This window comes from Quercus lobata, chromosome 7, assembly GCF_001633185.2.
Source record: "Quercus lobata isolate SW786 chromosome 7, ValleyOak3.0 Primary Assembly, whole genome shotgun sequence".
In the NCBI taxonomy this organism is placed as follows: Eukaryota; Viridiplantae; Streptophyta; class Magnoliopsida; order Fagales; family Fagaceae; genus Quercus; species Quercus lobata.
This window is the reverse complement of record NC_044910.1, coordinates 1,266,024-1,338,112: the sequence shown is the minus strand read 5'-3', so window position 1 is coordinate 1,338,112 and position 72,089 is coordinate 1,266,024. Positions and strand designations below refer to the sequence as shown.

The 72,089-nt window shown below is 33.1% G+C and overlaps 4 protein-coding genes and 1 pseudogene across 5 annotated transcripts; 2 read left to right on the top strand and 3 right to left on the bottom strand.

The window, feature by feature from the left end:
* The first annotated feature begins 15,892 nt into the window (after positions 1 to 15,892).
* LOC115953200 (short integuments 2, mitochondrial-like) lies at positions 15,893 to 18,461 on the top strand. The gene is made up of 4 exons (XM_031070732.1): positions 15,893 to 16,104; positions 16,856 to 16,996; positions 17,118 to 17,183; positions 18,333 to 18,461. Exons 1-4 carry the CDS (start codon positions 15,955 to 15,957, stop codon positions 18,459 to 18,461), a joined length of 486 nt encoding a protein of 161 aa, XP_030926592.1. The 5' UTR covers positions 15,893 to 15,954.
* Positions 18,462 to 19,604: 1,143 nt separating this feature from the next.
* On the bottom strand, positions 19,605 to 20,770 carry LOC115953389 (putative disease resistance protein RGA1). Its single transcript, XM_031071024.1, has one exon. It carries the CDS (start codon positions 20,762 to 20,764, stop codon positions 19,868 to 19,870), a length of 897 nt encoding a protein of 298 aa, XP_030926884.1. The 5' UTR covers positions 20,765 to 20,770; the 3' UTR covers positions 19,605 to 19,867.
* A 6-nt stretch (positions 20,771 to 20,776) lies between these two features.
* LOC115953196 lies at positions 20,777 to 21,710 on the bottom strand (annotated as a pseudogene).
* Positions 21,711 to 40,274: 18,564 nt separating this feature from the next.
* LOC115953390 (short integuments 2, mitochondrial-like) lies at positions 40,275 to 44,517 on the top strand. Of its 2 annotated transcripts, XM_031071025.1 has the most exons (8): positions 40,275 to 40,360; positions 40,462 to 40,496; positions 40,609 to 40,650; positions 41,252 to 41,393; positions 41,511 to 41,581; positions 42,316 to 42,412; positions 42,909 to 43,105; positions 44,071 to 44,517. In XM_031071025.1, exons 1-8 carry the CDS (start codon positions 40,294 to 40,296, stop codon positions 44,173 to 44,175), a joined length of 756 nt encoding a protein of 251 aa, XP_030926885.1. In that variant the 5' UTR covers positions 40,275 to 40,293; the 3' UTR covers positions 44,176 to 44,517. The 2 variants fall into 2 exon arrangements, with proteins under 2 accessions (XP_030926885.1, XP_030926886.1); XM_031071026.1 differs by lacking the exon at positions 42,909 to 43,105.
* Positions 44,518 to 46,050: 1,533 nt separating this feature from the next.
* Positions 46,051 to 49,713, bottom strand: LOC115954032 (putative disease resistance protein RGA1). The gene is made up of 2 exons (XM_031071885.1): positions 46,942 to 49,713; positions 46,051 to 46,318 (listed from the first exon to the last, which is right to left on the bottom strand). The coding sequence occupies exon 1, from the start codon at positions 49,579 to 49,581 to the stop codon at positions 46,969 to 46,971; it is 2,613 nt and encodes an 870-aa protein (XP_030927745.1). The 5' UTR covers positions 49,582 to 49,713; the 3' UTR covers positions 46,051 to 46,318; positions 46,942 to 46,968.
* Between the last annotated feature and the right edge of the window lie 22,376 nt (positions 49,714 to 72,089).

Here is a 72,089-nt window from a genome sequence, read left to right as displayed (position 1 = left end):
AACAATCCTATAAAATTCAAAAAAATAGAACTGTTACAAATAGTAAGTACTCATAAAACTTTTGAAATCTAAAATTTCTACGCAACCCCTACAAACAACCCACTTGCCAAACCTCTACTATAGTTTCGGAACCTTTGGAATCCTTCTTAGTGATTTCCTCCACACAAACCATAACCCCCGACACACTCCAATGAAACTCCTGACATAACTCAACCTATATTGGTTGAATTAAGTTCATTTTTTGAACTATCACGAGTGGATATTTCTCAAGGTGAATAAGTTGGATTGGATTTTTTATTTTATTTTCTAGGATTAAATTGCAAATTATACCTCTAAAGTTTGGGGCAATATTTTGTTTGTCGAAATTTCAAAATTTTGATCTATTCCCTGAACACTAGGTATTGTTTAGATTTGCTCAATTCCGTCAATGTGTTGTGCCTGCCTGCCCATTAAGCAATAGATTAATCAAAACAGCTTCAACATAAAGAGTGCAAACTAAAGACAATAACAAATATGAAGGTTGCAAAATCAAGACAAATATAAATATAGAGGGTGCCATTGGGTTGCCAATCTAGCACTTAACAAACAATTAGACATGGTGTATTGGAAGGGAGCAAATCAAAATGATACCTATTGGTAGGGAAACATATCAAAATTTTAGAGAATAAAATCAAAATTACCCTAAATTTTAGGGATATCATTAACAATTTAGTCTTTTCTTTTTATTTTTTTAAATCCTCCACTCCAACCCAATTGAATTTATAATTAGCCAATTTTCACTTATTTTTTGGCAATCTTTAATACTAAAACTATAATTCATTGTCTCGGATACTTTTATTTTTTATTTTATCTACCAATTAAAACCAGGGTCAGCTGAACAATAGATGCAATTGATGCAATCGCCTATAGCCTCCATTTGTAAAAAAAAAAAATATATATATATATATATATATATATAATATTTATCTACCTATTTTAATTAAAAAAAATTTAAGTACTTTTATTTGTCAATAAAATGCATTAAAAAGGCCCCATTGTATCCTAAAATGCAGAAGATTAAAAAGGAAAAAAACAAAAATAGTCAAACTTTAGCTAATAAAATTAAATTTTAAGAGACAAATTCATTAACTCATTCTTGAAATATGCTAAAATTAAAATTAAACTAGACAAATTCATTAATAATTAGGGATGGCAATGGGGCGGGGCGGGTTCGAAGGATGGGGTCTTCGCCCCCGCCCCGCATGGTTTCATCTTACTCCATCCCCGCCTCTTTCTGCCCCACATGATGGGGAAAGTTTTCCTGCCCTATACCCGCCCCTTGGGGCCCCGTGAAGCCCTGCCCCACCCTGTAAAACTCTACTTTTTATTAATTTGCCCACAACTTTTGCAATTGTTTTCAATAAAACCTATTTCGTTAATAAAAATATACTTGAAATTAAAAATAAATTTATCCCATCAAATCAAACTAATTTTTAGCAAAAATTGAATAATATTATTAAAGTGTTTAACAAGACAATATCACAACAAAAACAAAAATCTCATAATACAAAATCAAAGATTCAATAGTATATAAATTTTTTTATAATAAAGACAAAAGAAAATGTTAAAATTGATACTTTATTTCCAACCTTGCTAGAAAAAAAAAATGTAGAAATCCTTGTTGGGTAGAATAAAATAAGCTCATGATATGTCTGTTTAAATAGTAGGGTTTTAGGATATGAAAATTTTACAATTTAACCCTTATCAATGTGGGGCAGGGTGAGTTGGGTCGCGTCTAAAAAGTCTAAACCCATCCCCACCCTGCCCCGTAGTGCAGGGCTAAAATCTTGCCCCATTCCCACCCCACCGCCTTTGCGGAGAGGGGCGAGTCAAGCGGAACGGAGAAAAATTGCCATCCCTATTAATAATACAATGTAATTGTCATGAAATATGCTAAAATATATATTATAACTTTCTAAAACAAAAGAAAAAAATCCTCTCATCTCTCTGATTCTTTGCCTCTCTATCTATATTCTTATCTTTCTTTTCTTCATCTTGATTCTTGATCTTTTTTCTATAAACTCGGTCATTCTTTGTAATAACTAGAAATCATTCTTAGTTCATTGCCCTTCAATTCATAATAGATTCAAAATTGAAGAGGGACAATGTGGACTGTGGGCAAAGCAAAGGTAACCCCTCTCTCCTTCTCTATCTTTCCAAAAATTAAGATTGAAGAGTTTGCTTTTTATTCAATTTGAATATTTCAAATTATATTTTTTTAATCCGCTTCACTGCTTGGTTGATAGGACAACACGTCTTGCACAGCCCATAGCACTACACAGTGATAGAGCACACAACTTGATAGGTCAAGACTACACGGTGCACACAGCACTGCACAATCTGCCTACAGGCCACAACACATCACAAGGCCATAAGCTAAGTTCACACCTCTTACTTCAGAGCTGGCCCCCACACGCCACACGGCCACACACTAATTAATAAGTTATCAGTTTTTTTTTTTAATGCAAACTCTTACTTTGTCAATTATTATAAGTTATCACACAAATTAATAATTTGATGTAGCAACAAAAGTTAGGAGTCGGTTGGGAATAGTCGAGGAGGTGGAGATGAGAAAAAGACCAGATGACCTTAACCTCTTTCTAAGAGTTCGTGTGTCCTTATTCATAGCAGGTTCGGATGGTCATCACACTTGGGTGAAGTTTAAGTATGAAAGGCTCCCAATGTTCTGCCATTTTTGTGGGCTTCTTGGACATGACCTGCATTACTGTGCAAGCCACTATGCACTAAAGAAGAATGGTGGGAAGGTGGAGTATCAATATGGTGACTGGCTAAAAGCTACGGGTGGTCGTCCAAAGTCATCATCTACAAGAGAAACGAACCCAGCATCTTCATCAAGTGACGGTCTGGGGGACAACTTGAGGAATGCACCGAGTATGCAACCGGAGTTGGGGAAACAGATGGCGGCGGTGGCACAGCAAGGAGAAAAACCTATTGTAACTGATTACGATATACTTGGAAAGGTCGTGGATTCTGGTACAATCCCTGATCCTCAGCCGTTTGAGACCATTAATGACAGAATTAATGACACAAATAATGAAAGTGATGGAGCTAAACTTATGGTAACTGATAATAAGGATTTAATTTCAAAATTAGAAGTAATTGCCACATAGTTGTTGGATGAAGATGGGCAGGCCATGGTGAGGAGTGGGTCTAACTTAACAAGGCCCAAGTCCACGTGGGTACGAATTAATAGGATGGAGTGTGGGTCCAGTTTGCATGAGAAACCCAGCAACCCAACTACGTTAGGAAAGAGAGGTAATATGCAGTCCGAGGAGTCTGTAACGTGTGGGGATGATGAAGTGCAAAATTTCAAGCGAGAAAAGATGGCAACACAGGCAAGCTCTGATGGTCAGATATTGGCGGGGGTGGCGGACCACCCTTACCGGAAGTAATGAAGCTCCTAAGCTGAAACTGCCAAGGGCTTAGGAACCCTTGGACAGGTCAGAGCCTTCGCAAGATTGTGAGGGAACAAGCTCCCATGGTGTGTTTTTTGATGGAAACTAGATTGGATAAAAATGGCTTTGAAAAACTTTACGGTGACTTGCCTTTTCCAAATCGGGTTGTTGTGAAATACCTCGACTCTAGGGAGGCTTGATGTTAATCTGGAAGAGAGATGTATAGTTAGACATTTTTAATTTTATTGCAAATCATATACTGGCCAAGGTGGTGGAGGACGACAAATTCGTGTGGTGGCTAACTTGTTTTTATGGCTAGCCAGAAGCTGCACAACGAGCTAAGTCATGGGCACTTCTAACACATCTTTGATCTTTTGTAGACAGACAGTGGCTCTGTATCGGCGATTTCAACGCAATCTTACACTCATTGGAGAAACTAAGTAGACGACCAGCCCAGTGGGACCAAGTAAATGATTTTCATGTTGCTTTGGAAGAATGCGAGCTGGAGGACTTGGGCTTCAGGGGATATCCATATACCTGGAATAATAGGACACCCAGTATTGCAAACACGAGGTAGAGATTGGATAGAGCAATTGCTACTAGGTCCTGGAGAGATAAGTTTTAGTTAGCACGATAAACCATCTCACATCCCATGCCTCTGACCATTCACCCATTATTCTTCACTACCAGATTTGTAAGAGGCATGAAACAAAGGGAAGCCAAGGTTTTAAATTCGAGGAATCCTGGCTACTGTGGGATGAATGTGGAGAGGTGATTAAAGAAGCATAGGCTAAAGGTGGTTAACTCTTGCAAAGGAGAAGATCAAAGTCTGTGATGTAGAATTCTTAGTGTGGGGTTCTTCAAAAACTAACCCAAACACTGAAGAGATCAAACGCCTACAACAACGGATTGAAGCTTTGAATTCAATAGAGGCTACAATTAAGAACAGAGCATAATTTTTAGAAGTCAATAAGAAAATGGATGCTCTACTAATGAATCAAGAGATATTTTGGGCTTAGAGGTCTAGGATTCTTTGGCTTAAACATGGGGATAGGAATACAAAATTTTTTCATGCAAAGGCATCTCAACAGAGGCGAAAGAATTACATACAAAGAATTGAAAATGTAGATAATGAATGGGTTGATGGCTTGGATGATATTGCAAAGGTAGCCACAGATTATTTTGAGAATTTATTTTTGGCAGGGAGGTGTGACCAGAAGGAAGATTGTCTCAGTGTAGTACCTCACAAGGTGACTCCTGAAATGCAAGAAGTTTTGTCCAGTGATTTTAGTGCTGAAGAAGTAAAAGCGGCGTTGTTCCAAATGGGAACCACCAAGGCTCTTGGACTTGATGGTATGAATGCTCTATTCTACCAAAAATTTTGGCATGTAGTGAGTAATAATGTAGTTAATGCTGTGTTGGATTTTTTGAATTCTAGTAAAATGATGCCTAATGTTAATCACACTAATATTGTCCTTATCCCCAAGATTAAGTCCCATGAAAAAATGTCTAATTTCCAGCCAATTAGTCTTTGCAATGTGATATATAAAATAATTTCAAAGGTTTTGGCGAACTAGTTAAAGCAGATTCTTCCCCAAATAATTTCCCCAACTCAAAGTGCCTTTGTTCCAGGGTGGCTTATTACAGATAATGTATTGGTGGCCTATGAGACTTTACATGCTATGCATTGTCAGAAAAAAAGGCAAAAACGGCTCACTTGCTTTGAAATTGGATATAAGTAAAGTCTATGATCGAGTGGAATGGTCCTTCTTACATGGGGTCATGTCTAAACTGGGCTTCCCTGAGAGGTGGATCAGTAGGATGATGGAATGTGTCACTACGCCTTCTTTCTCCATACTTATCAATGGCAAACCCTATGGTAATATTTCCCCATCTAGAGGTCTCCGGCAAGGAGATCCTCTTTCACCTTATTAGTTTCTTTTGTGTGCAGAGGGCTTTACTTCACTATTGACAAGGGCAGAAATGGAGGGACACATCACTGGGGTATCTATTTGCAGGAGAGCACCCACAATCTCCAACCTACTATTTGCAGATGACTCATTGCTTTTTTTCCAAACCGCTCAAAGAGAAGTTGAAGAAATCACTAAAATCCTCCAGGTTTATGTAGGTGCTTCAAGCTAAAGCATTAACATGGATAAGTCATCTGTCTACTTTAGTAGCAATACCCCAGAAGTATAGAGGGCTTGGGTCAAGTCGACATTAGGGGTGAAGGAGGTAGAGAAATTTGAATCCTACTTAGGCCTACCTACTTTGATTGGGAGAGCAAAAAACCAAACTTTTTTCCTTTCTAAAGGATATGGTTTGGAAAAAATTGCAAGGTTGGAAGGGTTTGATGCTCTCTAGAGCGGGGAAGGGGGTACTTATAAAAGCAGTGGCCCAATATATCCCAACTTACACGATGGGTGTGTTCCAATTGCCTAAGTCTTTGTGTGATGATCTTGAAGCCATGTATGCAAAGTTTTGGTGGGGACAAGTGGGGAATGAGAGGAAGATTCACTGGAAAAGCTGGAGTTCATTGAATATTTCTAAGAAGAAGGGTGGCATGGGTTTTCGAGATTTGAGATCATTTAATCTCGCCATGTTGGCAAAGCAAGGCTAGAGGTTGATACATGAGAATGGGTCACTACTGTCTCAATGTTTCAAAGAAAAATACTTCCCAAGGTGTCATTTTCTTGATGCATCTGCGCCCCCAAATAGCTTGTATGTATGGAGAAGCATCATGGCAGCGAAGCCAATTTTAGAGAAAGGGTGTTGCTGGCGGGTTGGTGATGGCTCTTCCATCAAGATTTTTTCAGACAAGTGGCTTCCTAACCACCCCACGAACAAGGTTTTAGTCCCTCTGTATGAAGAAGTTGAGGTGAGGACAGTTTATGAGCTTATAGACCCCGATCAAAGAGAGTGGAGGAGAGAGTTTATTATGGCAAACTTCCATAGTGAGGATGTTGACGCTATATGCCGTATTCCCCTGAGTCGTGGGAGTGTCATGGATTCCATTGTTTGGCTGCATAATAAAAAGGGTGTGTACTCTATCAAATCCAGGTATCATGTAGCTAGGCAGATCATGTGAGATGGAGATGTGGCTGAAAGCTCCTCAGGTCAAACGGGCCAATTTGTTTGGGCTAAACTTTGGAATCTTCATGTTCTAACCAAGATCAAGGTTTTTGGGTGGCGCGCATGTTAGGATATACTCCCAACCCGAGTGAACCTGGCAAGAAAGAAAATAATCACAGACAACACTTGTGAGTGCTGCAAGAGAGCTCTAGAGACTGGGATTCATGTGCTATGGGAGTGCGGGGTGGCTCAGGATGTGTGGGTTGGAAGTCAAGTCAGATTGTAGAAACACACTACAGAACAAGCTGACACATTGCAGTTATTTGAAAGCCTGCTTGCAGTTATTTGAAAGCTTGCTTGATCGACTCTCTGCAACTGAGTTCGAATTGTTCTTACTATAGGCTTGGTTAATTTGGAACCAAAGGAATACAATAGTTTATGGGGGAAAATTAAAGGAACCAAACTGGCTAAATAGAAGAGCAGTGGAGTTTTTGAATGAGTTTCAACAAGCCCAGGATCAACTGACTATACCAGCAACGCAATAAAGTGTGACCGTGTGGCAACCTCCCCCCACATCAATTTTTAAATTGAATTTCGATGTTGCTACTTTCGTTGAGCTAAAGTGTTCAAGTTTTGGCGCAATTATTTGTAATGAGAAAGGAGTGGTGATGGCAGTTATGTCTATCAAAGGACCACCTGTTGCAGACTGCGAAGAGGCTGAGGTTCTAGCGTGTAGAAAAGCCCTGGAGTTCTCAATAGATGCTGGGTTCACGGACTTGATCATAGAAAGGGATAATGTCAATGTGATGCATTCGATCTCTTCCTAGGTTCCTTGTCATTCCTTGCTTGGAGGTGTATACGGTGATGTCCTCTGCCTAATTCATGGACTGCACTAGAAGGCTATCAGCTATGTCAAACGGGAAGCCAATACAATGGCCTACTCTCTTGCTAGATTTGCTAGGAATGTCCATGATGAACTGTACTGGATGGAGGAGTCCCCCCCCCCTCCCCCACCAGCATTACATGCATCGTACAACGACTCTTTATTTAGTGAATAAATGAATGTTGCTTCCGATTTCAAAAAAAAAAAAAAAAAAAATTGGATGTATATCATATTAACTCATTTGTGTTATAGTAATACTAATTTATTGAACCATGTAATAAATTAATTTTTATTTGTGCAGATTTAGACTTTAAAGTGGTCACAGCATTAGAAAAATTGCAATACCCAAGTTCTATTATTCTATACTTTAAAATTTATTTTTAGTTAAATTATCATTTTTAATTATAAATTGTGTTTTATTTATCTATACAAAAATTTAATTAGTAATTTTGCATTTCAAAAAGTAAGAAAAATATATTCTAAATTAAAAAAATTCAATAAATATTATTTAATTAATATTTAAATATAATAAAAGACCTCACTTAAAATTTTCGCCTAAGGCCCTCAAAGTTGTTGAGCCAGCCCTGATTAAAATGATAAAAGAAGCTTGCTTTAAAACTTTAAACCCTTCCATCTCCCATTGTCAGTTTCCACTCACTAAATCTTTAGAATTGTGAGCTAAACCGAACAATTTGTGATCAATATTTATTACCCCAATGCGGCGAAGCCCTCAACTGTATTTGGATGAAAAGAGTTTAAGAGTGATAAGAGATCAGAGAACTGATAAACGTTTGTGAGAGTATTTTGTATCCTATAGGATCCATCTAGATGAGCCTCTTTTTCTATAATATTTGCAGAAGGTAGGTAAATATGTTGTGAAAATTGGTGAAATAATCTGTTTACACAAGGTTAAAGAAGAGAGAGAAGAAAAATATTACACAAGGAATTTACGTGGTTCAGCAATATGCCTACGTCCATGGGAGGCGATAGAATAAAGTTTCACTATAATTTTGGAGATTACAACAATAGCTTGAAGATACTCTCACACAAATCCAAACCCCAAATACACCCTTGGTTCTCTCACAAATAAATAGAGAACACCCTATTGTATTTAGACAAAAGTTGAACACTCTAGCTTCCTATCTCTGGTGCAAACACACAGAAGAAGCTCTTTGTTATCTCTCGTAAGAACTCTCTCTTACTCCATCTCTATTTATAGCTAAAGTTCTAGTGGAATTATTAATAGTTCCAGCACATGTAAATAATGCAAAACTTCTATTGACAAAGAAGTCAATATATTCGGCCATGAGTCCATGCAACATTTAATGCAACTTCTTGAATTTCTTCAAACATGAAAAAGCTGAATTGCAATTCTTTGGCTTTGTTGATCAAGCCACACTTTCAAACATAGGCATGCAAGCATAAATTGCCAAGATTGTATGTCAGATCTTGCCTTTTGACAATTCATGCAAGATAGTATTTAATGCTTGCTTGTAATGTCAATCCACCAACATTACAATTCAAGCCATTTCAACAAAATAAAATATTTGGAAAGAGGATTGATCAATGATGACTCCTCCATGCATGAAATATGAAGTAGGCAAAATCTAGTCTATCTTTTAATTCAAGAGATTAAATGTCAGTTGGAAACAGCTTATTTAGCTTTTTGTTAAAAAATTTTTGCTAAAAGTATACTAAAATATATTTATACCTTGAAAAAATTTTAAAAAGTTGTACATAAAAGCTAAAAACTAAAAACCAAAACCTGAAGCTGATGCTAAACAATAAGGATGTAGTGTAAAACCTAAGGTTTACACCTCTAATCCCAACATGCCACATTATTATATTACATATTAAAGAATATACACAATCGCACTAAATCAATTATAATATCTGATGAAGTGCAAATCGTCAGTCTTGTAGGTTCGTCTAGATGGAGCCGTATCTTCGTCGGTGTCACTATGAAACTGGTAAGGTAGCTCCCTTAAGGTGGACACCAGTGTGGTGCCTGCCACAACGTCTCCGATGCCAAAGTCAGTATAAGAGAACTTTGAGGAAATAACAGAGTATCAGAATAACTAGAAATGCTTTGAGGTGTGTCTGTGTACCTTGTGTTGGTGTTGTGAGGGCTTTATATATGCTCCCACAGCCCCTAGCTGTTGTGGTTGTTAATGTGGTTTTAATGTCTCTTTTGGTAACGTCTTATGCTTAGTAATGTGTGCCTTAATGAGGCATCCAACGGTCTGTACAGCTGGTCTTGTAACCGCTCGGGACATTATTGGCTGTATTGAATGGTTTTGTTACCTTCGTCAGTGATATGGACATGTGGTTAGTTCATCTCAGAGGACAGCCTCGTCGGTCTCGATGAGGTCATCCAAGAAAGGTGAGTTTGTTAGTCCCATCAGATGGTGAGTTCGTCAGTCCCATCAATATCCATTTGAAGATCCAACTTAACTATAAGTTTATTGAGATGCTATTATGTGTAGTGGGATGTATTGAGTCTTAAGTAAAAAGCTGATGTGACAATCTCTTCTTGGATGGTATAAAACATGGCTTTTACACCTTATCCTTACCAAATTCATACTCTTAATTCAAACCCTGAATACTTATCAAGAATAAAATTTATTTGACTGCTAATTAGCTTATGCTTGCACCTTACTTTTTATGTCATCTGTAGTTCTTTTTATTGTTGTACTTAGACTGGGTCTCCACATGACCTATGAATATCTTGTTTTATATAATGTCATTTTTGAATTTCTAATTCTTTATTTTCTACCATTCAGGATCTTGTCACAAAAGTCCAATGTGCTTTGTATATAACTTTTTCAGAATGCATTGGTAATGTGGAAGAGGAGAGTGACTTGAAGGGTCTTATAGAGTAGCGGTTTGAAGCACTACAGAGTAGCAAGTAGTTGATATGAGAAAAAAAATTAAAAAATAAATCCAATTTACAGAATAATTAAAATTTAAGTGAGGAGATCAAAATCCTAAACTCGTGACCAATGCATTGCTCTCTTTGCTTGTATAATGTACAGTGTAGTTGATCAATATGAGATCATTGAAAATAAATGAAGGAATTATTCAACAAGACTATGTGGGAATAATTGCTGGAATCATTCATATTGAGGTGCTTAAGTGTTCTTAGATTTTAAGCATAAACTAGCTTTTAACAAAGGCGATAATTGTTCTGGTCTTAGTGTCCTTAAATTTGAAGCATAAATTAGCTTTCAAGAAAAGTAATGGTTTTTCATGTTAATGTTTTGTGGTATTTGGATTTTGAGTGATACTTAAAAAGGGTTGGATTCAAGTTAAAATCTTTAAATTTTAACCTTATTTTTTTTTATAGGTGTGGGGCCAAGCGATGACAATCGCTTAGTAAATAAACCTAATTATCTAATGCAACTTCATAAACAATTCCATTAGATTCTTGGTCATAAATTTTTATCTTGTATTCAATATTTTTAGTGGGAGTGCAATTTTGTTCAACTTTAATGTGGACGTATGAGGGAATTCCGACAACATAAAATTGATCAATGAACACACTATAGTAGTGGAGATTAAAGCAATACTCATTAGCAAACTTAATTTTAGTACCTCATTTATAATTCTGGTTTGAGGTAGAAAGAACTTTCTTTAGAAATGAAAATTTATAGTAATAAATACAAATATCACTATGTTTCAAAACTCAATTCCCATAACTCAAACTTCTAACCTATATCTCATATTCTATTCTCTATTTTTCTTTTAACTTGCTCAACTTCTTTTCAGCTTTTACAATTGCACATCAAATTGTCACATTGGCTCTTTCTCAACAAATCAAATAAAGTTTGGTTTAGGTAAAAATATTTTGTTCTCAATTTGTTGCATCAGAGAACTTCAAAATGTTGATAGGTTATGAGTGAATGAGAAATTAACTGATAAAATGGCCAATTGAAGATGGTTTTAATGGGTAGAATCCATGAGTCCCACATAGGAAGAAATTGGACTTTATATATATATATATATAGAGAGAGAGAGAGAGAGGTCCATGTGGGCTGCCCTAATATTAAATATATATTTTTGAAGTGTCTTTGTTTATGACACAGTTTTTATTTTTTTCGAAATAGAGTGCATGTTTAGAGATGACACAATATAAATATAATCATTATGTTATACTCCCTTAATGCTAGGTTTCGTTTGGATTTGCTTACTTCCGCCGGTGTGTTGTGCTTGGCTATCCATTAAGCACTAGATTAATCAAAATAGTTTCAAACATAGAGAGTGCAAAATCAAAATATATACAAATATAGAGCATGTGGTTGGGTTGCCAATTTGGCACTTAACAGGCATGGTGCATTGTATGGGAGCATATCATAAAGATGCACAACATTTGGGGATCATATTAAAATTCATTTGGGAATCATATTAAAATTTTGAAACTTTAGGAGAAACAATTTAGTTTTTGTTTTATTCATTTAAATTATTATTTTTTAAATTCCAACCCGACCCAATTAAATCCATGGATAGCCCCATTTTCACTTATATTTTCCTAGTTTTTATAGTAATGCTACCTTTAAACCCTTAAACCTCCGAGTGTGACTATCAATTTGTGTCTATTTGAACAATTAATGCGATCAATATTCATTCCCACAAAGCGACCAACCTCTGAACTGTTATAGTGTGATAAAAGATGGGAGATGGGTTTCAACATAGGTGAGTTAATAAAATGTGTGTGGTAATGATGGTGAAGGTTATTAAATTTTATTGAACACTAGCCGCGAACCCGCGTGTTGTGTGTGATAATTATTTTTATGGTGGTTTTATTAAATTTTTTTTTACAATTTAAACAATTCAAAAGAATGAGTAATGTATTTCGTAATTATATTTTATTTATTATAGGAACAATCATAAATGTAATATAGAAACAATCCAAAACACCAAAAAAACGTAAACTAAAAAAAATTAATAAAACTTAACAATGATTAATTGAACCAATATTAGGATAAAATTTTGTTTTTGATAATCTATTAAGGTCATTTTCTTTGTAGAAATTATAATTTCAGCCACCCAAAATATATTATCAAATAAATAATTATTAGCAAAATCTAAGAATTAAATTTCTATACATGCATTGTTATAAAATAATAATAATTAAAATAAAATTGCAAAAGTTAAAATTTGTCACCTATCCGAGTATTTTCGTTTGGCTAACCTTTACTTTTCTTTAAATGAATGGCATTATAGAGTATTTCTAATACAACAATTAAGAGTACTTTGTCCACCACAAAAGATTTGAAAATAAACAAAAATTAGTAAAGTCTCATAGTTTAACATCTAAATTGAGCACTATAAAAAAATCATGTTATCTAACTGAATAAATACCAAATTATCTAAATCATGCTATGTAATAGAATAATATTATATTTTTATATGCTATATTTAATTCTTTAGCAATAGGATAACATTTAACAATCAAAGAGAATAAAAAAAAACAAAAAAAAAAACAACAACAACAATTTATAAAACAAAACTAAATCGCATTAACACAAAATAGAGTTTTAAAGAATATAAAAAATTATCAACCTAAAGTAAAGATGCAAGAAAAAAAAAAAAAAAATCCACCAAAAAATTTAGATAGAGAGAAAGAGAGAGAACCATTTTTTTTGTGAGGGAAAATTATGCATAGAATAGAAGAGATAGTGACAAATTTATAGTAAAAGGGTGTGAATAAGAAAAGACAAAAATAAAGGAAGATGAAGGGAAAGAGGAAAAATGATATTAATGTAGAGAGTAATGAGGAGATGAAAAGGTAAGGGAGGGAGAAAGATTGATGAAGTAGTGAGAAGATGAAATGATAAGGGAAAGAGAAAGGTTGGAGAAGTGTAAATATTAAAAAAATAAATGTTAAAAACAATTATAGGGGAAAAAAAAAAACGTTGAAGCTATTTTTTTTTTTTTTTCCTTTAAGTTGAAAAGGCTCACACAAAACCTTAAAATTGAACTGAAAAGGCTTTGAGTTGGGCTTGATAGTGGAACTAAATAAATAATAGGTGGGCTGGATTAATTATACAAATTTATTATAGGGTGATAGTGGAAGTAAATAAATAAGTAGTGGGCTGGATTTATTATAGGGTGATAGTGGATGTAAATAAATAAGTAGTGGACTGCATTTATAAGACTGATAATTGTAAAATCCATTTTAAAATTGTAGGACAAATTATATTTTTTTTTTTAAATGACGTGGCAGTTAATATGGCGCAATGTGAGAGCAGCAGCATTAAACGCTACGCTTCAGCTTTTAGTAATATATAAATATAGATATAGATTACCGTCTTTGGTTTTCTTTCATAGTGCAACAGAAGATTTAACGAGCCACAGTTGGCCCATTGCCCAGTGTTACTTAATATATTGCTGAATACAAGGTCAACAATTCTGTCTTTTAAAGAAACTAAATTTATAGCTTCATGTTTTTTTCATACTTAGCATTCGATAATTAAGTCTTCGTATTTGAGATTGGACGCTGATATGGATATTGTTGGTAAAAAGATGTTGTAGGTTTGGTTGTGAATTATTTGATACACCATTATCACTTAACGAATAGTTGATGTTGTTGCTTTTATGAAAAGGGAACTTATTGCAAGGAATTTATTTATGACTTTGTGGTATATTATTTGACCACAGATAAAGTGAAGGGGATTACAATGACTTGTGTTATATTTCTGGCTTAATTGATTGATTCACCCCCTCCCCCTATTTTGCTCGTTGACATTGAAATGTTAAGCTACAGAATGTGCATCAGCCTAGCATATATGTCCTAGACACTCCGGATATATTAATGGTTCCAACTATCCCTGACATGGAGACAGGACTAAAGCTGGCTCTCGCAGGTATCCTCCTCTTGCAAATAATTTCTCTTTAGTTTCTTAAGAGACTTCTCTATGATTAATACAAAAAAAAAAAAAAAAAAAAGTTTAAGGAATGCTTTTTAAGTTTAAGGAATGCTAAGCTAAACCTTGCTTGAAAGATCACATTTGTAAACAGACAAAAATAAGTGACACATCTCTTAAATTACTTATAAAAAAGTTGTGGCCTTCTTACCTATTCATAAATGTATTATTGTATATGTTTTAAAGAGTTAGTTACTAACTTTTTTTTATAAATATTTTATTGGTAACTAGTATTGCTTATTTAATAATGTATTATATAAATTATTGATTAAGAGTTAAATTACTAATTTGGTCCACTTACTATTAGATTTATCGACGTTATTACTAAGTTCTTAAAAACAATTAATTACATTCTTGATAGTTATCTTAAAAATGAAAATGATTGTCATAAAGGTATGCATTGATCCCACCAATTCGACATACTTAACCCAATCCAACTTAATATGCCATTTCAAATTGGTTTTTTTGTGGGTTATAGATTAAATTGCTTTTTCCTCCCTTAAAAAAAAGAAAAAAAAAAGAATTGAATTAGATTCAGATTAGCAAAATTTTAATACAAAAATCCAACTCAATCTATGCTATTAATATTTTGAAAACTATATGAATTTTTTTATAAATATTTTGAGATTTTTTAAAATTAGTTAGTTCGATATAGATCCCTTTTGGAAGTGCTGTGTGGTTAAAAGTCTTTCTAAATGAGTGTTGCTCTTTCCCCTTTCCCCTTCCTCTTTAAGTAAAAATTCAAAAAAAAAAAATGTTTAGTTCAAATTTGAAAGATTAGACTTAATCACAAAAGATTTAGTAACAAAGTGAAAATTTAATAAAAAAACCTCTTTATAGGTTTCAATTAACTCAATTGGTAAAGTTTCTGATTGTTGAATAAGAAATTTAGGACTCAATCCTCGCTTACATAAAAAACTGATTGATGTTTCGGTTTTTATAGGTTGAAACTCTATAAAAAAAAATAGCGTAGACTATGACCTCCTTTTATTTAGAGGAAAACTATAAAGTGGTGACATAAAAATTAATTTAAAAACTATAAAGTGGTGACATAAAAATTAATTTTAAAAAAAGAAAAAAAAGAAAATCAATGAACATCTTTCCTCAAACACACTTGAGTGATGGACAAATGAGGCTTTTACTTTTTATTGATTTGCTTGAGCTTGTCTCTTTTTTGTTGTTAGAGTATGGTATACTCTTTTGTGCTCTTCAAAAAAAAAAAAAAAAAAAAAACAGTTTTTACCTTGATTTGTTTAATGATTCAAATTTTAAAAATATCTCAGTAAATTTGAATTCAATACAAGTAAAAGTCATGACTCCTGAGTCAACACCAAAATTTGTTGGTGTATTTGGCATCATTAAATTTGGTTGAATTGAGTTAATTTTAGAGTTCTCAAGGTGAAGAAGTTGGGCTGGGTTTTTATTTTATATATTAATTCCAGCCCAACCCAATATCGATTTCATGGACAGCCCATTTTCAATTATCTTTTTTGCAGTACTTTACCTACCGGTAGGTCCACCACCATTTTCAATTATTGTTTGTGTGATAGATTATGGGATTAAAATTGAAATTTAAATTGGGTTTCAACGCCAGTGGTGGTGGTGGTGGGCCCATCAAATGACACACGCCATCAGAGACACGCCGGTGCCGTGGTTGAAGTCCGCATTCCTTTCTTCTCCGCCAAAAAAGAAAGACTTGGCCAACCCTAACAAACATCATCAAGATTGCATCGCCATTAATGCCCATAGCAAAACCTCTGTTCACAAGGTTTGTTATTAGTGAATATAGCGTGCTACACGCGTGTCCTCTTTGTTTTGTGTTAGGAGGATTTTTTTTTTTTTTTTTTTTTTTTTTTGTGGGGGGGAGAGGTTGAAATTCAATTGATTCCCTCACCATGTTAAAAATGAGTCAATACATCATTTCATCAAAATCTGCTAGCCAATGATGCAATTTAAACATTCATTTTAAATTACAAATTTTACTGAAAACGTTGTCATTTCATTGATTTTATTGTTTGATGATTGTATTTTTTTTTAAAATAAAATTTAACATATATAATGTTTAAACTGTTTAATTTGCTAAAAGATTTGGACAGAAGGTCCGAATTATTAACTCATTTTCACAAAACGAAGTACTAAATTTACCAAGAATAAATCTTAAGGACTAATTTGACAATTGAAGTAAATGTCGAGAGACTAAAATTGAACTTTAGCATTTTTTTTTTTTTAATTTAAAAAAAGATTCATTTGATTTTAGACATGTTTTTAAAAATTTTGACAGTAATTATTTATTTTTAAAACTTAAACCAAACATAAAATATGTCTATAAATATGAAGATATATTATTCATTTAATTAATTATTTGTTGTAGCAATCCTGTCCTAATTTTTCAAGGATTATGGTGTTTTCATGTCCTGTCCTATCCTGTATTGTCTGTTTCAATGTCTGTGCCTTTATCCATGATATTTTAGATTGTGTGTGGTGATGATGGTGTTTTATCATGGTTCATGTACCAAAAGCTTCTTGAGCTAGTGGAGTTCAAGCTGAAGGAAGTGATTTCGAGGGAACCTACTCTACTTGTTTTCATGATTGGCGTTCCTAACATTGCCAAGTCGGTTTTAATTAATTCAATCCATCAATTGCATCGTCTTGCTTTCCTGGTAAGCTGTTACTATGTTATGCTAGATTATGTTTGAAAGTCATTGTCTTTAAATGGAACAATGGAGAAGTTTATTAAATTTTATTGAACAATAACTGCTTTTGTTTTCTTTCATAGTGCAGGAGAAGATGAAGTGTGCTACTGTCGTCTCACTGCCTGGTGTTACTCAAGATATTGCTGGATACAAGGTGAAGAGATTCTGTGTTTTATGGTTTATTACCCTAGAAAGTAAAGAGAGACTGAAAGTTTAGTTTCATGTGTCTTTCACAGATATAGTTGATGTTGTTGCTTTTATGAGAAGCAAACTAATTGCAAGGAATTTATTTCTGACTTGTGTTATATTATTTGACCACAGAAAAAGTGATGGTAATTAGATTACAATGACTTTGTATTATATTCTATCTTAATTGGTTGATTGCCCCCCACCCCCCAACCCAATCTTGCTAGCTGTCTTACTAATTCTTATTTATTTTTTTACTTTTGATTTTCTTTTTTAGCTGGCAAGCGTTTGTAGGTTTACATGATTAGGAAAATAGACCATCTGGCTTAGGTATCTGGTTCTATTGCCAAATTGTGGTCTATGGTGTTTGGTTTATTTGGAGTTTGTTGGGTGATGTTGAAGAATGTTGTTGAGTTGTTAGCTTGCTGGTCTGGTCGTTTTTGTTGTCATCAAAATGGGAATTTGTGGATGGTTCCCCCCGCATCGTTTGATGTGGTGCTTATGGAGTGAGAGGAACGATTGGAATTTTGAGGATACAGAGAGAGCTATGCCTGATCTCAAATTATTTATCTTTAGAACCTTGTTGGACTGGATGTCAGCTTTGCATAGTCAACCATTGTGTTTTGTTTTTGATTTGATAGATTCATTTGTATAGTTGGGCCACACTATTTTTTTGGTATCAACAAAATTGCATTACTTATATTTAAAAAAAAAAAAAAAAAAGTTTGTAACAAGCTAGTTTTTTGCTTTTTAGCTTTTATTTACACTTTTTTAAAGCCTCACTTTTTCTTATTTACACTTTTTTAAAGCCTCACTTTTTCTTACTTTTTCAAAGCACAAGTATATTTAGCATACTTTTAACAAAAAATTTTCAGCAAAAAATTAATAAATTATTCCTAAATAGACACTAAATCAGTTGCATAAACTTTATTTAAAGACAAGTTTTTAAGGTTGGGCTAAATCATCAATCATTTGCCTCTTTCCTTTTCTTTTTATAATCTTATTTTTTATTCTATCTACTATTTCCTTTCTCCCTTTGTTGTTGATCTGCTGTTGAATTCTTTTGGTTCAACATCTATGTATGTTTAAATGCTGACGTTGAATTGTTAAGCTGTAGATTGCGCATCAGCCTAGCATATATATCCTAGAAACTCCGGGTGTATTGGTTCCAAGTATCCTTGACATAGAGACAGAACTGAAGCTGGCTCTTGCAGGTATCATGCTCTTGCAAATAATTTCTCTTTAGTTTCTTGTTAGATTTCTTACAGTACACATGTGAATGTGCACAAACATATACACACAGCTACCTGCATGTTTTTTAGTTTTAGATGTGCTAATCTTGCTTGAAAGATCAATGTTGTAAACATTCAAAAATGAGTGAGTCTACAATCACGATTAAGAGAAGTCATAGACTACTCAACTTGAACTGATTTGGTTGCAATAAAGAAATTGGATTCAGCTTACCAAATTCTTAAAAGCACATGAAGGTTCTGTAAAAGATTTAGTGGTAGGTAAGGAGCGAATTGCACAATACTTGCTGGCAGTTTAAATACTCAAGGGACTCCCCTTCATTGGAAGCACTTGAACAGTAGGAGACTAGAAGGGATTCAATATGATTCTAAGGAAAAATATGAGTATAATCTTAAGGAACAAATGCTTGAACATATTAATCCATGGATCTCTCAACTTTATACACAAGAATGTAGTTAGGGTAGTATTTATTTACACATCTTACTTTGAATTACAATGACATAAATGTTTATTTTTACATATAATACAAAATGCAAAATAACATATTTATATATTTATTTACATCACTTAAAAGCAAATTAAATAACGGAAGTATTTATTTACATCTTGTAATCCAAATTGTAATGAAGAAATGCTTACGAATTATGGAAGGAACTTGTGACTTTGAATTGAGCAACATCTAGATTCTATTGGTTGTGACTTGTATTGAATTCCTGAAATGAAATTTGTAGTTATATAGTATATTGGAAACTATCAGTGAGGATAATACCATGAAAAATTATTATACAAAAGAAAAATAAATAAATAAAAATTTAATATGTTCATTTAAGATTTTATATGTCAATATTTTGCTGCCCAAACTTTGAAACACAATGTTCTAGAAACAAGATTCAATTCTTCCAAGAATTAAATAGGATTAAATGTTTCTTCTTGTCTCTCTCTCTCTTCTTCGGAATCAGTGTGGAGTAAATATTTAGAAGACCGGTTTAGTTTTGGAAATTCAATTTCATCCAAAAAAATATCTTTGGTTTTAATTTAATATGAATATAATTTGGACAAAGAGGGCTTTAGCTAATTTTTTTATATTTATTTTATATTTATATATAAATGAAATAGGGGGTTTGGGTTCATAGCAAACACACACACACAAAAAAAAAAAGTTGTAAAGACTATCCTATAATAATAGGACAAAAATACTAATAAGAAGACAAATCTGCCCTTACCTCATCATCTTCTCTTGGTAAATTTATGCTACCCTCATCAAGAACAATCTGTGTTAAATGAGCGATCTTCTCTACATTTTCTACTCAAATCAAGACGACCATAAATCAACAATTCTGTTAGTGCCTCCATCCCCTCCGAGAGAGATGATAACTTAGGACAATTGTCAATCCAAAGTGTCTAAAGTGATTTCAGACGTGTCAGCCAATCCGGCAAAGCCGTTAAATTTTCACATCCTCCAATCCATAGCAGCTGTAAAGTGTTTGCAAATCCTTGGAGCCATTGGGGCAAAACCTCCAACTTTGGTAAACGGAAAAACATTAAATTTTGGAGGCTCAACTTGAGATCTTGATTGTCTTCTTCTCCCGCTACCTCCATCAAACTAAGCTCTTTACAATCCCTAATTATTAGGGTCTCTAGGGCAGTTAGGTGTTTGATACTCAGTGTCAAAGAGGTCAAACTTGGACAATTTCCAACCACCAATGTTCGAAGATAGGTGAGGCGCCTCTCCTCCATCCCTTCAAACACACATTTTAGATTCACACATCTCCATATCCACAAAGATCGAAGAGAACTCAAGCAACCTACTGCGTTCTCTGACAAGCAAGTATGCTTTGTTGTAACAATAAAAAGCTTCAGCCTGATTATGTCCCCTATACCTTTTGGCAACCGTTCAAGATTGTGGCAATTTTCAAGCAGTAAAGTTCTCAAACTGTGCAGCTTGCAAATGGAATCTGGAAGTTGCTTGATTATGTGATTAAATGATAGGTCAAGATATCTCAAATGTTTCAAACTTCCAATAGAACTTGGCAACACCTCAAAGGATGAATTTTTCAGATCAAGCACCCGCAAGTACTTAAATCTTGAGAAGCATGTTTCAAGTAAGGACATGGATTGGTCTGTTTGGAAAATAATAGTCTGAATTTTGCTCGACTTCTCTAATTGTGTTGTAATTTCTTGCCCATTTTCTAAAAATGATAGGTGACAAACTTCTATAGCAAGTGCAGACTTCTTGGTCACTACTGAACACTCTCTTTTGGCAATTGAGAGTGAGAGATCATGGATAAGATCATGCATTTTAAAGGTAAAATACAAGATATTTTCTTGTTCAACATCTTGAAAGAAAGATCTCGACAACAACTCCTTGATGTACAAGTTGCCAACATCTTCCAACTCTAGATTTTCATCCTTAGGTGATTGAAGAATTCCATGTGCCATCCAAAATTGAATCAAGAGAAGATTATTGAATACAAAATCCTTTGGGAAAATAGAACAATATGCAAAACATGGCTTTAAGTGAAATGGCAATTGATTGTAACTGAGCTTCAATTTAGGTAAGATGCCACTCTCCTATTGATTTAAATGCCACATCTCATTATCTCTAATAGATATCCACTCATGTTCATCAACTTTTGAATAGAGTAGGCAGGCTAAAGTATTCACTGCTGATGGAACCCCTCTACATTTTTTGACGATTTCTTTTCCAATTTCTAAGAGCTTTGGATATTGTTCTTCTTCTCCTTCCTTAAATGCCAATTTCACAAACAAAGACAAACAATCCTTTTGGGATAGACCATCTAAATTGTAAGACTCTACAGTGCTCATAATAGTAGCAACAGAGCTATTCCGTGTTGTTACTAAGATTTTACTTCCATTGCAACTGCCAAGTAACAAATTTTTCAATTCAATCCATTTTATATGATCCTAATTCGAAACATCATCTAAGACAAGAAGAAATTTCTTATCTTTTATATGTTCTCTTAAACGCATTTGCAACTGATCTATGCTCAAATTCTCATCAATACCAACTGCTGATTTGAGGATTTCTATTATCAATCTTTTAACATCAAAATCCTCATACACACACACCCACATTTTCAATTGAAAATGTCTAACCACCTGTTCATCATTATACACCAACTTGGCAATTGTGGTCTTCCCCAAACCACCAATCCCAACTATGGGAATTACACTGACATTTCCGTCAACATCATGTTGCATCAAAAGATTTATTATCTTTTCTTTGTCATCATCCCTCTCAATGACATTCTAAGAAGGAATAAAGGAGTGGGTCATGTCTCTCCGGTACATTGTTGTCTTCCTATCTTCAAGTCATGCAGCAAGATTGAATTCAACCTTAATATCTGAAATATCATCTACCCTCTCCCTAATACCCTTGATTTTACGTGCCATTTCAAAATGGAATACAAGTGGATTAGAACCAGAAAAGAAATAACCCACCTTTTTGCGAGTGCTCCTGCATCTCTTCAGTACTTCCTTCTGCAGAATTTGATTTTGAAATTCATCCAGGACATTCTCCACATCATTAAGGACATCTTTGAGCTGTCCTAGCCAATGGTTCAGCCTATGGTCACTTTCTTGCTTCTCCTCAGCATCTAAGAGTACGGCCTTAATGGCTAACACGATGCACTCAAGCTTTTTCAGATCACTTTGTATGCCCCATGCTGAGCTGAGCTCCTCGTAAATAAGGGATCCAAGCAGCTCCACGATCTTCCCTGCAATGCAATAGGCATTTTCAGCCATGTTCTTGTGGTGGTGGGGTGAAAAGGAATTTGATGGTTAAGTGAATCAGTGCCTTTTAAGTATTAGTAGCTATTTTTATTACAGAGCAATTCCGAGAGGGCAGATATAATTGCAAATAAGTGAAGCAAAATTGTACGTAGGTGGATTTACTGCACCATGGATCATGACTTGACTTGGCACACAATTCTTTTTAGGCCGTGGGCAAAGCATGGAATAGGAATGACTAAAGCATTGAGACAAAGTATATATCTTTTAATTTGTTAGGGCGGAATTATTTTCCTTTAGGTGTAAGTAAATTAACTATTCGATACATACTCTAGCTGAGAATAGATTTGGTGGAATTTCATTATTTGTTTGAAAGAAAAAAGAGGGGGCTAGATAGAATCTGTGACATACTATGCAAAGAATGATGCCTTTCTTTCCAATGTTGGCCGGTGCAGGGGACATTCTTTGAGTTGATAAGGGATGTTGGCTAACGATATTCTCTCTTTGAATATCTATATCCATATCCATACTTGTACTATGGATACAATTGGCTTGGAATTGGGATTAGAATCGGATTCCCAGCTAGCAATTCAATGTATTACATCAGAGAACAATTCATATCCTCCACTTCTAACAAATTAAATCAATGATTGCAAGCGTATACTTACACAAACAATGGTAACTTTAATCATTTAATCACACAATTCTGACAATCCTTTAATCATTTAACCGTACAATTCTAACATGCTTGATTTGAAATAGATGATTAGTAAGTTCAGAGGAAAATGATCTTTCTTTTTCTTTTTCTTTTTTTAAAATTTTAAAGTTATTTAGCTTCACTTGATGGCTTTTTAAAAAGGATGAGAAGCTTTATTGTTTTCTGTGGCTGTACTGTTCTTTTGTTAATACATTTAAAAAAAAGAAGAATTGTTGAAAGAGTGAATGAGAATAATTTATGGTAGGGATAAATGAGCAAATAACAAATGTTTGTTCTGGGGTGGTTGAGATGACATAAAGGTAAGCAAAAAAATGTTATTTGATTTAGAAGAAGTAAATAAGAGAAAACTTACAAGGAATCCTATAGACAACACATAAGTTGGGGAAGAGTAAATTCACCTGTTTTGCAGTATCATTGAGTAAGATTGTGTTGCTTGAGGTGGAAATTTTGATTTCAATGAGAAGATTTGAAAAGGAATAAATGGGATTAGTGGTAAGAGATAGAAGAACAAACATTTGTCACTACATGAAATCAAAAGCTGCCAAGCTTTTCCAAAGTGCTTTTCTATGTATATATATACTCTAGCTCTTTTGCACGTTACTTTTTATGCCATTTGTAGTTTTTATTGTTGTGGCTTATATCAATTGATCTCCATGTGACCTGTGAATTTCCTGGTCCATTCATCCTTGATGATGTCCCTGATGCAAATGCTATGTCTTGAGTTGTTAGTCACTTTCTTTTTTTGGTGTAATTGTATATGCTACTCTTTTCTTTTTCCTCCTTTTTTTTTCCCCTCCTACTCTCTTCTGTTGATGTCTCAAATTTACTCAAGTTGTATAACAAAGCTAACAGATGCTTGCATGTGTTGATGAGTTCTTGTCACATTCTCAATGAAAAATTTGCAATGCTAATGATGCTCCATTTTGGACACACTAGATGATTCCAATTTTTTTTTTTTTTTTTTTTTTTAATGGGATGATAGCAATCTATGTCCAAAATTAGTAGTTAGGACACAATAACACTAATTTCAAATTGCTGCTAATTGATAAGCGTTTTTTTATTCCAGGTATCTAAAACCAAGAAAAAAAGAAAAGAAAAAGATGTCCAGCTCTAAAAATTCCATTACACGGTCTATTTGGTTGGGTGTAAAAGGGTGATGATGGAATTTACTATTTTATCTATTTTTAAATCATTTCTTTCATCTTTTGTTGTAATAAGAGTATAACAATAGGATTTTATTTCAGCATGGTCACAAATTATTTTAGTGAGTAGCAAGTAATTGATGTGAGAAAAATTCAAAGCTGAATCTAATTTAGAAAATGATTAAAATTCAAGAGAGGAGATCAAAATCCATTGGTCCCTTTGCTTGTATAATGTAGATCAAAGTTGATCAATGTGAGATATCATTGAAAAAAAAAAAAATTGAAGGCATTATTCAATAATGAAAGTATACTTTACTAGCACAAAAAGAACAAGAAGACAGATCATCTACCCTTACCTCTTATTCTGATGAACTTCAACTATCCTCATCGAGTTCAATATGTGGTGTACATGAGCAATCTTGTGCAAATCTTCTTCTCAGCATTTTCTACTCAAATCAGGACAATGATTAATGTACAATTGTCTTAGTGCAGTGAGAGAGAGCTTGCATCCCCTCCGGGAGAGATGGCAATCCAAAGAGTTTGAAGTGATTTCAAATGTGGCCACCATGCCAACAAAGCCCTCAAATTTTCACATTCTCGAATTCGTAGCATCTGTATGTGTTTGCAAATCCTCAGAGCCATTGGGGCAAAACCTCCAACTTTGGTAAATTGCAAATAATCAAATTCTGGAGGCTTAACTTGAGATCTTGATTGTCTTCTCCCTCCATCTCCATCAAACTAAGCTCTTTAGATTCTAAAATTATCAGAGTCTTTAGGGAAGTTAGGAGGTTGTTTGGATGCATTTTTTTGGGCACTCAATTTTCATCATTCATTACTTATCACTCATCACTCATAACTCATCACTCATCCCTCATCATTTATCACTCACCACTTTAAAATACCAAGGCTATTTGACACCATTACTTACTTCCCATCACTCAATATTTTTCAAACTATTTGTAGACCCCATATCTGTCACTCAGTGAAAGAAGAAAGAACTGAACCCAGAAACCGAAACCAGTGAAAAAGAAAAAAAAAAAAAAAAAAAAAAAAAACCCCCAGAAATTGAACCCAGTGAAAAAAAGAAAAAAAAAAAAGAGAAAGAATTGAACCTAGTGAAAGAACTTAAACTAAACTGAACCCAGTGAAAGAACAAAAAAAAAAAAAAAAAAAACACAACCACAGAGACCAATGAAAGAAGAAGAAAAAAGAAAAGAAAAAAAGAGCCCAACGTGAAAGAAGAAGAAAAAAAAAAGAAAAAAAGAACCCAGCCAACATGAAAGAAGAAGAAAAAAAAAAAGAAAAAGAAAGAAAGAGGAAAGCCAATGGAGACCAGTATTGAAAGAAGAAAGAAAAGTGGAGAAAAAAGGGAAAAAAAATTGGTCAAAAGTTGCGGCTGTGGGTCCCTTCATGTGTGTTTATTTACGGAAATGTTATTGAGTTATGAGTTATGGAAACTGAAAACAACCAAAATGTGTTTTCAGTTTCCATAACTCATAACTCAAAAATCAGAGAATTGAATGATGGAAACAGAGTTATGGAAACAAAGTTATCGTTTGCCAAACGGATATTGAGTTATGGGTCCCACCATTTTTGAGTTATGAGTTATGAAAACTGAGAATTGAGTTACGGAAATAGCCAATCCAAACAGCCTCTAGGTGTTTGATACTTTCTCCTAGATCTTCCTACCTCGTTTTTCCCACCAAGCAAACACCAAGTTGTGCAAAGTATAAAATGAATTGAGTACACCTTTGCATCTATAAAGAGAACGGTAAGATAGTTTCATAGCATTCCAACTTGACATATTCACATGGACATCAATTAAGTTTAAAAAAAAAAAAAAAAAAATCATAATCATTATCCATAGTACTCAATTTGTCTGAAGGGAAACGCTTTTCGTCCTATCAAATTACAGTGCTGAAAATGAGGATCACATATGGGCTGTGCCATTCTTTCAGTTTCAATTGCTCTAGAAAGTCCGGTCTTGAACAAAAGTAAGTAGTAAATGTTCTTAAGCCCTGCAACAACATAAGAAGCAAAGGACATTATATCATTGTCAGAAGTCAACTGGAAAAACATGCAGAATGACACAGCACAATGAAATTAAAGTTAAAAAGGGAATAAAAAATCTGATTAGGAATGAGAGATAGATATCCAACAGTAAATAGTATATGCATTTATCTTCTCGTTCCTTCCAAAACAGTAAGGGAAAAAACTAGAAAACATTTCTTTTTTGGTTTCTTGAAACATGTTTAATTTCTTATATCTTATTTGGTTTTCTTTCTGTCAAATAATTCCTAATAACGTTAAAAGAAAAACAGAGAGCTTGTATTTTGCCATGGAAATTTCAGTTGTGGTAACAAGGTAACAAGCTGTAAGAACTTCCATAAGAGATTAATATCCAGCCCTTTTTTTTTCCTTTTGTGTCAATGTATAGCCTACTGGTTTACCATAGTCAACTTTTACAAGTACATTATAATCAAAAACTTTTAAAATAACCTGTAAGTCATCTAATACATTGGTGAGTAGAGGAATTTTTGATACAGAACACCTAAAGATTGAAATCTTTTTACAGTGACTTGGAAACATGTTAGAACTTGAAAACAGAACTTGTTACAAAAATAAAGGTACCCTGCAAAATAATGCAACAAGGAATTGAGCAGAGAAACTAAAATGGAGATCCAATAAGAGGATGTATTAATTAAAAAAATCTGACAAATCCATGCTTCTGTAAGGGATTATTCAAATATCAGATGTAGACATGAGAGATAAATATCCAACAGTGACTTTGATTATTATATCTAAAACGAATTAAAGGAAGCATGCAGGAATTGTAGATATCAGTAAAAAGAAACTCAAAAGTCATAGTTTCTAATATTGTTTCTCATGACATTATATCACAGGATTAATTAAACAAAGGAATTGTAGATATTTGTAAAAAGAAAAGACGCAAGCAGGCACTGAATCAAGATGTTAAATCTCATGTTGAAAAATATTTTCAATTTCATCTTTCAATTGGAGATGGAAAACCAAAATTTCCCCTTAAGAACAATAAAAGATGAAAGGATAAAAATAAGAAGCACAATCAAAAGATTGTCTCCCACAATGATTCATTGGTGGCTTCCATTCTCAAAATTGAAATAAATAAAGGCATCAATTATGCACTAGTTTCCAACTGCCTCCAAGTTTTCAAGCAACTAAGCCACCTGTATATTTCCCAGGGCAACTGTTAGAATTACTTCCTATAATATAAATATGATTAAATGAATCTGTTTGTCATCAAGAGCTCCTTTGGCCTTGTTATTTCATGGAGAGAGCGATTTTAAATGCAAAGGAAAAAAAATTGGCATTTGGCTTTGAGTTTTGAAGAAATTGTATTTTTAAAACTGTGGAAAATGTGCATGAGAGCATCTTCAAGTCATAGCTCATGGGGTGCATTTTTAAAATCACAGCAGCAACGCTTGTCACAGATTTTACGAAATACGTAATTGCGTTTTCAGATTTCATGTTTTCAAGTGAAGTAATCGATATGCACTTGATGATATTCTTCCATTTTTGTGAGTAGTACTGATTGCATGCAATTCTTTGATTAAGGTAAATACTTATTTGGATGATTCAGGATTGGTTTCTAGAATTATCGTCATCTCGTTTCATTATGAATTAATTTCATGTATTGCTCGACATGAATGGAGGCCATTAGATTAGAGTTTTTGTTTGTCAATTTGACAAAATCCAAACTTCAATTTTAGTCAAATTTCAATTTCATCACTCCACTATTGACTGGGACAATATTGTTCCCCAACTTCCAAAAATCCAAGTAAAATTTATTTTATAGGAAAACCTAGATTCAAATCCTCAAAAAAAAAAAAAAAAAAAAAAAATCAATTTAATACATAAAGTTTACTTTTTGAGATCCGTCTGGAAACAGCTTATTTAACTCTTTGCTAAAATCTTTTTTATTGAAAGTGCACTAAATACTTGTACTTTGAAAAAGTGAGAAAAATTGAGTATTTTAAAAAGCTATCTAGCTTTTAAGGTAGTCTCAAACACAAACTTGGTTTAAAAGTTGAGTGAAAAATTTTGAAAATTATATTGAAAATTTGAGACAAAAGCATTATGAGAAATTGCGAAATTTATTTTATGATCTTATTGATGGTATTTCTTCCTCTACCATTTATTGGAGATGGTTTGAATATGATCTTCGTTTTTCTTTGGCATTTTGGTTTGGTGCAATGAATGGTTCTTTGTTTTTGCTTTTAGTCTCAGCCTCAGAGTTGTAGGTTTTGGTACTTGCAGACATTGGTGATAGACTTTTGTATAGGTTGAAAACTCAAATTCTTGTGATGCTACATAATTCATGACTAATTATCAAAAAAATAAATATTTAAAAGAGCTTATTAGGTTATTAGTAAAGTAGTGGTTTCTGCTGGTGCACTACCATTGTGGTGTATCACACCATTGTATAAATGCCTATCTGAAAAGTGTTCTCTTTTCTAAAACGTCCTGTAGTTTCATCTCCATTTTGTTTTCATAATGTACAACTCTCAATGTGTATTGTTTAATCATGTAATGTACTTGTGATAACCATCAGCACTAGCCATCTATATTGCTGCAATTTAAAGGCATCACGTATTTATTATTGGGGAAAATAGTTTGAGAATGTAATGTTTACATTTTTGATAAGCTGTACTTGATGTCATCTTTTTGCACATTCAAATTTTGGAGACAGTTTCAAACACATATACACTTAGATTAGGCTAGAGTAGAAATTCTATCTTGTATAAAAAAAATAAATAAATAAAAAAATAAAAAAAAAATTGGAGAGAGTTTCCAATATTAATGTTTTTAAGTAAGCTGTGGAGAGGCTGTTCCTGAGATGCTTTTGACAGTCGTAAATATAATGATTTATGGATTTTAGTCTCCTCTAGCTACTTGAAGTAGATCATGGATCTGCTAGGTATTTAGGAGTGTCTTACATTTTTTATTTTTTTTTTGAATACCTTTGGTGTATAATTAAATTGAGGACGGATTTTGTGTTTGTATGAAAATGCAGGTCATGTGAAGAAGCACTAATTTGCTAGAGGTGGAAGGCAGATGTGGACGGTGGACCACTAAAAAATAAAATTAAAAAAGGGTATTTGTTAACGGGTGCTCTTATAGCATTTGTCAATGAACTATTTAAAGAAATTTTTAATACTACTTTTATGAAAAATATAAAAATTTATAAAAAATGCTAGTTATTTTTTTAGAATCCCATAAAAAATTTCTAAAAATAGTTATTAAACAAATGCTCTTAGAGTATTCATTAAATTATTTCCAATTAAAAAGAAAATAATTTTAAGTGGATAAGATGTATTTTATTTTAAGAACAAAATTCTGAATCATTCTTCCGTTTGGAAGGCTTGGATAGTTGCCAAAGTGAGTTAATGCTAGAGTTGGCCTTGAGTGTAAAATGTAACTATGATAAGTACATAGAGAAATGAAAACCACAAAAATCAAATAAATGTCACGTGTCTCATATTTAATAAAAAAAAAATGGAGAGAACTAAAATAACAATTCCCTACTTTAAATTAAAATGAAGGATTGTTACAAAAAGTAATTAGTTTATTGAATCCAGCTTGTGTTGCTAAGGCCTCAATTGAATTTGAAGCAAGGGAGAGAAAATCATTAAATTTACTGGACCAAATCCTTTTCTACACATTGACTATAATGCCTTCCTTCCTTCAATACACCCTTGGTCTTATATTTTAGAGATGGGTTCAAGTTACACCTGGTGTAACTCTAAAAAGTTACACTTTTTTTAAACCATTGGATTTAAGTAGATCAAACGGTAAAAAAAAATCTCTCATTAATGCTAATATTCTAATTAAGATCTCATTAATTATCCCTCATTTATTGTATTTTATATCTATCTCTAAACCCCAAAACAAATGTTATATTTGACTCTCTCTCTCTCTCTACGTTTCTCTCTCTATCTCTTTCTCCTCCACCATTGTTGTTGATAGATTGCCGGTAGAAGAAGGAAAAAAAAATATAAAAAAATAACTGCAAAACACTACATTAGAGGTTTGTGAGAAGGAAAACAAAAATGAAAACAAAGCGAAAGAGATAGAGAAGGAAAACAAGTAAATGCAAACAAAAAGCAAGAACTTGCATTAATCAATAGAAAAGTTTCAACAGATTCTGACAAATGCGCAACTTTTCATGATTTTTCCCTTGGAACCTTTGAAGATTTCTTATATTTTCGTGCCCTGAATGTTGGCCAAACAGTTCTTCAACACAAGCTGTACTATGCCAGTACAATTATTTGTGATGTTGTAAAACTTTGTCCCTCTTGTCAATACTCATGAACAAAATGGCATAAATACAGTTTTAAAAACATGATTTTTGGAAGGTGTAGAGATGGTGAATTTTGATATCTGGTGATCCAAAATCATATCTTAAATTTTTGATATGGTGATCCAAAATCACCATCAAATCAGATATTTTTGATATCTGGTGTAATTGTAAATCCGAGTATATTCTCTAAAGATGTGCAGAGAAGGTGCAGGTGTACAGTTTTAAAATCGTGATTTTGAGGAAGGTGCAGAGACGGTGATTTTCGGAGTGATTGTCAAGTTTTTGAAAATACCCGGAGTTAAGTTTAAGAGCATTCTAATTCTTGTTGTGAATTGCAAGATGGTACAGTTCTAGTCAAGAAATTCTCAAGCCTTAAGACTCTTATGGAAGGAGACCTGTTTCAAAGATATTTTTGTGAGACTCAAAAAGAAAACTCTGTAATATTTTTATTTTTCAATAATCTCCATGGAATGGCCAAGTGTGGCACTTTTTCTAGAGGGGTTGTACTGTGGTAGTGGGAAGGTGATTGAGGGATGTTGGACAATAAATGTGAGAAAATTCAGTAAAAGTAGTTGACTTGGCATACAATAATTCTGCATTAATGAGATAGCAAGTAGTAATTTATCACCGTTAGATCTAATGAGAATCTATGGTCTAAAAATGGTGTAACTCTTATAAAGTTACACCAAGTGTAACTTGAACCCATCTCTATATTTTAATCATGTTTAGAAGATCCAACATTGTACTGAAAATATCATTAATGTATTATCTTTCAAATAAAAATGTGAATCTCTTTAATTTAATTTGCATTGAATTTTCTCATAAAATAAAAAGCAAGTTTGAAAAATTACTAACATTATGTTTATCAATTTCTAAAAAAAATAGATTGTATTATGAATCATGCCAAAATGAAATAAAAGATCAAATGGAAAGAATTAACACCTTTTGATGTTTCCAAATGAAGACTTCTAGCTTCGAAAATAAATAAATGTGTATTTGAGAAGAAAATATTTGCTTATCAAATAAAATAAAGGATATCTTATAAGTGAGATTCAATTAGCTCAACTAGTCAAGTCTCTTGTCATCGAATAAACTCTTTTTAGTGTCTTGAACTGATGATAAAAAACAATTATTATATAGCAGATATCATAGGTAGAATCTATCTCGCGTGTGTGTATAAAAGCACATCTCATCAATTCTTATTTCCTTTGTTTTTTCCTTTCTCTTTCCTTTCCTAGCTACTCTACTTTATTTTCTTCCTTTCAATAAAAAATGTCTTTTTCTTTTTTAGTTTTTAATTGTTTTTAGGCTAATAATGTTAATGTTACAAGTATGCTGAAGGATCAGTTTTATTACATGTTATCGTGCCACAAATCTATTCCCCGCTTCTTCTTTTTTTTGTATGATGCAGCGGTTATTACTTGAATTTATAAATAATACATAAATGTAATAAATTACAAAAAAATTTCTCTAGTGGAGAATGATTAATATAATAATAAATTACAAAATGTACATTCTGATCGAATTCGTTTGCAATACCCTCTTCAACTAAAACGTACCCAGAGTTGTCAAGCTCAACTTGGCCATCCAACAGCTGGCTAAGCGGCTATTCGGTGAATGACCAATACCATAAAATAACCCCTTTGCCTCAAGCACATATTTTGAAGTAAAATTCCAGACATCTGGTCTTTTGTATTGCTAACAATATCCATGGTCTTTGTAAGTGCACGGTGATATTTGGATTGTTGTACACTCTGAGACATTCAAGAATTAGTGTCAAGGTAGAGGGTCATTGCAAGTCCCACAAGACAATTGTAGGTTTAAACAAATGGCATAAATGAGATATAACATTCTTTGAAGTGGCTTTCTGTGGAGAATTTAAATGATAGAAATTATTGCATGGCAATTGAGGTAAAAATATGAACGTTCTATGGTGAGCATCACTATAAAGATTGTGTAAGAAATGTTGTTATAAGCAAGACTACATCCCTGCACGTTACAATGCCATATTAAGTTAGAAAGGACCAAAATCAATCATGTCAACAACAGAGAAATTCAAGGGTGATAATTGATGTTATTTGATCCCCCAACCGCATAGGCATCAATAAGCCACAATGTCCCTTTTTTTATAATCCTTGCACCCAGTAGCACAATTATCGATGGGTACACTTAAATCCTAAAAAGTCAAAATTGATTTCTATTCCAAAAAAAAATGTCAAATTTGATCTCCTCACCCCCTCTTTTTATCTTTGCTAATTCCCTCTTATACAAGGAAAAGCTTTAGAATACAATGGACCTAAAATTACTAGAGAAAGGGAATCTTGGAAGACATACAAGACCAAAATGTAAATAGAAAGTATGTCATATTCTCCAAAATCCATATCAAACAAGACCTTCCCGAATTTTTACTACAAATTGACCATTTAATATTATACGAATCTATTTAAAAACTTATACAATTCAATTTCAAGTATATATAATAATATAAATATTTATTCTCAAAAAAAGTATATATAAATATATTTTAAGACAATTATATATATATATATATATATGTATATATATAAATATAATATTATACATAGATAAATCAAGCTCTCATGGTCACAAACAAATTATTAAGTTTGAGCTTGTTTCATTTAATAATTGAGTCTAAATTTAAGCTTGAGTTTAACTCGTTTGCTAAACAAATGAATATAAATAAACATTTTTCTAAGCCGAGTTCAAATTGTTTATAAATAACTTTGTACATAAACAACCCTACCATTAATCTCTAAATTAATTAAAATAGTTTCAAACATATAGGGCACAAAATTAAAATAAATACAAATATAGAAAGATGTTCTTGGATTGCCAATCTCGTACTTAACTTTGTAACTTTCTAAGGGAGCAGCAAATCGTAATGAAACATAACATTTGGGGATCTATATAAAAAAAATAAAAATAAAAAATTGAAATTTTAAAAGATAAAATCAAAATTTTCGGTTGTCTATAATATTATCTATACTATTATTTAAGAGGCTTTCTTTGTTTGGATTCCTTATTTTTTAAATTCAAAAATACCCTTACACCCCTATGTTTAAGTAGAGACAAAACTAAAGAACAATTCGATAAAAATATAACTTTAACTTCTATTAAAACATTACCTAAAAAATAGGACCGCTCTTCTATTAATTTTCAAATTGATTTATTTATTTATAAATTAAAATTTTAAAATAAAAATTATATATATGAATAAATTTTCAAAATAAAAATAGTATAGATAAAATAAAAAAACACATTTTTTTTTCTATAAAATAGGACCACTAATAAAAATTAAAAATAAAACACTCATTGCACATTCGAAATACGTGTGATGAGGGTAGTTATTATTATCTTAATTCAAACCCGACCCAATTAAATCCGTGGACAGCCAGCCACCATTTTCACTTATTTTTCCTAGTTTTTAAAACATTGTAGAGAATTGTGAGATGAACAGAACAAATTAATGTGATCGATCAATATTCATTCCCCTAAAGTGATAGCAGAGAATTGAAGGGGAGATGGCTTTCAACCTTGCCGTCGTCGAAGTCCGCGACGCTCGTATTCCTTTCTCCTCCGCCAGCCACCGCGTCCAACCTCAACTCTCCTCATCTAAACGACTCGTCGTAGCTCTCAAACAAGAATGACTTGGCCAACCCTAACATCATCATCCCCAAATGGATTCGTTACTTCGATTCCTGCTCCTGCAACCAGCTATTAATGCCATAGCAAGACCTCTGTTGACAAGGTTAGTTCACTGTTACTTATTAGTGAATACTGACTGACTAAGGTAACAAGGACGGACACCCTCCAAACGTGTTTTTTTTTTTTTTTTTTTTTTTTTTTTTTTAAATGTTTAAACAGCTTAATTTGCTAAAATATTGGGACAGAAGGACAGGATTGACTCATTTTGACAAACTGAGGTACTAAATTGTCAAATTTTGAATGTTAAGGACTAATTTGACAATTGAAGTAAATGCCAAGAGACTAAATTGAATTTTAGTAAAAATATTAAAATTGGATTTTAGATTATTTATTTATTTTAATTTTAAAAAATTGATAGTTATTATTATTTTTAATTTTTTTTTTAAATGCCTATAAATGAAAATATGTACCTATGTTAATTATCCATTCTTCTTATATAGTGTAATAGTAACTTGTCCTCTCTCTTGTCTTATCATGGTTCAATGGTTCATGTACGGAAAGCTTCTTGAGCTTGTGGAGTTCAAGCTGAGGGAAGTGATTTCAAGGGAACCTATTCTACTTGTTTTGGTGGTTGGTGTTCCTAATGTTGGCAAGTCGGCTTTAATTAATTCGATCCATCAAATTGCATCGTCTCAATTTCCTGGTAGGTTGTTACTATGTTTTTGCTAGATTATGGATGGATGTCATTGTCTTGAAATGGGACTGTGGTGAAGGTTATTAAGGGTGTGTTTGGATAGAACTTATTTTGCTGAAACTGAAAACTGAAAACTGAAAACACTGTAGCAACATAATTTTTAAATGTGTGAATAGTATTGTGAGACCCATTTTTAATGAAAAAATTGATAAAAAATGAAATTTGTGGGTCCATAAACAGTGCATATATGCACTGTTCACTGCAGAAAGTAACCGCAAAGTCAACATTTGCGGTTACTGTTCATTGTACAGTAACCGCAAAACTCCAACACGCGTGAAAACCAAAAAAAAAAAAAAAAAAAAGACAAAAACGCAAAGTAGAAAACGCAAAGCAGAAAAAGCTGAATACAAACATACACTAAATTATTTTAACATTAACAGCATCGGTTTTCTTTCTTAGCTGATAGCGCAGGAGAAGATGAAGTGAGGTACAGTCGGCCAATTGCCCTGAGTTACTCAAGATATTGCTGGATACAAGGTCAACTGATTTTGTGTTTTATGGTTTATATACCTTAGAAAGTAATAAGAGACTGAAATTTTAGCTTCATGTGTTTTTCATACTTGTTAACATTCAATAATTAAGACTAGATATTTGGCATTGGACCCTGATATTGATAATGTTGGTAGGAAGATTATGTAGGTTTGGTTGTGATTTGTTTGATTCTCCATTATCACTTAATATTTAGATGATGTTCTTGCTTTTATGAGCAACAGACTGTTTGCAAAGGAGTTATTTCTGACTTGTGTTATACACACACGCACACACTCTAGCTCTTTTTCACATTTTCCCTTTCAGGATCTTGTCACAGAAGTCCAATGTGCTTTGTATTTAACTCTATTAGAATTCACTAGTAATGTAGAAGATGAGAGTGACTTGGAGGGTCTTATAGAGCAGCAGTTTGAAGCACTGCAGAAGGCATTTAAGATACCTCATAAGGCCTTAGAAGCTCCTTTGATGATGTCAAAAAAGCATCTTACTTTACTTAGGGCAGGTAAAATTGGTCCATTCATCCTGGATGATGTCCCTGATGCAAATACTATGTCTTGACTTGTTAGTCACTTTTTTTTTTTGGTGTAACATTACAATTGTATATGCTGGTGTTTTTTTTTTTTTTCCTCCTCTTTTCCCTCCTACTTTGTTGTGTTAATATCTCAAATTTACTCAAGTTGTATTACAAAGCTAATAGATGCTTGCATGTGTTGGTGAGTTCTTGTCACATTCTTAATGAAAAATCTGCATTCCAATGCTAATGATGCTCCATTTTGTTTTTCTTTTTATTTTTTATGGGATTATAGCAATCTTTGTGTCCAAAATAGTTAGGATTCAATAACACTAATTACAAATTGCTGCTTAGATTGATAAGCGTTTTTTTATTCCAGGTATTTAAAAAAAAAAAAAAAAAAACAAAAAACAGAGTGGCTGGCTTCAAAAATTCTATTATATGATCTGTCTGGTTGGGTGTAAAAGGGTGAGGATGGAAAATGAGAGACTTCACTCGATTGGTGTTGTGGAAAAGACAAAAGAGGAGGAAAAGTAGGGGAAAAAATGTTTAAATAAGTGGTATTTATTATTGTCTTTTTTTAATTACAATCTTTTCTTTCATCTTTTGATGTAAAAAGAGTATAATAGTTGGGCTTTATTTCAGCATGGTCACTAATGATTCTAGTGAGTAGCAAGTAGTTGATGCGAAAAAAATTCAATGCTGAATCTAATTTAGAAAATGATTAAAATTCATGAGAGGAGATCAAAGTTCATTGGTCCTTTGCTTGTATGATGTAGAGCAAAGTTGATCAATATGAGATATCATTTAAAAAAATTGAAGGCATTATTCAACAAGACTGTTTGGAAACGGTTGGTGAAATCATTCGTATTGAGGCACTATTTTCCTTCAATTTTAAGCATATATTAGTTGTTAACAAATGCAATGATTGTTTTGGTTCTAGTGTTCTTAAATTTGAAGCATAAATTAGCTTTTAAGAAAGCATAGATTAGCTTTTAAAAAAGTAAATGTTGTAATTTTTTAAGTTTTGTGCCTTTTGGATTTTAGGTGACACCCATCTTTCTCTTTTGGGATTGCATTGCTTGCTTTGGCATATCTATTTAAAAAGGGTTGTGATTAAGTTAGAACCTCTAAATATTAGCCATACGATCTTAATATTGACCAAATTATTATTATTATTTAATTGGACCCTAGCTCTTGGATAGTTAAATTCTAGTTCTTAGAAGTTAGATCCTAAATTCTATTATATTATTAGCCATTTCATGTTATCCCCTCAAACTTTTTTCCAATAATTTTAGTGATTGCATTTATGTTCTTCAATTTCGATATAAATAGAGGGAATTCTAATAACATAAAATTCAATAATTAACATAATAGTAGTGGAGATTAAAACAATTCTTGTTGAGAAATTTGAGTGTTCTAGCTCCTTTGGCATAAGACAGATTTGAAAAATAACACTCATTAATTACAAAATTGAGAACCAACGGCCTATTATCATTGGTGTGTTAAACTTACTCTTAATATATCATTTATAATTTTGGTTTAAGTTAGAAGGAGCTTATGATTGAAATGAAAATTCATGATTCCAAATACAAATGCCACTCCCTTCGATGAGAATTACACCCCATTTTCTAATTAGTTAAGCATGTTAATATACACATTGCTTATAGCATGCAAAAAAGAATCATAAAACATGAATATAAGAACATAGGCTTGCACACACCAATCCGTAGATCTCTCAAATTTATACACAAGAATGTACTGAAGAGAGCATACAGATCACTCCTCCAGCAGCTCCAGCTTCTTCGGCCAAGTATAGTTTTGGGTAAAAAGTGAGTGAAAAATGGAAGTATTGTCGGACTGGAAATCCCTCTTCCCAATATCATCAGTTTTCAAACCTCCACTTCTCCTCACAGACTCATCATCAAAACCCATATTGGGTCCTCTCTTCTTCAACCCTAAACCCAAAACCCTTTCTGATCTCTTCTCCTCTCCATCTCTGCCAAACCCACCACCTTTCCTCCAAACCCACAACCTCCTCTCCTTCCTTCACCTCCCTCTTTCCAACTCCCTCCTTCTCTTCTTCCCCACCGGTCCCAACTCCAACTTGGCTTCTTGCTTCTTTCTATCAAAGCTTACTGTTTCGACATTTGGGGCGCCAAAGACGATGACGTTTTACATGAACATACCGGGTAATAATCATAATCATTCCACTGTTGTTGGGTATTTGCTGGCTTCTACATTGTGCTTTGTGCATTGGTTTGTTGTTTAGGAAATTCATAATTTTGGTAAATTTCCCAGAATTTCTTGTTTTGGTTCCAAGGTTTTTAAGACTAGTTCTGTTGTGTATGCTTGTTGGAGTCCACATATACCCAAGGAGAGTGGTTTTGTTAGAAAGTGGTGCTTTGTTCTTGTTTGATTTGGAGTCTTGTTTTAGAAGGAGTAGGACTTTCAATTCCAATGCGCGTTTTAGAGGGACTAAGTTGCCTGTATCGTGGGATGCTGATTCTGATTCCAGGAATTGTAAATGGTTGAGCTGTGAATTCAGTTGGCATCCTAGGATTTTGATTGTTGCCCAGTCTGATGCTGTTTTCTTGGTTGATTTGAGGTTTGATGGGTGCGCTGTGAGTTGTTTAGCTGAGGTTGAGATGTTGAGGATGTATACTTCGCTTCAAAATGAACGGTTCCTTACGTTTACAATGGCGGGATCTGATGGTTTCTGTTTTGCATTGGCCTTGGATAGTTCGTTGGTTCTTTGTGATGTGCAGAAACCAATGATGCCGTTGTTGTAATGGGCTCACGGTTTTGATAATCCGTGCCATATTAATGTATTTAGATTGTCGGAATTGAGACAAACTCGAGGGATGATACATATGGGTGAGCTTCTGAATCGGGTTTTTGTATTATATTGTGATCTTTTTGGAATTGTGAGTTTAATCTATTTTGTTATGGGCCTACTTTACCAACCCCGAGAGGATCCATTATTTTTGAAGTTTCAAAAGTTTTGAAAACCCATTCTGCATGGGAGCTCCCTTCAGATCTCTTATTGTCAGGTCATGAGTGTCAATGTGGAAGTTGTCCTGTGAGAGAGGAGATTTTGAAGGATGATCTTCCTGAATGGATTGATTGGCAGCATAAGAAAGAATTGGCTTTGGGTTTTGTCATTTTAAACAAAGATCTATCAGCAATGCTTTTTGAGTTGAATGAATTTGGTGGTTTTACATTGATAAGACTTATGTCATCAAGGAAGCTTGAATCACAAAGCTATTGTGCCTCGTGGAAGTTGAAAGAACTTCACACAGAACAGTTCCATTTTAAAGATAATTCCTTGTATATTATGGAGGATGAGGGGTACAAATTTCCTAGAAGATTTAAGTACGTGAAACTTGATAAACTCTCTGCATATTTGAATGGTAGTCTAACTGAAGTCCTGGTTTCAAAATTGAAAAAGCCTTGCAAGGGTCCTTGAGAAAAGGAATCTTTTAGCTTAGAATCTCATGAAATCTTGTTTGAGAAGTTGAAGGCTTGGGGGTTAGGTCGATTGAGATTGTCTCCTGCAGTTTCTGTTGTTTTTAATGACATGAGCTTGCCAGCAAGCATACACGAGGTTGCTTTGAGAAGGTTGTGGGCAGGCCTGCCAATGGAACTCTTACAACTGGCCTATTCCAACTACTCAGAGTTCCTTGAGGTACTTTTGGACCAGGAAAAAGTATCTTTGGAATTTCTAGTTGTCCCTGACCTACCTCAATGGCCTCCTTTCTTCCTAAGAAGGCCTTCATGCCATAGCAATAAGTGGTCACACAAAGTGCAGCAAGATGATGCTCTAGTGGGTCCAGTACTTCCTCTTCCTATTTTACTTACACTTCACGAGTATCGTAATGGCCACTCAGAATCGGAAGAAGAAGCAGATGTATTTTCATTAGAGAGGGAAATTAGCCCGCAATGTGATGAAATCAAGCACGTGGCTAGTGAAATGGCCTTGTCAGATTCTAGTTGTGAGCTTCATGGCAACCAAGCTGTCTCCCATGCTGATGAAAGAGAAGATATGTGGGGCAGTTCTCAAAAACCAAAACCTTTTTGTTTATACCATCCAGTTGCATTTAAGTGCTCTAGCATGGATCACGTACAGGACAATGTCTTTAAGGATGAGAAATTTGATAACCTGATTTTTAAAGTGTCTGAGAAGAAGCATGTTCCTAATGGCTTGGTGGAAACCGTTGAACCAGAACTGTTTGATGATCTCTGCCTGCTGATTTGAGATTTGATACTTCTGCCAAGAACTTCGGGCCAAATGAATTAAAGATATACAAATTTTTGAAGCAGATTCGCAGAAATGGTCTAAATGGCAAGACGGATTTAATTTATATCAGCAATTTTGCAGAGAGTCTAAATTCCAAAAGCAATTGGCATGACAGTTAGATTTTCAGGTGTTGACTTGTGAGGGAACAAGATTGTCTATGATCTATGTACACAATTTTAGATCGTGGACAATTTTACCAAGTGGGTCCAAGACCTCTTCTTCTTGTAAGTTTTTTGTTTTTAGATTTGTTTCAAGTTTTCTCTTTCTGGGTTTTTCCTCTTTTGGTGATTTGAACATTCTTTGCTTTGGTTTACAATTTCTGCAGCTAGAGATGAATTTGTTGAAGATGTTACAACTGTTGTAAGTAGTAAATAATTTTCTTTTATTTGAAAACAGGGACTTTTCTCTTTTGGGCATATTTTGTATTTTGATTTTTCATTTAGCAAATCTAAATCTCTGGTTAACTACACAGACTTTGAATGGCCATAACGAGCGTCTAAATGTGCTGCCCCAGGTAATATACTTGTTCCTTTTTTGGGTTCTCTTTGATAATGCATCCATATTAGTTAAGTTGGAGTGGTAAATTTCAGATCTTTACTCTTCAAATTATTTGGTTTTTGCTATATAGGAATCAGAAACTACCGTCAAAGAACCGCTTAGAATTGTTTATTCAGATACCTCAACCAAATCTCTTCCAAATTCAGATGATTTAGACCTACAGGACACCCACATTGCAGTTTCAAGTCAAGGTACTCCTTAAAAAGTCATTTTTCTGGTCAGCTTAATTTGCTAAAATATTGGGACAGAAGGACAGGATTGACCCATTTTGACAAACTGAGATACTAAATTGACAAATTTTAAATGTTAAGGACTAATTTGACAATTGAAGTTAATGTCAAGAGACCAAATTGAATTTTAGTAAAAATTTTAAAATTGGATTTTAGATTATTTATTTATTTTTAATTTAAAAAAAAAATTGATAGTTATTATTATTTTTTATTTTTTTTTAAATGCCTATAAATGAAAATATGTATCTATATTAATTATCCATTCTTCATATAGAGTGTGATAGTAACTTGTCCTCTCTTGTCTTATCACGGTTCATGTACTGAAAGCTTCTCGAGCTTGTGGAGTTCAAGCTAAGGGAAGTGATTTCAAGGGACCCTACTCTACTTGTTTTGGTGGTTGGTGTTCCTAATGTTGGCAAGTTGGCTTTAATTAATTCAATCCATCAAATTGCATCCTCTCGATTTCCTGGTAAGTTGTTACTATGTTTTTGCTAGATTATGGTTGGATGTCATCATCTTGAAATGGAATTGTGGTAAAAGGTTATTAAATTATTTTAACAATAACAGCTTTGGTTTTCTTTTGTAGTGCAGGAGAAGATGAAGCGAGCTACAGTCAGCCCATTGCCCGGAGTTACTCAAGATATTGCTGGATGCAAGGTCAACTGATTTAGTGTTTTATGGTTTATATAGCTTAGAAAGTAATAAGAGACTGAAAACATTAGCTTCATGTGTTTTCATACTTGTTAACATTCAATAATTAAGACTAGATATTTGGGATTGGGCCCTGATTGGTAGGAAGAGTTGTAGGTTTTGGTTGTGAATTGTTTGATTGATCATTATCGCTTAATATTTAGATGATGTTCTTGCTTTTATGAGCAGCAGATTGTTTGCAAGGAAGTTATTTCTGACTCGTGTTATATTATTTGACCACTGGTAAAGTGTAGGGGTTAGTATGAGTCTATGACTTGGATCATATTTTTGCCCCCCCACCCCCCCCCCCCCCTCCCAAAAAAAAAACACACACACACACACACACACACACAAAAACCCATCCTCTGATTTGCTAGCTTGCTTACTATTTTATTCATTTATTCATTTACTTTTGATTTTCGTTTTAAGCTGGTATGTTTCATTTGGTTTATATTTATAGTGGAATAAACTATTAGGCTTAGATCTCTGGTTTAATTATCAAAAGTTTGTAATAACTGAATCAGTTGCATACGCCTTATTTAAAGACATGTTTTGAACATCAGGCCAAATCATCAAGCATTTGGCTTAAAATGTTTACTTCTATCTACTGCTACGTTTCTCCTTCTATTGTATATCTTTTGCTGAATACTTCTGTTTGAACACTTTTGTATGTTTAACTTACATTGGATTTTTAACTGCAGATTGCGCATCAGCCTAGCATATATGTCCCAGACACTTCAGGTGTATTGGTTCCAAATATCCCTGACATTGAGACAGGACTGAAGCTAGCTCTTGCAGGTATCATCCTCTTGCAAATAATTTCTCCTAACTTTTAGTTTAAGATAAGCTAAACCATGCTTGACTGTTGTAAACGGACAAAAATAAGTGCCACCTCTCTCCAACCACTATTAAGAGAAGCCATATCCCTACTCAACTGGAGTTGATTTGGTTGCAACAAACTAACTGGATCAGCTTAAGTAATGTTGGTTGAGGCCTAAAACTGAAGTTGTGTTGGTTTAATCCTCTTGTTCACCTCCAACCAACACAGGTTGCCCAAACTGCAGCTTGTAAAATTTTCAACCTTGGCGTCTTGAATTTTATCATTATTTTTTTCTTTTACTATTGCTCATATGTGGTTTTTTTGGGTTTTGCGTGTGCCAGGAGGGGGGGGGGGGTTTGTTGGCCTAGTATCGGTTCAAGTCAACATGAAATTACTTTTGCCACATTGTATTGCTTGTTCTATCAAATAAAACTTACCTCTTAAATTCACATGAAGGGTCTGTGAAATATTCAGTGGTAGGTGAGTGTATTGCACAATACTTGCTGGCAATTTTAAATACTCGAGGGACCCCCCTTTATTGGAAGCATCTGAACAACAGGAGACTGGAAGGGATTTGGTATGATTCTAAGGAAAAACATGAGTATAACCTTAAAGATCTTCGGCCAAAAAGGTTTAAGCCACCAAATGGCTCTAATATGCTTTACGTTGAGGTAATATAGGATGGTTCTCATTTACTTAATTTATGTAGGATGGCCAAAGTATTGAAAAACTTTTTGTTATTGGGACAACATAGGTCCGAATGAACTTCATGATAAGTCTTGTTGTAGGATTATTACATGGTTTTAATATCATCTTCATTCTCCTGAATGGATGGCAAATGATCAGCATAAGAAAATTTCTTTGGGACGGGTAGTTTTCTTGTCATGAACGAAGAGCTTCTAGTTTTGATAACATGTTTTACTTGCTGGTTATGGACATTTGTGTAGAACATCATGAAGTTATTCTGTTATGCTTAGTGTATGAAGGGGTTTTTTATGACCAGGCAAGAGAATGTAAATCTAGAAATAGTGGTAAATACTAGATAGAGTAAATGAACTATCATTATAAATATGGCATGCTTAATTTGAAATTGATGATCAGTAAATTCAGAAAAAAAAAATGATCTTTCTTTATTTATTTATTTAGCTTCAGTTGATGGCTTTTTAAAAAAGGATGAGGAGCTTGTTCTGGAGTGGTTGAGATGATGTCAAGGTAAGCAAAAAGATGGTATTTGATTTAGAAGTAAATAAGAGAAAACTTACAAGGAACCCTATAGGCAATACATAAATTGGGGAAGAGTAAATTCACATGTTTTGCAGTATCATTGAGTAAGATTGTGTTGCTTGAGGTGGATATTTTGATTTCAAGGAGAAGATTTGAAAAAGAATAAATGGGATTAGTGGTAAAAGATAGGAGAACAAACATTTGTCACTACATGGAATCAAAAGCTGCCAAGCTTTTCAAAAATAGTTTTCTATATATATACACACTCTAGCTCTTTTGCACGTTACTTTTTATGCCATTTGTAGTTCTTGTTGTTGTGGCTTATATCAGCTGGTCTCCATGTGACTTGTGAATATCCTATTTTATTTTATGTCATTCTTAAATTTATAGTTCTTTACAATTTTCCTTTCAGGATCTTGTCATAGAAGTCCAATGTGCTTTGTATTTAACTCTGTTAGAATATACCGGTAATGTAGAAGATGAGAGTGACTTGGAGTCTTATAGAGCAGTAGTTTGAAGCACTGCAGAAGGCATTTAAGATACCTCATAAGGCCTCAGACTCTCATTTGATGGTATCAAAAAGGCTTCTTACTTTATTGAGGGTGAGTAAACTTGGTCCATTCATCCTTGATGATGTTCCTGATGCAAATACTGTCTTGAGTTGTTAGTCACTTTTTTCTTTTTTTTGGTGTAACATTACGATTGTATATGCTAGTCTCTTTTTTTCCTCCTTTTTCCCTCCTACTTTCTTGTGTTGATGTCTCAAAGTTACTCAAGTTGTATCACAAAGCTAACAGGTGCTTGCATATGTTGGTGAGTTCTTGTCACATTTTTAATGAAAAATCTGCATTCCAATGCTAATGATGCTTCATTTTGGATGCACTAGATGATAGCAATCTTTTGTTTTTTGATGGGATTATAGCAATCTTTGCAATTTTTATTCCAACACTAGTTACAAATTGTTGCTAAGATTGATAAGCGATTTTTATTCCAGATATATTTTTAAAAAATGGCTGGCTCTAAAAGTTCCATTAAACGTTCTGTTTGGTTGGGTGTAAAAGGGGGAGGATGGAAAATGTAGGAAAATGAGAGGTTTTCTTTGTTTGATGTGGTGTGAAAGACTAAAGAGGAAAGTAGGGGAGAAAATGTTTAAATAAATGGAGTTTATAATTTTGTCTATTTTTAACAATCTTTTCTTTCATCTTTGGATGTAACGAGTATAACAATAGGGTTTTATTTGAGCATGGTCACTAATTATTCTAGTGAGTTGCAAGTAATTGATGCAAGAAAAATTCAAAGCTGAATCTAATTTAGAAAATGATTAAAATTCAAGAGAGGAGATCAAAATTCATTGGTCCCTTTGCGTGTATAATGTAGAGCAAAGTTGATCAATATGAGATGTCATTGAAAAAAATTGAAGGCATTATTCAACAAGACTTTTTGGAAATAGTTGGTGAAATCATTCATATTGAGGGGCCATTTTTCTTAAATTTTAAGCATAATTTAGTTGTTAACAATGCAATGATAGTTTTGGTTCTAGTGTCCTCAAATTTGGAAAAAGGTTGTTCTTTCTTAAGTTTTGTGCCTCTTTTTATTTTAAGTGACTCATTTTTTTTTGGATTGCGTTACTTGCTTTCACATATTTATTTAAAAAAGGGTTGTGATTAAGTTACAACCTCTAAATATTAACCATATGATCTTAATATTGACCAAATTATTATTATTTTAATTAGACACTGGCTCTCGGGTAGTTAAATTCTAATTCTTAGAAGTTCGATCCCAAATTTTAATGGGATATAAGAGAATTTTATTATATAATTGGCTGTTTCATGTTATCCCTTCAAACTATTTTCCAATAATTTTTGTGGGATTGCATTTATGTTCTTCAATTTTGATATGGACAATATCGGAGTGAATTCCAACAATATAAAATTCAATAATTAACATGATAGTAGTAGAGATTAAAGTAATTCTTGTTGAGAAATCAAAGTTTTCTAACTCCTTTGGCTTAAGAAGGATTTGAAAAATGACACTCATTATTCCCAAACATGATAACCAATTGCCTATAATCATTGGTGTGCCATTTTTCTCTAAACGTATTCTTAATATATTATTTATAATTTTGGTTTAAGTTAGAAAGAGCTTTTGATGGAAATGAAAATTTAAAATTCCAAATACAAATGCCACTCCTTTCAATACAAATTACAGTCCATATTTTCTAATTAATTAAGCATGTTAATATACACAGTACGTACTGATTGCAAAAAAGAATCATAAAACACGAATATAAGCATATATGCTCGCACATACCAATCCATGGATCTCTCAACTTTATACACAAGAATGTACTCACACTAATCCATGGATCTCTCAACTTTACACATAAGAATGTACTCAAGGAAGTATGCACATCACTTCTTTATTAATTTATATCTCTTACTTGGAATTACAATGACATATATGTTTATTTATTTACATCAGTTAGTGCTATATTTATTTAATTACATCACTTGAAAGCAAATTAAATAACATAAGTATTTATTTATTTACATCTTCTAATCCAAATTGCAATGAAGGAATGCTAACGAATTATGGAAGGAATTTGTGACTTCGAATTGAGCAATGTTCAGATTCTATTGGATGTGACCTATGCCGAACTCCTGAAATGTAATTTGCAATTATATAGTATATAAGAAACTTACACTAAGAATAATACTATGAAAAAAGATAATATAATAGAAAAATAAATAAATATAACTTTAATATATTCATTAAAGATTATGGGTGCCAATGCCTTGCTGGCCAAACTTTGAAACACAATGTTCCATAAACAAGATTTAATTCCTTCATAAATTAAATAGATCAATGTTTCTTCTTCTATTTTTCTCTTTTTCATTTGTTTTTATATATTTGTGAGGAAAGGGTGTGGGAAAAATAAAGATTTAAAAAGCCACTTGAGTTTTGGAATTTAATTTTCAATTTTCATCCAAAAAATATTTCTTGTTTTAATTTACTGTAAAACTATTTGTACAAAGAGGGCTTTTGTTATTTATTTAACAAAATTAAACATAACCAACAATCAAGAGATCAGTACCCATTTGATCAAAAAAAAAGAGATCAGTACCCATTGATAAGCATAAAAACTAAAATATAAAAGCCATAATAAATAATTAAATAGTACAAAGAACAAAAAGATAGATGAAAAAGAATAAACCACGTTAAGAATAGAACAATACTTTTACTAACACAAGAAAGAAGAACAAGAAGACAAGTCTACCCTTACCTCTTCTTCTGATGATGACGATGAACTTCAACTATCCTTGTCGAGTTTAATCTCTGGCACATGAGCAATCTTGTGCGAATCTTCTTCTCTGCATTTTCTACTCAAATCAGGACAACCTGCAATCTCCAATTCTCTTAGTGCAGTGAGAGCTTCCATCCCCTCCGGGAGAGATGACAAGTTAGGGCATTCGAAAATCCGAAGTGTGTGAAGTGATTTCAGACGTGGCAGCCACTCCGACAAAGCCTTCAAATTTTCACATTCTCCAATCAATATCACCTGTAAAGTGTTTGCAGATCCTTGGAGCCATTGGGGCAAAACCTCCAACTTAGGTAAACCTCCAATTATCAAATTCTGGAGGCTCAAATTGAGATCTTGATTGTCTTCTCCCTCCATCTCCATCAAACTAAGCTCTTTACAATCCAAAATCGTCAGGTTCTCTAGAGCAGTTAGGTGTTTGATACTGAGTGACAAAGAGGTCAAGCTTGGACATTTTGAAACAATTAATGTTCGAAGATAGGTGAGGCGCCCTACCATCCCTTCAAACAGACATTTTAGATTCTCACAGTCACCTATCAACAAAGATCGAAGAGAACCGAAGCAACCTACTGCCTTCTCCGACAAGCAGGTATGCTTTGTTTTAACTATCAAAAACCTGAGGCTGATTATGTCCCTTATACCTTTGGGCAACCGTTCAAGATTGCTGCAACCAGCAAGCAGTAAAGTTTGCAAACTATGCAGCTTGCAAATGGAATCGGGAAGTTGCCTGATTATGAGATTACGTGATAGGTCAAGATATCTCAAATGTTTCAAATTTCCGATAGAACTTGGCAACACCTTGAAGGATGATTTGCTCAGATCAAGCACCCGCAAGTACTTAAATCTTGCGATACATGCTTCAAGTAAGGACGCAGGTGGATTTGTTATGAAAATAATAGTCTGGATTATGCTCAACTTCTCTAATTGTGTTGTAACTTCTTGCCCACTCTCCAAAATTGACATATGACAAACTTCTGCAGCAAGGGTGGACATCTTGGTCACTACCGAACACTCACCTTTAGTAATTGAGATTGCAAGATCATGGACAAGATCGTGCATTTTAAAGATATAAAAGAACATAGCATCTTGATATACATCTTGAAACAAAGATCTTGACATTAACTCCTTAATATACAAGTCACCAATATCTTCCAAATCTTGATTTTCATTGTCAGGTGATTGAAGAAGTCCATGTGCCATCCAAAATTGAACCAAAAGACAACTTGTGAATTCATAATCCTTTGGGAAAAGAGAGCAATAGGCAAAGCATTGCTTCAAGTGAAAAGGCAATTGATTGTAACTCAGCCTCAATGCAGGTAAGATGTCACCCTCATTTTGTTTTAAATGCCATATCTCATTATCTCTCACAAATTTCCACTCCCGCTCATCAACTTTTGAATAAAGTAGGCTGGCTAAAGTCCTCACTGCCAATGGAACCCCTTTACATTTTTTAGCAATGTCATTTCCAATTTCTAAGAGGTTTGGATAATGTTTTTCTTCTCCTTCCTTAAATGCCAATTTCACAAACAAAGACAAACAATCTTCCTGGGAGAGGCCATCTAAATGGTATGTAGGGGCAGTACCCATAATGGTAGCAACCGAGTTATTTCGTGTTGTCACTATGATTTTACTTCCATTGTAACCACCAAGTAACAAATCTTCCAATTCCATCCATTTATTACGATCCTCATTCCAAAAGTCATCCAAGACAAGTAGAAATTTGTTATCTTTTAAAAGTTCTCTTAATCTAAATTGCAACTCATCCACACCCAAATTATCTATAAATTTCTTATCTCTCAAAAGTTCTCTTAAGTTATTTTGCAACCCATGCGCACCGAAATTCTCATCAATCTTATCAATTGCAGATTTAAGGATTTCTTTTATCAACCTTGTAACATTGAACTTATCAGACGCACACACCCACATTCTCAATTGAAAATGACCAACTACCTGTTCATCGCTATACACCAACTTGGCAATTGTGGTCTTCCCCAAACCTCCAATCCCAGTGATAGGAACTATATCCACATTTCTGCTGGAATTTTCATTTTGGTCCATCAAAAGATGTATTATATTTTTTTTGGCATCATCCCTACCGATGACATTCCGAGGATCAACAAAGGAGTGGGTCATGTCCCTCATTTCCTGCATATTTAACTTCCTATCTTCAAGTCCTCGAGCAAGATTGAATTTATCTTTGTCAGCTGCAATTTCATCTACCCTCTTCCTAATATTTTTGATTTTATGTGCCATTTCAAAACGGACTGCAAGTGGATTAGGACTTGAAAAAAAGTTACTCACCTTTTTGCTAGTGCTCCCGTATCTCTTCATAACTTCCTTCTGCAGAATTCGGTATTGAAATTCATCCAGCACATTCTCAGCATCTTGAAGGACGTCTTTGAGCTCCCCTAGCCAAATACTCAGCCTATGGTCACTGGCTTGCTTCTCCTCAGCATCCAAGAGTACGGCTTTGATGGCTTTGACAGTGCGCTCAAGCTTTGTCAGATCACTTCGGACGCCCCATGCTGAACTGAGCTCTTCGTAAGTAACCGATCCAAGCAGCTCCAGGACCTTCACTGCGATGCCGTAGCCAATTTCAGCCATGTTCTTGGTAAAGACTAAAGAGCAAAGACAATCGAATGTCAAGATGAATGACTGTGCTTAGTTGCAAGAATGGTAAAGTTTAGAACATGAAAACAACAAAGCAAAGAGACTTTTATTGGAGTTGGTGAGAGACTTTCAAAAGTCTTTTACGCGTGGATGGACTGTGTGGCCATGTGGGGACGGAGCTCTGTACCGCGCATGTGCAGCGACATAGTCTCTATTCATTTATGATATTGGTAATTTAGGGATGGCCATGGGTAGGGTATGGATCGGGTATACTCATATCCTACCCGAAAAGTTTACCCATGGATACCCGATTATCAATACCCATTAATATCCATACCCGAATTTTACTCGAATATATTATCCATGGATATCCATACCCTACCCGAAACCCATTTAATTTTTTTTTTTTAATCCAAAACATTTTAATGTAAAAACTAACCAATCTTAAAGCATTGTATCTACTTCTTTTTCTTTTCGTTTTTTTTCTTTTTTTTTGAGATAGAGATAGAAATTTTATTAGATAAAAAATTTTTAAAAATAAAATAAAATTAAGAAGTAACATTTTCCACAAGAGTAAAATGAAGGTCAATGTAACAATAATAAAAGTCACTTTCAGGCTTTTTTTTTTTTTTAATACGGGTTTTTTGGATAGGAAATCAAGGAATTCAATTGACTGCCATTACTAGTTGCATTACAAGCTGAAGGCAGAGATAGTGAACTATCCACTGGCATGCAACAATTGGTTTGACTACTGAATTTTGTTGGACAAGAACAATCTGCCATCTAAGGGATTCTCGTGCATAATCCAATTTCTCCGCAAATGAAAGGAATATCACACTTTTCAACTGGTCCCGCAAATTCTAGCATCCATTTATTTCTCACAAAGCTGCTTATGCTAAATCTGCCTTCAAAACCCAACTTACCTATCCGAAATCCCGATGGACCAGTGAAAGCCACCTGAATTACAACCTTGGGATCCATCACTTGCAAGCAAATACAAACCAGTACCATTCATCAACATCAACGATACTGCTCCATTGGAGTTTTTGTAAGCCTTTGTATCCATGGACAATTTCCATTGCAGCACGACATCACTGTCAATAAGCTGATATTCCATTCCAGTGATAGGGTGTTTTTTTTTTTTTTTTTTTTTTTTTTTTTTTTTTTTATGTACGGGTCGGGTTTGGATAATATCCATACCCTACCTGAACAATTCGGGTAATATCCATACCCTACCCGGTTAAGCTCTACCCATGAAAAACCGGGTATTACCCGAAACAATTGGATCGGGTAGGGTTGGATATCCATTACCTAATGGGTATGGCCATCCCTAATTGGTATAGTCTCTGTTCACCAACTTAGATATTTTTTTAAGTCACCAGATATAGTTTGTATGTTATGAGTAATTCTCTCTATATATTTTTTTGGAGACCATATGCTCTTTTCATTTTGGTAGGGTCCATCTTCCAGTCCTAAATTTTTCCAAAGCTATTAAAATAAATATGAGTGATTAAAAGTTATGTGAATATATAAAGTTTTCAGATTTTACTAAGGTTTGCCAAGATTAAATGTGGATATTTCAAACATTGTCACAATTTGAAATACTATCTTTATACTCCTTTATAAAATTTTGAATTTTTTAAAAGTTCTTAGGTAAATTTATTTATAAAATAATTGTGGCCTTACTACTTGTTAATGTATTAGTATTGTATATGTTTTAAAGAGTACGTTACTAATTTTTTTTTAAAATTATTTTCTCCATAACTAGTATTAGTTAGTATTATATAAATTATTGATTAAGAATCAAATAACTAATTCGGTCCATTGACTATTAGCCATCAACATTATCTCTAAATTCTTAAAAGCAAGTCAATTACATTCTTGATAGTTATGTTCAAAATGAAAATGATTAACATAAAGGCATACATTCAACCCACTAATCTAACAAATTTAACCCAATCCAACTTAATATGTCATTCCAAATTGGGTTTTTTTTTTTTTTTTTTTCCTTGGGTTAATAGGTTAAATTGTAAAAAAAAAAAAAAAAAAAAGAACAAAAAAAGAGTTGGATTAGATTCAGATTAGCAAAATTTTAACTCAATCTATGCTATTAATAAGTCGAAAAAATATATGCAATTTTTTTTTAAAATATTTTGACTTTATATATATTTGTTGGTTTGATATGTCTAGATATTTTACTATTTAGTTTTGATGAACTTGAACTATTAGACTTAATTTTGCTAATTAATTAATACACAGCTCAGAAAAATGATTCACAAGATAAAGACTTTTCTATGAAATACAAAGAGAAAAAGGCACAAGACTTTTTTTTTTCTTAACACTTTTAAGAGAAGAAGTAGTAGTCTTAAGAGGTAAAATTGGATGGATAAATTAGTAAAAAAAGTAGTATCTTTATATAGCATACACTATGACCTCCTTTTCTTTATTGGAAAAGTATAAAGTGAGATTTATATAAGTGCACAAATAAGATTTAAATGATGATGGCATATAAGTTAATAAAGCTTTTTTTTTTCTTTAATTTTTAGATTCCTTAAGGCTCAAGTTGATTGGGCTGGGTTTTTATTTTATATTTTAATTCCAGCCCAGCCCTATCGATTACATTTAGCTCATTTTCAATTATTTTTTTGTAAAATTGAGTTAAAATTAGAACCAATAACAACTAATCACCTATGATTTTGTTGGGAAAATATTGTAAAAATGTTGTGGATGTAGCATCTCTTAAATTGTATAGACATGCAGCTCCCCAACTCAACTGTTATATGTGTGATAGAAGATGGGTTTGAGAGAGAGAGAGAGAGAGAGAAATTGAAATTGGGGAAAATGGCTTTCAATGCCAAGGCACATGACACACTCCATCAGAGACCCCCTCAAATTGTCGTTGAAGTCCGCATTCCCTTTTCCTCCACCAGCCACCACCTCCAACCCCAACTCTCCTCTAAACAACTAGTATTAACTTTGAACCAATGTTAGTTTTTTTTATTAGTGTATATTATGGTGACTAGCTAACAGATTTTAGCTTGATTTGTTTAATGATTCAAAATTTAAAAATATAGCAGTAAATTTGAATTCAATATAAGTAAAAGTCATGACTCATGAGTCAACACTAAAATTTGTTGGTGTATTTTCCATCATTAAGTTAATTTAGAGTTATCAAGGTGAAGAAGTTGGGCTGGGTTTTTTATTTTATATTTTAATTCCAGCCCAACTCAATATTGAATCCATGGACAGCCCATTTTCAATTATTTTTTTCAGTACTTTATTTTCTGGTAGCTCCACTACCAAGGAAGTAGCCACCACCAAAATTCAATAAACTAAAAGAGTTTAAAAAATGAGACATTCTTGATTCTTCCTTCCAAAACGGCAAAACCATACAACATGACACATGTTATTGTTTGTGTGATAGATTATGGGATTGAAATTGGGTTTCAACACCGGTGGTGGTGGTGGTGGTGCCGCCCATCAAACGACACACACCCCATCAAAGACACACCGGTGCTGTTGTTGAAGTCCGCATTCCCTTCTTCTCCTCCAAAAAAGAAAGACTTGGCCAACCCTAACAAACATCATCAAGATTGCATCGCCATTAATGGCCATAGCAAAACCTCTGTGCACAAGGTTTGTAATTAGTGAATATAGCATGCTAAGAGCATTTGCAGCAGTGTAGCTATAATGCTATAATGCAAAAATTTAGCTCCACAAACACAAAAACCTTGCTGCAGCAGTGGAGCTAAATCTAAAAAATTTAGCTCCATTGATACAGTGCACATCTATAAATAGATGTGCACTGTTCATAACATCTAAAAGAAAAAAAATATTATTTTATTAAATTTCTCTCTCCTCTTCTATTAAAAAAATATTTTTTCCTTTTTCTTTCTTTTCTCTCTCTCTCTCTCCGGCTTCTCTTCTTTCTTCCTCTTTCCTTCTCATTTTTTTTTTCTCTCCCTCGTCTACTCTCTGCTTCGCCATCGCCGATCTTCATCATTTTGGATCTTCATCGTCGCCGATCTTCATCATCAATCTTCATCGTCATCGTCCAGTTGCCGTCCCACGCCGTTGGCCCATCTCGCCTTCATCGAACTCAAGCGCGCCACGGACCCATCGAAGCTCTATGCTCGGTCAAGGCGACAGTAAAACGACGCCATGATCGGCGACGACGGGAATTCTGGGTTCATGGGTTTTGGATTGCTAGGTTTGTGGGTTTTTAAGTGTTTGAATTTATTTTTTTTTGTTGGGTTTGGTTGTGATTGTGGATTGTGGTTGAAATGGCGGTTTGGTGGCTGTGTTGGTGGTGGTTTGGTAGCTGTGGTTGTGGTTGCCGTGGGCTGTGTTGGTGGTTGTGGCTGTGTTGGTGGTGGTTTGATTTTTTTTTTTTTTTTTTTTTTTCTTGCCGAGGGCTGTGTTGGGTTATGGTTGTGGTTGTGTTGGTGGTGGTCACATGAAGGTTGTTGCCGTGGGCTGTGGTTGTCACATGAAGGTTGTTGCTGGTGGAGTGTGTGGCTATGATAATTGTGTGTAGTGAATATATTATTTTATTGTAGTGAGATGGATTATTTTATTGTAGTATTTATATTATTTTATTATGATGTTTATATTATTTTATTGTGTTGAAAGCTAAAATAGATCCATTGCTGCAACATGTGTGTAGGTAAAATAGATAAGTAACTTTTGGTGGAGCTAAAAAGCTAAATTTTTAGCTCCACTGCTATGGATGCTCTTAACAACCACGGACACCTCGAGTTCGTGTCCATGTCGGACACGCTTGGACACTCCACACGTGTCCTCTTTTTGTGTTAGGGGGATTTTTTTTTTTGGGTGGTTGAAATTCAATTGATTCCCTCACTATGTAAAAAATGAGTCAATAGGATCATTTCATAAAAAATATGTTAGCCAATGATGCAATTTAAACATTCATTTTAAATTACAAATTTTACTAAAAACGTTGTCATTTCATAGATCTTATTGTTTGATGATTATATTTTTTTAAATAAAATTTAACATATATAATTTTTAAACTGTTTAATTTGCTAAAAGATTTGGACGGAATCTTAAGGACTAATTTGACAATTGAAGTAAATATCAAGAGACTAAAATTGAACTTTAGCATGTTTTTATTTTTTTTAAAAAAAGATTCATTTGATTTTAGACATGTTTTTTAAAATTTTGACTGTAATTATTTATTTTTAAAACTTAAACTAAACATAAAATATGTCTATAGATATGAAGATATATTATTCATTTAATTAATTCTTTGTTGTATCAATCCTGTCCAAAATTTTCAAGAGGTATGGTGTTTTCGTGTCCTGTCCTATATTAGGCATGTTTGGATAGGTTGTTTCAAAAGGTGCGTTTTTAAAACGTGCATTTTAAAAGCCACAGTTATGTGTTTGGTAAAAATGTGAAAATATGCGTTTTCTATTTTTAAAGCCATATTAAGCATTTGGATAAGCTGTCTTAAAAATAGTTGTTTTGAGTGTAAATTCCAAAAAAGGATTTAACTATTTTTTGAAAGTTATATTGTCATTTTTCCTGTGATTAGTGTTTTTTTTATTATTGAAAATATGTAATTAAGCTTAACAATTACATTAATAATAACAACAATAATGATGTTTTTGTTGTTGAAATCCATGGAGAGAAGTTTATCAAATTTAAAATATTAAAAATAACTCATCAAGAAAAAGATATTAAAATGATTAGGAAAATAATTATATTAAAATGTTAATTGCCAACAATATCAATACTAGACAATCCATTATAATAATAAAAAAGTTCTTATCTGAAAAATTAAAAACCAAAACACCAAAACAGAAATAATAAAAATATTTTTTACAACCCACAAATGGAACAAGCTATTTTGTAACGAACAAATTTCATCTCCTCATCTTGTATATTTTCAATGTTTGCCTGTCTACTACTACCTTCTCCACTACTATTGCTTCTTGGTCTGTCCAAGTCATGTTCATCCCAATTGAATCCCTCATCTTCCCTATCATGTTTTCTAATAAAATTATGCAAAACACAAGTAGCAACTATAATGTTTCTTTGGTGCTTAATGTCATAAGGTGGCATTTGCTTCAAAATTTTCCATTTATTCTTCCACACTCCAAAAGTTCGCTCAATTGCACTTCTAAGTGATGAGTGAACATAATTAAACCTCTCTTCTATGTGATTCCCTCGACCAGCTCGTCAAAAATCTAAAAGATGATATCTCTGTCCCTTATAAGGTGGCAAATATCCTTTCCTTTAGGGGTATCCAGTATCAACTAAATAATATTTTCTTAGTAAAAGAAAAAAAAAATGTAAGATGTACATAAATAATATCCTTCATACATATTTAATATATAAAAATTTTATATACCTGGTGGTGATTTTGGAAAGTTGACAGATGACGACGGATAGCATCTAAGAAAATACGTGTATCATGTGCTGCACCCTCCCATCCAGCCATAACAAATGTGAAAAGTAAATCAAAATCGCATGCTACCATCACATTAAAAGATGTCACACCCTTTCTATTATAATATGGAGCTTTCTTGTCATCTTCAACAACTTGGATATATGTATCGTCAATGGCACCAATGCAGTCCTAAAATAGAATATAAATTTTAGTTACTTAGGAAATAATCCTAACAAATATTAGAAACAAATTAGAATGTATAAAATGAATACCTAAAAGGGTGGCATGTACAATGGATTCTTCTGTATATGTCTTGGAACTACACTAAATTTAGGGTTAGAAAGCTTGAAGATATCCATTGACATTATGTTAAGGCGTTTCAGAACTCTATAAAAATGTCTGTGTATAGTCTTACCAAAATGTTGGAATCTTTCTTGAACCATCCTATAACAAGCTCCTTGTCCAAGTATAATTAAACATATACCTACTGACTCTTCAAGCCAAATATGCCTTGTGTGCTGAAGTCTATATATATGTTGTAAAACATTACACAATTGAAGGAAAACATGTGGTTTCATTCTAAACATTTCGTTTTATTACCTGTCAAACAATCCATCAACCACATATAGCTAGTTTGTTCAGAATCTCTACAAGGTTGTTTATCAATATATTTCATATAATATGTCACTGCAACATGACATCCAGCAACAGCAAGATCATATAATTCCTCATCATCATATTCATCGTTTTCCACATCATAAGAATGATCTTCATCACTATTATCAATATGATCATTGTAATCCATAAGAATATCACCTAAAATATTATAGCAATAAATTAGATAAATCACAATAAAGAAAATGAGTAAACATTTAAAATTATGTAACTAGATAAATCAAAATAAGTATCTATCATACAACAAAAGCCCACAAAAGTATCTACCTAATAGTCATGACTGCCATAGTTAGTCTGTGACAAAAACCCCTTAGGTAGACTCAAAGACAACTTATCTTAAGAGCACCTTGCAGTGGATGTGTTCTTAAGTAAAAAGTACCTTAGGAGCACCTTATACAAAATGGCAATAATACTTGGCAATAATACTACTGTCAGAGCCTCCCAATAATACTACCTTATACAAAAGTACTATAAGCTCAGTTTCTTATAGGCCAAATTCCTTAGGACTACATATTGGCAATAATACTACTGTCAGAACCTCTAAAGTTGAACCAAAGCATCAAAGAAATGTGTCTAAAATAAGCTCAGTTCTTCCTTATAGAGCAAAATCATCAGGAGTACATTATAGCAATAACAATCATGACAGCGAAATGGCAACCAGAAGCCGATTGTCTCCAAGATATGAATTCTAAGAAGAATATATATAGTAATGTACTTTGCTCACAAATTAAAAGTATTTTCATTCAATTTTTTTCTTGGCAAGTACATATTTTGCCAAGAGGGGGAAACAAAGGGAAGGGAATTGCCCAACTACATGAGTTCTATATGCGAGCTACTAACCAGCTACAGCAACCATGTCCAACAATTTAGAGATATCATAAATTAGACAAAGAGGGCCATGAGCTCTAGCCTAAATGGCAGCTCCTGCTCCTATAAGAATAGGATGGAGAATATAGTTGTGTGTAACTTACTAATGAAAATACTATGAGAAAAAAAATTGCAAAATTGACTTGGTATGACATTTTTGATTATTCCTTTTTTCCCTTTGAATTTTGTACTTTTATAATAATGATTTTTCGTACTCATGAATGTGACTAGAGTTCTTGTTTAAAATCAACATGCATATGTGAATCAAGGAAAAAATTGTAAAAAAAAAAAATGAGCCCTTACAGATATATCTGCATATAGTTTGCTCTATGATGTGAAGCTCCCAATACAAGTATCCATTAAGATTTTTAAACTCAATTATTGAAATTCCTATGTTCCTGAGACCAGCTTTTTCCTTCTTTCTTTATTTTCATAGTTATTTTTTTTTTTAAATTTCCTATATGGTCTATACTTTAAAGTGACGCTACACGTCTAATTGACCAGAAGTGAATCTTTCATTTGCCTTGATAAAAAAAGATCCCCAAAGAAACTGTTAAAAGCATCATTGAATGCTTTTCCATAGCCAAGGAATGAAACCAAACACAGCTATTGCATTCAAACAAAAATTGTTTCTAAATGAGTAGAGTTCAAAACGATGCTTGGTAACTCAGAAGCCAGGACAGGTGACCGGACTGTTTCATTGATATCTAGAATATCACACTTACATTACCACTGTTGACTGAGACAGTTATTTGCCCTGGAAACTTCAGTTTGCAACTATCAACCTGAATGTTATATGGACTTTCCACAGTACAAATGTGACTGATTCATGCATTAAACAATCAAACATATTAGATAAACTGAGGACCTCTGATCAAATTCAGAAATTTCCATTAGATTCACTACAAAAGCACCATATAAAAATTTACCCTCCATGTAATACTCTATCTTCATAATTCAAACACCCTAACAGCCCAACAAGTTAAAACACCCTAACAACCACATTATTCAAAGGATAAAACAACAATAGAATGAAAAACATTTCTCTCTTCCATAAAACATTATTCAAAGGATAAAACATAAAACACCCTAAGTGCCAAAGTAGTGCCCTCCTAACAATCTTGCCTCCTCTTGCAGAAACTGAAGTTGTAAATATGGTTCTTCCATCACGACAAACATCTCTCTCCTCTCTTGTTTCTGAAAAATACATGTTGCCATGAGGTAAAGTTCAGAACCCTTCTCAATGCCATCTAAGGTGCACACACGTTCCATGACATTACGAATAGTACTACTTGGTTCCACTGAAAAAGCTGAGTTCCTTAACTCCACAACATCATAGATACGACTAAGTTGTTGTGTCAATAGGATCATTTCATCAAAATCTGTTAGCCAATGGTGCAATTCAAACATTCATTTTAAATTACAAATTTTACTAAAAACGTTGTCATTTCATAGATCTTATTGTTTGATGATTATATTTTTTTTAAATAAAATTTAACATATATAATGTTTAAACTGTTTAATTTGCTAAAAGATTTGGACCGAATCTTTTTGGACTAATTTGACAATTGAAGTAAATGTCAAGAAACTAAAATTGAACTTTAGCATTTTTTTTATTTATTTAAAAGATTCATTTGATTTTAGACATTTTTTTAAAAATTTTGACAGTAATTATTTATTTTTAAAACTTAAACTAAACATAAAATATGTCTATAGATATGAAGATATATTATTCATTTAATTAATTATTTGTTGTATCAATCCTGTCCTGATTTTTCAAGAGTTATGGTGTTTTCGCGTCCTGTCCTATATTTTCTGTTTCAATGTCTGTGTTAGTGTCAATTAGTGTCTGTCCACTCTCTCTAATATTTTAGAATGTGTGTGGTGATGATGGTGTTTTATCATGGTTCATGTACCAAAAGCTTCTCGAGCTAGTGGAGTACAAGTCGAAGGAAGTGATTTCAAGGGAAGCTACTCTACTTATTTTCATGGTTGGCGTTCCTAAAATTGCCAAGTAGGTTTTAATTAATTCAATCCATCAAATTGCATTGTCTTGCTTTCCTGGTAAGCTGTTACTATTTTTCTGCTAGATTATGTAGTTTGAATGTCATTGTCTTTAAATTGAACTATGGGGAACTTTATTAAATTTTATTGAACAGTAACTACTTTTGTTTTCTTTCATAGTGTAAGAGAAGATGAAGTGTGCTACTGTCGTCCCCCTGCTTGGTGTTACTCAAGATATTGCTGGATACAAGGTGAAGAGATTCTGTGTTTTATGGTTTATTACCTTAGAAAGTAAAGAGAGACTGAAAGTCTAGTTTCATGCGTCTTTCACAGATATAGTAGCCAATGGTTCAGCCTATGGTCACTTTCTTGCTTCTCCTCAGCATCTAAGAGTACGACCTTAATGGCTAACACGGCGCACTCAAGCTTTTTCAGATCGCTTTATACGCCCCATGCTGAGCTGAGCTCCACGATCTTCCCTGCAATGCAATAGGCATTTTGAGCCATGTTCTTGTGGTGGTGGGATGGAAAGGAATTTGATGGTTAAGTGAATCAATGCCTTTTAAGTATTAGCAGCTATTTTTATTATAGAGCAATTCCGAGAGGGAAGATATAATTGCAAATAAGTGAAGCAAAATTGTACGTAAGTGGATTTACTGCACCATGGATCATGACTTGACTTGGCACACAATTCTTTTTAGGCCGTAGGCAAAGAATGGAATAGGAATGACTTAAGCATTGAGACAAAGTATATATCTTTTAATTTGTTGGGGCGGAATCATTTCCCTTTAGGTGTAAGTAAATTAACTATTCGATACGTACTCTAGTTGAGAATAGATTTGGTGGAATCTCATTATTTGTTTGAAAGAAAAAAGAGGGGGCTAGATAGAATCTGTGACATACTATGCAAAGAATGATGCCTTTCTTTCCAATGTTGGCTGGTGCAGGGGACATTCTTTGAGTTGATAAGGGATGTTGGCTAACGATATTCTCTCTTAAATTGAATATCTGTATCCATACTAATACTATGGATTACAATTGGCTTGGAATTGGGATTAGAATCGGATTCCTAGCTAGCAGTTCAATGTATTACATCAGAGAACAATTCATATCGTTCACTTCTAACAAATTAAATCAATGATTGCAGGTGTCTACTTACACAAACAATGGTAACTTTAATCATTTAACCATACAATTCTAATACTCTAATCATTTAACCACACAATTCTAACAAGCTTTATTTGAAACAGATGATTAGTAAGTTCAAAGGAAAATGATCTTTCTTTTTCTTTTTCTTTTTTTAAAATTTTAAATTTATTTAGCTTCACTTGATGGCTTTTTAAAAAGGATGAGAAGCTTTTTTGTTTTTTGTGCCTGTAATGTTCTTTTGTTAATACTTTTAAAAAAATGAAGAATTGTTGAAATAGAGTGAATGACAATAATTTATGGTAGGGATTGTTGGGCTTTGTGGAGCTTAGTTTTGTTTGATTTGGTTCGATAACCCGACCTGACCCGAATAATATTGCGTGGTTTTTAATGGGAGATTTACTGAGGCTTAGTCCATGGAGCGGAGGCTTGCTCTCGGGAAATTTTTTTGGCCCGTTTTGTATATAGAAACCGACTTTGGTGATTAGGGTTTTATTGTGGGTGTTGTTGCTGTGTTTTCTGAGAGAGAAAAATTGTAGCCGCACTCTGTATTTTTCCCTGATAATAGTGAAATCACTGCAACTCCGTGGACGTAGGCAAATTGCCGAACCACGTAAATACTGTCTTGTGTATGTAATTGTTTTTTTTTCTTTGGCGTGTGTTTTCTCTATTTTTTTTTTGTTTCTCACAGGTTAGGATTTCGGTGAAATTCCCTACAGGGATAAATGAGCAAACAACACAACCTTGTTTTGGGGTGGTTGATATGACATCAAGGTAAGCAAAAAAATGTTATTTGATTTAGAGGAAGTAAATAAGAGAAAACTTACAAGGAACCCTATAGACAATACATAAATTGGGGAAGAGTAAATTCATACTCTTACAAAAACTAGTAAAATCATAATAACCAAACACCAAATCAAACCTTCTACTTCTTCCTCTCCTCTATTTCTAAGTCAAATATGGCTGCTCATCGAAATCAATTCTTTTCTAAAAATTCTTTATCCAAGAAAGAAAATATGAGAGAAAAAAGAGATAGATAGAGTCAGAGAGATAATTCTACTGCTTAATTAAGATTTAAACTTGTCTATCTATTGTTCTATACATCTCTATAGAAATGATAAAAGGGATATCAAAAAGACATTAGCATTTATATTTAGGGAAAGTGATTAAAGATGTGATGTGGGTATAGGGTTTTCTTTCTCATTCCCGTTGAGGAAATGCTAGCCAGAGAGAGCTCAGAGCTCGGAGACGATGGAAGTACTCTGCAATTGCCAGAAAGCACCTTGCAGCTTGACAGGTTGTGAGGATTTGATGCAGCCTGTGGATCGTCTGGTGCCTCAGATTATCTGCCTGTAAGTTTATTCATTTTTTTTTATTTTTTTATTCAAGGAATGTTGCATAGAATACGTCAATACAAGAAAAAATGTATAATATGTAGAATCTAGAACTGACTTTAAGAGAAGAAAAAGCACTATTTGGTTTATTAAACTTCAAATTTGCATAGTTTTCCAGGGCACATGAGTTGGACCTTAGCGCAGCCAGTATAGTTTGCTTGTCAAAGTGGCTATAGAATAGAATTATGAGAATGTGTCAATTTTATGATAAATTGTGGACATGTATAATTATTCTAGGTAAAATATACATGTCATATATATAGACACATTTTTCTAGACATTTGACAAGAACAAACTATACCCTTTTAATTTTTCTTTTTGTTCTTTTCTAAATCATTCAGAACATTAGAAAGCCTTTTTTTAATTGGAATCTCACATTTTTGCCTAAACCGCCTTAACCGTCTCAGAGAGTTTGCCAAGGACAGTGTCCGCCTTCTTAAGCGCTACCACAAGTTTGATTGCAAAGGTATCTCTCTCTCACAAGTTCGACAAGTACTTGATGATATTCGTCCATTTTTGTGAGTAGCACTAATTGCATGCAATTCTCTGATTAAAGTAAATACTTATTTGGATGATTCAGGATTGGTTTCTAGAATTATCATCATCTCGTTTAATTATGAATTAGTTTCATGTATTGCTCGACATGAATGGAGGCCATTAGATTAGAGTCATTGTTTGTCAATTTGACAAAATCCAAACTTCAATTTTAGTCAAATTTCAATTTCATCGCTCCACTATTGATCGGGACAATATTGTCCCCCAACTTCCAAAAATCCAGGTAAATTTTATATTATAGGAGAACCTAGCTTCAAGTCCCCCCCCCCCCCAAAAAAAAAAATTCAATTTAATACATAGAGTTTACTTTTTGAGGTCTGTTTGGAAATAGCTTATTTAGCTTTTTGTTAAAATCCTTTTTGTTGAAAGTGTACTAAATACTTGTACTTTGAAAATGTGAGAAAAAGTGAAATTTTAAAAAACTGTACATAAAATGGCTTATACGGTAGTCACAAACACAAACTTGGTTTAAAAGTTATGAGTGAAAATTTTTGACACAATTAAATGCATAGGGATAAATTGATATTACCCCCATTGTTAGAGGATTAGAAATTGTAGTATGGCTTTTTGAAAATGATAATGAAAATTTGAGACGGAAGCATTATGAGAAATTGGGAAATTGATTTTGTGATCTTATTAATGGTATTCTTCCTCTACCATTCATTGGAGATGGTTTGAATATGATCTTCGTTTTTCGTTGGCATTTTGGTTTGGTGCAATGAATGGTTCTTAGTTTTTGCTTTTAGTCTCGGTCTCAGAATTGTAGATTTTGGTACTTGCAGACATTGGTGAAAACTTTTGTATAGGTTGAAAACTCAAATTGTTGTGATGCTACACAATTCACGACTAACGATCATATATATATATATATATATATATATAAAAGAGCTTATCAGGTTATTAGTAAAGTAGTGGGTTCTGCTGGTTTATCACTACCATTGTGGTGTATCACACCATTGTATAAATGCCTATCTGAAAAGTGTTCTCTTTTCTAAAACGTCCTGTAGTTTCATCTCTATTTTGTTTTCATAATGTACAACTCTCAATGTGTATTGTTTAATCATGCAATGTACTTGTGATGTGATAACCATCAGCACTAGCCATCTATATTACTGCAATTTAAAGGCATCGCGTATTTATTATTGGGGCAAATAGTTTGACAATGTGATGTTACATTTTTGATAAGCTGTACTTTTTTTTTTTTTTTTTTTTGCTGAATGATAAGCTGTACTTGATGTCATCTGTTTGTACATCCAAATTTGGAGAGAGTTTCCGATATTAATTTTTATAAAGTAAGCTGTTGAGAGGCTCTGTTCCTGAGATGCTTTTGATAGTTGTAATATAATGATATATGGATTTTAGTCTCCTCTAGCTACTTGAAGTAGATCATGGATCTGCCAGGTGTTTAGGAGTCTCTTACATTGGTGTTTAAAAAAAAAAAAAAAAAAAAAACCTTTGGTGTATAATTAATACGAGGATGGATTTTGTGTTTGAATGAAAATGCAGGTCATGTGAAGAAGCACTAATTTGCTAGAGGTGGAAGGCAGATGGGTCAGAGTGATACTTAATGTTACAGAGGATTGCTTAGCAAGTAGCTTCTTAGGTCTTATTTGATTGGCAGATGGGTCAGAGTGATACTTAATGGTTAAAGAGAAAGGCAGATGGGTCAGAGTGGTAACTTGTAACTTATTTGCCAACGGGGGCTGGCTGAGTGGGTAAGGCTTGGGCACTTCGTGCAACATACCTAGGTTCGAGTCCCACTACTCGCAGGAGTCCGTTGGTGGGCATCCTTAGTGGGGTTAAAATCCCGCACAGGCAATAACCATAAATTCGGTTCGCCTGGCGCTCTACCCGGGGGTGTAATATAACCATAAATCCCCCATTTTTATTTACCAAAAAAAAAAAAAAAAACTTTTAACTTATTTTGGTGCATAATACTTCGATTGTATTTTGCTAAGTTGATAAGTCCACTCCGTTTGCATGCCAAAAAAAAATTAAAAAATTGTGTCCACTATTTGGACCATGTATGACAAACACCAAAGTGCCTTGCAACTGCATGCTATTTTTAGCTAGATGTGGACCACTTAAAAATAAAATTAAAAAAGAGTCCTTGTTAATGGGTACTTCCATGACATTCGTTAATGGATCATTTTAAAAGAGTTTTAATACCACTTTCATGAGAAATATAAAAAGTTATCAAAAAAGTTAATTATTTTTATTAAATCCCATAAATTTTTTAAAAAAAAATAGTTATTAAACCAATGTGTTTAGGGCATTCGTTAATTTTTTTCAAATTAAAAAAATTAAAGAGGATAAGATGTATTTTATTTTAGGAACAAAATTATGAGTCATTCTTCCATTTGGAAGCCTTGGACAGTTGCCAAAGTGAATTAATACTAGAGTTGGCCTTAAGTGTAAAAGGTAACTTAAGACAGATGAAAACCACACAAAATCAAATAAATATCATGTGTCTCATATTTAATATAAAAAAATGGAGAACTAAAATAAGGATTCCCTACTTTAAATTAAAATGAAAGATTATTACAAAAAGTAATTAGGTTATTGAATCTGGCTTGTGTTGCTAAGGCCTCAATTGAGTTTGAAGCAAGGCAGAGAAAATCATTAAACTTATAAACCAAATCCTTTTCTACACATTGACTATAATGCCTTCCTTCCTTTAATACACCCTTGGCCCTATATTCTAATCATGTTTAATTAGAAGATCCAACATTGTATTGAAATATCATTAATGTATTATCTTTCAAATAAAAATGTGACTCTCTTTAATTTAATCTGCATTGAATTTTCTCATAAAATAAAAGGCAGGTTTGAAAAATTACTAATATTATGTTTATCAATTTCTTAAAAAGTAGATTGTATTATGAATCATGCCAAAATGAAATAAAAGATCAAATGGAAAGAATTAACACCTTTTAATGTTTTCAAACGATAACTTCCAGCTTCAAAAATAAATAAATGAATGTGTATTAAAAAGAAAATATTAGCTTCTCAAATAAAATAAAGGACATCTTATAAGTAAGATTTAGTTAACTCAACTAGTCAAGTCTCTTATCATCGAATAAACTCTTTTTAGTATCTTTACTTTATGATAAAAAACCGTTGGAACATTTTAATATTATATAACTAAAATTGATTTGTATTATAACATAAATGTAAAGATGTGGGAGTTAATATAGAAGATGAGGAGTTAGTGAAAATGTTTAATTCTACATTGAAAATGAGAGATATTATTTTATTCCTTTTAATTGTGGTGATTAATGAGCTAATATGTATTGATTCAAATATCGGGCTAGATACATGCGCAAGGGAGAGGTGAAGAGAGAAGGTGTCCAATTAGTGTTATGTAATTTTTCTTTTACAAGTTATCGTGCCACAAATCTATTCCCTGCTTTTTTTTTGTGTATTATATATACAGCAGTTAGTACTTGAATTTATAAATAATACATAAATGGAATAAATTACAAAAAAAATTTCTCTAGCGGAGAATGATTAATATAATAATAAATTACAAAATGTACATTCTGATCGAATTCGTTTGCAATACCCTCTTCAACTAAAACGTACCCATAGCTGTCAAGCTCAACTTGGCCTTCCAACAACTGGCAATTCGCTGAATGACCAATACCATAAAATAACCCCTTTGCCTCAAACAAAGATTTTGAAGTAAAATTCCAGACGTCTAGCCGTTTGTATTGCTAACAATATACATGGTCTCTGTATTGAAGTGCACGGTGATATTTGGATTGTTGTACACTCTGAAACATTCAAGAATTATTGTCTTGTGGGACATTGCAAGTCCCACAAGACAATTATAGGTTTAAACAAATGGCATAAATGAGATCTAACATTCTTTGAAGTGGCTTTCAGCAGAGAATTTAAATGACAGAAATTATTGCATGGCAATTAAGGTAAAACTATGCAGTGGCGACTTCAGGAATATTTTTCAGGGTGTTCCTGAGTGGGCTTGCTCTATTACAATTTTTTTTTTCTTTAGATTCTCTATTACAATTTTTTCTTTTTTAGATTTTAGTTCATTTTTTTTTTTTTAGCTTTTTCTTTTTGCTTGAAAGCAATGTTATAAATACTGTTTTAGACACTGTTTCGATTTGTTTAGTGGAACGGAATATTTCAGTACTGATCTATTTCGACGTACCATTTCAGGGTATTTCGGGGTTTCTAAAAAAAATTAAAAATAATATATATTTATATTTATATTTTCTTATACAACATAAAATTATTGATCCAAATAAGTAAACCTCAAATAAAACAAATCATTTAGTTTTTCTTTTTTGACACTCAGATCATTTAGTTATTACATAACAATTACTATTTTATAATATTAAAACATAAATATGTAATTAAATAATAAAAAACAACAACCAAAAATAGTACAATAAGAAGAAGTAGGGGCGACCTTTGCGATGGCTAGATTTGTTTTTTAGGCATTCGACGCAGGTAATGACATGTTGTGTTGACGAGTTTGTCCGTTTAGGGATTTTTCTTTTTTTCTTCTAAAAACTGGTATCGGCCGAAATGTAACCAATAATCCACCAAAATTTAATTTTGAGAAATGATATGTCCATGGCATTTTTACAACATTTTTACAATAAATCCTAAGTGATAGGTTGTTACTGGTTATTATTGTTGTCATAAAAAAGTAATCTTAGTGCTAGGTTCAAATTTAAACTAATAACAACTAACCACTTGTGATTTGTTATGAAAATATTGTAAAAGTGTTGTGAACATAGCATCTCTCTTTAATTTTATTGGCATAAAAAAATTTTGAGGGTGTTCCTAATTTTTTTGAGGGTGTTCCTTTTTTTTGTTAAGGGTAGATAAATAAAAAATATTTAATTATTACATATAATTTTTTTTTTTTTCAGGTCAGGGTGGTCCTAGGACTACCCTGACCTCTATGTGGCGCCGCCGCTGAAACTATGAACGTTCTATGGTGAGCATCACAATAAAGTTTGTGTAAGAAATGTTGTTATAAGCAAGACTACCTTCCTGCACGTAAAATAATGCACTACTGTTTGCTACATGCCATATTAAAGTTAGAAAGGACCAAAATCAATAATGTCAACAACAGAAAAATTTAAGGGTGATATACTATAATCTAATTGGTGTTATTTGATGCCCCAACTGCCTAGGTATCAATAAGCCACAATGTCCCTCTTTTTTTAATCTTTGTACCCAGTAGCACAATTATCGATAGGTACACTTAAATCCTAAAAGTGTGAATATATATATATATATATATATATATATCAAATTTGATCTTCCCTCTCTTTTTCTTTGCTAATTCTCTCTTAAACAAGGAAAAGCTTTAGAACATAGTGGACTGAAATTACTAGAGAAAGGGATTCTCGAAAGACATGCAAGACCCAGTTCATCAAGACCAAAATATAAAGAGAAAGCATGTCACATTCTCCAAAATCCAAATAAAACAAGACCATCCCAAATTTTTACTATGAATTAAGAGTTTAATATTATATAAATCTATTTATAAATTTATACAATTCAATTTCAAGTATAAATAAATATATTTCAAGACAATTATACATATAAAAATATAATATTATACATAATTAAATCAAGCTCTTATGTTCACGAATAAATTATTATGTATGAATTTGACTCATTTAATAATTGAGTCTAAACTTAGGCTTGAGCTTGACTCGTTTGCTAAACAAACGAACATAAATAAGCTTTTTCACAAGTCGAGCTCAAATTGTTCATAAATAACTTAGTTTATATACAGCCCTACCATGAAGCTCTAGATTCATCAAAACAATTTCAAACATATAGGGCGCAAAATCAAAATAAATACAAATATAGAAGATGTCATTGGGCATTGGAAGGTAGCAAATTGTAATGATACATAACATTTGGGAATCACTTAAAAAATTTAAAATTTTAGGTGATAAAATCAAAACTAATCCAAATTTTAGGATATTTTTATTATTGTTTTGATTCAAACACGACCCAATTAAATCCATGGACAACCCCCATTTTCACTTTTTTTTCCCTAATTTATAAAAAAAAAATGCTAGCTTTAAACCCTTAAACCTCCAACAGACTATCAATTTGCAATGACAGAATGTAGAGAATTGTAAGCTGAACCAGGGGCGGCCCAACAAACTTTGAGGCCTAAGGCGAAATATTTAAATGGGGCCATTTTGTTATTAATTAAATAATATTTAACTAGTTTTCAATATCATAATTTCTATATAACAAAAATGCATTCTTTTTATCTTGTAATATGTTTTTTTTTTTTTTGAAGAAATGCTAAAACTATAACAAATTTTACTATAAAAAAAAACATACAAATGTTATAGCAATGAATGTAATTAATGACACTTCAAGAAGATAACAAACAAGTATTTGAATGAATGATGTTAGGGATATTATAAATTTTACAACATGATGCTTATAAAGATGTATCACTAAGTAATTTTAAAATGCATTTAATAGGTTGTTGACGTCTACAAATCATATTAATTGTCACATCAATTTGTATAAAGGTTTTTAAGTAAAATTTATAGTATTTATAGTATTTTCCTATCTAAATTATTTATTGTATCACTCTCAAAAAAAAAAAAAATTCTTGTAATTATTGACACATATTTGTAAGCCATATGTATTTAAAATTGTAATATCTCTAGCATTACTCAATTCTTTGGTACTTTTTAAAAGTAGAAGAAAAATGTAAAACTAAATTTTTTTCCTATATCTCAAAAAAAAAAAATATTTAAAAAAATATATATATCTCAATTTTTGCCCCAAAATTTGGGGGCCTTCCTCTAGTAGGGGCCCCTAGGCGATTGCCTAAGTGGCCTAAGCCTAGGGCCGACCCTGAGCTGAACTAAACAAATGTGATCAATATTCCCCCAATGCAGCCAAGCTCCGCATTCCATTCTCCTTAGCCAGCCACCACCTCTAACCCCAACCCTTGACAGCACTTTAAGGAATATCCTAAAACTACTCAATTCAATCTTTATGGGTTGAATTGAGTTAATTTTTAGAATTATCATGAGTGGATGTTTCTCAAGCTGAAGAAGTTGTATTGAGTTTTTCGTTTATTTTGTTTAGATTAATTTGCAAATTACACCCTAAAGTTTGGGATAATTTTGATTTTGTTCATAAAATTTCAAATTTTGAGTCACTCCCTTATCGCTAGGTATTGTTTGGATGTTTTCATTTCTGCCAATGTGCTATGCCTACTTGTGTCCATTAAGCACTAGATTAAGCAAAAGAATTTCAAACATATAGGGTGCAAAATCAAAATAAATACAAATATAGAGGGTGTAGTTGGGATGCCAAATCTGGCCGGCACTTGACAAGAATTAAGCATGGTGTAAGCAAATCATAACATTTGGGGATCATATCAAAAATTTGAAACTTTAAGGGATATAATTTGCAATTTAATCTTTTATTTTTTTAATTAAAACCCAAGCCAATTAGATCTATGCCATGGATAGCCTCATTTTCATTTCTATTTCCCAGTTTTTACTTTTTTTAAAAATGCTAGCTTTAAACCCTTAACCCTCCAATGTAGCTTAGATCAGGTCTCCATGTGACCTGTGAATATCTTGCTTTATTTTATGTCATTTCTGAATTTCCTGCTCTTTATGTTTTCCCTTTCAAGATCTTGTCAAAGAATTCCAATGTGCTTTGTATTTAACTCTTTGAGAATTCACTGGTAATGTAGAATACGAGAGTGACTGCAGAGAAGCAATATGAAGCACTGCAAAAGGCATTTAAGATACCTCATAAGGACTCAGAAGCTCGTTTGATGGTATCAAAAAAGCTTCTTACTTTATTTAGGGCAGGTAAACTTGGTCCATTCATCCTTGATGATGCCCTTAATGCAAATGTTGTGTCTTGAGTTGTTAGTCAATTCTTTTTTTTTGGTCTAACATTACGATTGTATATGCTGGTCTTTTCTTCTTCCTCCTTTTTTCCCCTCCTATCTTGTGTTGATGTCTTAAATTTACTCAAGTTGTATTACAAAGCTCAAGTTGTATTTCAAGTTAACAGATGCTTACATTGAAGTATCTGAAAAATGACACTCATTGTTCCCAAACCTGAGAACAAACTGCCTGTAATCATTGGCATGTCATTTTTCTCTGAACTTAATTTTAATATATCATTTGTAATTTTGGTTTAAGTTAGAAAAAGCTTTTGATGGAAATGAAAATTTATAAAATACAAATGTCACTTCCTTCAATGTGAATTATACCCCATATTTTCTAATTAAATAAGCATGTTAATATATATGGTGCTTATTGCTTATGAAGAAGAAGAATAAAACATGAATATTAGAACAGATGCTTGCACACACCAATCCATGGATCTCTCAACTTTATATCCAAGAATGTACTCAAGGGAGTATACACAACACTTCTTTATTTATTTACATCTCTTACTTTGAATTACAATAACATATATGTTTATTTATTTACATCATTTAGTTCAAATTACAATAACAGAAATATTTATTTATTTACATTACTTAAAAGAAAATTAAATAATAGAAGTATTTATTTATTTACATCTTGTAATCCAAATTGCAATGAATAAATGCTTACGAATTATGGAAGGAACTTGTGACTTTGAATTGAGCAACGTTCAAAGTCTAATGTATGTGACTTATGTTGAACTCCTGAAACGGAATTTGTAATTATATTGTATTTAAGAAACTTACAATGAGAATAATTCTTGTATAAAAATGATTATACAAAAGAGAAATAAATAAATAAAATTTTAGTATATTCATTCAAGATTATATGCCTTATTGCCCAAACATTGAAACACAATGTTCCATAAACAAGATTTAATTTGTCCATGAATTACTCCTAAATAGATCAATGTTTCTTTTTCTCTTTTTCTCTTTTCCATTTATTTTTCTATTTTTGTGAGGAAAGGGTGAGGGGAAAAATTTTAAATACCACTTAAGTTTTTGAATTTTATTTTCAATTTTCATCCAAAAAGATATTTTTTTTATTTCAATTTACTTTAAAACTATTTAGACAAAAAGGGCTAAACATAACCAGCATTCAAGATTGGTATCAACTATCAGTAGTCATTGTTAAGCGTAAAAAAAACTAAAAACTTAAAAACCATAATAAATAATTAAATAACCCAAAGAAGAAGAACAAAAAGACAGATATGCCCTTACCTCATCTTCCTTTCTTCTTCTTCTTCGAAGTACTCGTTGATGCCATCTTCTTTTCTATTGTGAACTTGATCCCGTCGAGATAAATCTGTGTTACACGAGCAATCTTGTGCGAATCTTCTTCTCTGCATTTTCTACTCAAATCAGGACAACCTCTAATCCCCAATTCTCTTAGTGCAGTGAGAGCTTCCATCCCCTCCGGGAGAGATGACAACTTAGGGCAATCGACAATCCAAAGTTTGTGAAG

Coding starts and splice junctions, on each gene's coding strand:
- LOC115953200 (XM_031070732.1), top strand. CDS start 15,955: ATGACACACGCCATCAGAGACACGCCGGTGCCGTGGTTGAAGTCCGCA. Junction 16,997..17,117: donor TGCATCGTCTTGCTTTCCTG/GTAAGCTGTTAC, acceptor TTCATAGTGCAG/GAGAAGATGAAGTGTGCTAC. Junction 17,184..18,332: donor AAGATATTGCTGGATACAAG/GTGAAGAGATTC, acceptor GTTAAGCTGTAG/ATTGCGCATCAGCCTAGCAT.
- LOC115953389 (XM_031071024.1), bottom strand. CDS start 20,764: ATGCATGATCTTATCCATGATCTCTCACTCTCAATTGCCAAAAGAGAG.
- LOC115953390 (XM_031071025.1), top strand. CDS start 40,294: ATGATCTATGTACACAATTTTAGATCGTGGACAATTTTACCAAGTGGG. Junction 40,651..41,251: donor GTCTAAATGTGCTGCCCCAG/GTAATATACTTG, acceptor ATGTACTGAAAG/CTTCTCGAGCTTGTGGAGTT. Junction 42,413..42,908: donor ACTGAAGCTAGCTCTTGCAG/GTATCATCCTCT, acceptor TGAAATATTCAG/TGGTAGGTGAGTGTATTGCA.
- LOC115954032 (XM_031071885.1), bottom strand. CDS start 49,581: ATGGCTGAAATTGGCTACGGCATCGCAGTGAAGGTCCTGGAGCTGCTT.